The sequence below is a fragment of the Asparagus officinalis genome, unplaced genomic scaffold (genome assembly GCF_001876935.1).
Source record: "Asparagus officinalis unplaced genomic scaffold, Aspof.V1 AsparagusV1_Un3, whole genome shotgun sequence".
In the NCBI taxonomy this organism is placed as follows: Eukaryota; Viridiplantae; Streptophyta; class Magnoliopsida; order Asparagales; family Asparagaceae; genus Asparagus; species Asparagus officinalis.
Window position 1 is genome coordinate 37,504 of NW_017972269.1, and position 62,829 is coordinate 100,332.

At 35.5% G+C, this 62,829-nt stretch overlaps 2 protein-coding genes across 2 annotated transcripts; both read left to right on the forward strand.

The window, feature by feature from the left end:
* Positions 1 to 27,785: 27,785 nt before the first annotated feature.
* On the forward strand, positions 27,786 to 42,432 carry LOC109827032. Its single transcript, XM_020394000.1, has 3 exons — positions 27,786 to 28,001; positions 29,982 to 30,130; positions 42,121 to 42,432. Exons 1-3 carry the CDS (start codon positions 27,866 to 27,868, stop codon positions 42,133 to 42,135), a joined length of 300 nt encoding a protein of 99 aa, XP_020249589.1. The 5' UTR covers positions 27,786 to 27,865; the 3' UTR covers positions 42,136 to 42,432.
* Positions 42,433 to 42,592: 160 nt separating this feature from the next.
* Positions 42,593 to 59,928, forward strand: LOC109827031 (ran-binding protein 10-like). The gene is made up of 11 exons (XM_020393999.1): positions 42,593 to 42,607; positions 43,340 to 43,455; positions 43,929 to 44,075; positions 44,181 to 44,267; positions 45,710 to 45,755; positions 46,171 to 46,247; positions 47,915 to 48,077; positions 50,467 to 50,535; positions 52,005 to 52,064; positions 57,962 to 58,048; positions 59,345 to 59,928. Exons 1-11 carry the CDS (start codon positions 42,593 to 42,595, stop codon positions 59,630 to 59,632), a joined length of 1,155 nt encoding a protein of 384 aa, XP_020249588.1. The 3' UTR covers positions 59,633 to 59,928.
* Positions 59,929 to 62,829: the final 2,901 nt, after the last annotated feature.

A 62,829-nucleotide genomic window follows, 5' to 3' on the forward strand; every position in this document is an offset into this window, starting at 1 on the left:
AGCAATATCTTGGCTGCAACTGACTATTTTTCTAAGTGTGCAAAAGCTATCCCTCTAAAAGAGACACGAGGTGTAGATGTGGTTAATTTTGTTCATACTCATTTAATATATCGCTTTGGCATACTAGCTAGAATTATATCTGACAATGGAACTCCATTCAAAAATCAGGATACGTAGAGACTTTGTGCAAAATTTCATATTAAACATTACTTTTCATCAGCCTATAATGCAGCAGCCAATGGTCAAGCTGAGGCATTCAATAAAACATTATGCAAATTTACTAAAAAAAGTGGTCTCCTATAATAAACGAGAATGGCATGAGCGGCTTATGGAGAGTTATTGGCATATCGTACTACTATTCGAACACCTACAGGCTCAACACCTTATGCATTGGTCTTCGGAGGTGAGGCCCATACTACCACTTGAAGTGCAGATCTCATCTTATAGAGTTGCAATCCATGAAGGACTTTCAGAGGATGAAGCACTAAAGGCTCGACTATCATCTTATAGAGTTGCAATCCATGAAGGACTTTCAGAGGATGAAGCACTAAAGGCTCGACTAGAAGAATTGGATGGTTTAGAGGATAAGCGCTTAAGAGCAAAACAAATTTTGGAGATATATCAGGCTCGTATTTCATGATCTTTTGATAAAAAAAGTTCTTCATAGATCCTTCAAGGTTGGCGATTTAGTATTGGCTGTTGTGCATCTTATAATTATCACAAGGCGAACAAAAGGTAAATTTGAGCCAATGCCATTTCATAGTACAAGAGGTTTACTCAAACGGGGCCTATAAAGTAATTTCACCTGATAGAGAGTACTCTCCTCCCCCAATAAATGTAAAATTTCTAAAACAATATTATGCCTAAAGAAGCATAACACTCCAAACTTTTATGAGTATAAACTGTAAGACACTCCAATCTTTTACGAGTATAAACTATAAGACACTCCAAACTTTTACGAGTATAAAATTGTAAGACACTCCAAACTTTTACGAGTATAAACTATAAGAAACTCCAACTTTTAAGAGTATAAACTGAAATAAACTCTAAGTTCTAAGAGTATAAACTATGAGTAAAGCTATCAGGTAGGCATGGTCTACACAAGGTTAAAAAACTATTCTCTTTCTATATTATATTACACACACACACACACACACACACACACACATTTTCTGACTCTCCTTTGATATTTTAGTGATAACTTTTTACAAAAAACTTCAATTCAAGTAAAGTAATGTTTATACAAAACTAGACTCAAAATATGATCTATAATTTCAGATGAGAGGTCATTTGGAGCCTTCTGGACAAAGTTATGGCTAAAAAACAAATGCAAACTTATGTGCAGTCTAGGGCAGACCAAAAATACAGATTGAAATCAATGCTCTTGCATCATCTCATTTTAGAAGAAAAAAAAAGTCTTCAACAGCCTCGAAACTCTAGGAGGATAAACTATGAGAAAGTTTGATGCTATACAAGCTTGTCCATCAAAGTTCATTGGAAAAAAAATTCTCTTGTGTATTCAATGATGACTTCATCTTTCTTGAGAGATGGTGGTAACAATTGCAAGTATGAAATATTTAAATATCTATTTGCTATGAAATAAAATATCTAATCTCCAATATAATAAATGAAGTTTATTTTAAAAAAATTCATCTCTTAAAAGACATTACATAGGCTAGAAGAGTTTTAAAGCAGGTTGAACATGCTTCGTACTCAGCCTTGAGATGTTGTATATTAGGAGAACTTTGTTGTGCCCGATGAAGCGATTGCAACAAATTTTCTTGTTTGTCCAAAGCCTTCTTCAAACGTACTTCCGTTGTGTCAATTTCTTTTAATTCAGTTTTAGCAAACTCAATCTTCTTTTCTAGATTCTGAACTTTTTTTCTCCACTTTACAATCTTTTGATTCAGATCATCCTTGCATGATTGATTATGGTTAAGAGAAACTTTATGAGCAATCAATGACTGCTCTACATAAGAGATAAGATTTTCTAATGATTTTAAAAATTCTAGAGAAGATGCTCCGTCAATATGTTCAGACTTAGAAATCAGCTCCTGTTGTATCGCATGATACTTTGTGGCAACTACAATAATCTCCTCAAATGCTTTCCTTAACTTATCACCTGAGTTACCAAGGGCTCCACACAATGCAATTTTATTCTCTATTAGTTTAATAAAGCCTTCAAAGTCTTGCTCTAAAAGGGCCAAAGGTTTCTGTTCACAATTTTTTTCACAAAAATGGGTAGTAGTACATCTGCAACCGAGCTCACAGAAGGGTCAACTGGTCCTTCATCACTTATATCATCACTATCATCAATTATGGGTGTTGGGGGTGGGGGGCTCATCAGATTGTTTTTTATCAACCTTCCCCAAAGGGACAAGAATAGAGCAGTCTTGACATTGTAATTCTAAGATCTCGTCTTTGCTCTTAATATGATAAATCCCAGGCATGAGAGGCTGAACTTTAGCAGATGAAGATACAATACATATAGCTTGATCTTTGCATTCTTCAAAAAAGACTTGAATAGCTTGCTCAACTGAACAAAAACTTTCACTCGCCTCGCTGTTCATTTGGAGAACAACAATAATTTGGTCCTGTTGTATTGAAGTACTTTATTTCGATATATCTTCATGGCTTGAAAGGTTATCATTTGTTTACCAGAAGAAGCAGGTTCCCTATAATCTTTAAAATTATCAAGGTTCTTGGCAGAGGATGCATTTTTACAGAAGAAGCAGGTTCCCTATAATCTTTAAAATTATCAAGGTTCTTGGCAGAGGATGCATTTTTATCATGTACCTATAAAAATCCTAATTATCAAGGTTCTTGGCAGAGGATGCATTTTTATCATGTACCTATAAAAATCCTTATGAGTACACATTTAAAAAAAGTCATATGTATAAGCTATCACGAAAATACAAGTACCTTGTGTAGTGATGGAGACCCCTTTGAGGTAAAACTGAAGCGGGTAAAGTATGATCATCATCACCTTCTAAATTTACAATCCTGTCATTAGCACGGACACTTTTATTTCTCACTGGTGAAATGGAAGTAGCTTTCAATACTAGATCAGAAGAAATTTGTTGCTTTTTCTTAGGATCGTCAACAAAAGAGCATTTTCGCTTGATGATTTGGGTAGACTCTGTTGAATCCTCAGATGATGATGATGACTAAAAATAGTGAGCTTTGACATATATCAAAAGTATTAATTTAAAATTTAATTATACCTTATTTTGCTCAGAGCAAAGGGTATATAACTTCTTTACTTCTTCAGCAAAGAAGTTATGATATCCCTCTTGATACCAAATAACATAACCATTAAGGATCTTCCCCATGCGACCATCAAAAGGAATGATGAAATGTTTGTCGATCCCTAATCGAAAGAAAAATCTCCAATAGCAGTACATCATGCGTAAGGATGTTTCAATACATGTGCATGACAAACTAGGATCAGGAACTCCTTGATCATAACCAAATTGACGGGCAAACATATGAGGATTATATGATTCAGTAAAGAGCCTCTTTCCCATACTAAGAGGAAGGATACATTGGTGAATTGAAAGAAAAATTAAAAAATGAGAACTTGATATCTTTTGCTTTGATATATCCACAAGGGAAATGGGGTTGGAAGAATGTGAAAGTGGATAAGGTCTCCATTTAAGTTTCTCATCATCTCCTTCATGTAAAAAGTTCCTAGCCTCTTTAGCAGAATAAGGGGACCCTAAAGCTTCCACTCCTGAAATTTGCAGCAATAATGGAGTATCTGATCTACGATTTTTTTAGAAAGAAATTGCCTTTCAATGTCATCTTCAGGTAGCCGATCATACAAATTAGGAAAATATTGGGAAATCCATCCAACCAGATAATGAACTAGCCAATTGCATGATACTGTCAAGTGATATGTAACACAATAGTTAATTTCTCGATAAAGAGTGTAGAGCGCCGGAACAGCCAAGGAATAAGGTTTTCTACTATCATTCATTCTTGCAACCACAACAAACACATCGGGTCTGATATAGGTTAAGTCATAAGGAACTACAAATTTGCATAACCATAAGGTGAGAAAAACTGTAAGTGGTGTGTTCTTCCCAAAAGTTTGAATACTATCAAAATACTTGCTCTTATGTTTTCCTTTAGACTTGACTTTATGATGTGACCCATGAAAGAAAAATTCCATCTACATTTCAAAAGAAACATTGTCTATAGGACTAATACCTCTAAGATATTGAGAACAATTCAGTAGTGCTTTGAGGGGTTGCCCATGCTTTACTTCAGGATCTTCAAGCTCTTCATTTGTGGGAAGACCCCCAATCCTCTCTATATCTAGCAAACTGATAGAAAGGTCTCCCCATTTTGTAGCAAATACATTACGATCTTTATCCCAAAACTCTAAGAAAGATTGCAGAAGCTGAAAGTCAATATGATAAACTCTAAGAGATGAAAGTATAGTGCCATAGATGTTAAGATGTTCTAAAGCATCAATGTATTTTTGCAATATATATAGGCACCAATCATTACATCCCCCATCCTTTACTTTGAGCGATAAGGTCGGTTACAAAACATGTCAATGAGCCTGAGAGAAAAGTCTTTGTACAAGGATTGAAAGTCTCCTTACAAGGATTGAGAGTGAGAGCAGAGGCGGAGGCAGTATGAATAACTTTTGTAAATTGTCCTCATCTAAAATGTGCAATCATAGCTAGAGTTGAGTTATTAAGATCTTTAGATAATTCGTATGCTTTCTGATAATTCATAATGGTTGAAGAGGCACATGTCATTGGAGCAACTCTTTCTAACTTTAAATCGATGGGTTCATCTTCATAAAAATGAGAAATCATAGGGGAATCATTAATAACCAAAGATTTACGGGACTCAGCTTTTCAACTAGTTGGCTACCCCCAATAGAAATACTAGTTGAATGAGACATCTGAAAAAAAATTATTATTGTTAAAATATAAAAGATGTTTTGTTGATATCTAAAAGACAAAATGTATGTGGACATTACTTTGTATGTGGACTATTAACTTTATGTCCTTTTGTCTTCCATCATGTATCTATAAATTGTACGATGTATGGAAAAAGAATGGATGAATAAAATTATAATTTCTCTTCTTCTCTTGTCTCGTCTCTTGTTTTATTTCTTTAGTATATTACAACACGTTATCAACACGAAAGCTCTAGCTAGCCGGTTAGTACTCGTTAGGAAGGCTGTCAACTGCCAGCTCTGCAGTGGTATGTATTTTGATGAAATTTCCATTTGTGATTTTTGTTCACACCTATATCAAAAGGCTGTTCAAACTGGAATTTTTTCGTACTTGCCTAGTATTCTTGCTTGTTTTATTAAGTGCTATTGTTTATCATATGTGTGTTATTTGTGACTAGCTGCAAGGTCATGCCGATATACATGTGTGTTGGTTTCAAATAAAATTGGATATTTATATGCATGTGAATGTCTCAGGAATCCAAGTATATGAAAGACTCGATGATCTATTATACTTTTGTTTGAATCCTTCAGGGTCCAAATTTTGCTGATTAATCAAAATCATTGGAGTAGGTCTCTCCATGCTATTATTCTTTCACCGAGAGCATAATAAAACAGTAGGTAGTGTCTTTTTAGAAATATTAATTCTTTGACTAGGAGCATAATAAACAGTAGGTGTGTGGTTCAGATTTGACCCTGATAGTCAGCTGAATTGGCTTGCATATATAGCATGCAATTTTGCTGGATCAAAGACTAAATTGCTTATTTATTAGTACATTGGCCTGAATTTTTGGTTTTATGCATTCAACCAGCCGAGGTTGTTTTGACCGTACCCAAAGAAATTTGTGTCTTATTATGATTTGATTCTGATCTAGCCTACCAAAAGGACAAATGTCTTCATTTTTATGTAACTTTTGCTAGAGGTGAAAGTATTTTGTTTTATTACTCATCTTTATTCGCAAAAATAAGAAAGATGACTTGAATTGTTGGTTGCTAAAATGAAAAATTAAAACATACAGACTATCTAGTCTAGAGTATGAATAAACAGAGCATCAATCATGAAAAATTATCATAATATATCAATTTGATGCTTTTGCTTTAAATATTCTATTTTCTTCCTTGAAGTAAATTCTAAGCCTCATGAAAACTTGAAATTAAGTTGTGGGTTTTTAAAGCTCATGTTGGCATCCATAAGTGGTCCATTTTTTATTGCTAATTGCACTAATTCTCCTTCTTCACTGAAATTATGCAATATTAGTTTCTATCCAAAATTGTCTTGGTGGTGTTTTGAATCTGGTAACCTTGAGTTTAGAAGAAAGGATAGCACAAACTGGTTATGCCTTTGTTTAATTTCTACTTGCTTGAGTTTATGATGATTTTGGTGATTATGTGTGATCTTATGTGAATATTTCTAATTTCTCATGCAATAATCTTTCGTCCCCATGATTAGTGCACTATGATATATGATAGTAATTATTACTTGTCTTTAGCCTCGAACGTTCATTTTTACTGACATCCTTGTGATTTTTGCACAATTATATCTCTTGATTCTTTAAGTATCTTTGCCCAGAAGGCAAACATTTTAAATTTTTTCTCTATCAATTAAGACGTAAAAAAATTAATGTCTCACTGAAAAAGTATTCACTTTCTAGGCAATCCCTGAAGGATCGCTTTGATATATGGAAGCCAATAATCTTCCCTCAAACACAACTGGCAGACTGAATCAAAACTTTTTTGGATTTCAAATACATGACTAAATATGATTCAACCATGTGTCATATTGTCTAGCGGGTGAAGCTCGCAGAATTGATCGAAAAGATTTTTTTTCTCATTCCATGCAAGTAGTATTGTACTCCAGTAGCAGTACATTGCCAAAATTATGCCAAGCATTCTGCTTTGATATCTACATTTAGAGTTGTAGAGAATCACAACAAATTGTTAATGAGAAATCATAATGTTAGACTAGTTTGCTTACGAGTTGTGTTTGGAGCACATGCTACAATTCAGAAAATTACTTATACGTGTGGACAAGGGGGAGGCTATGAACATAGTAGGAGATCTTATCATGTAGCCATTTTTGGATTTTAAATCCTTGATTGAATGCAATTCAACAAGTAACCTTGTACTATTGCAGTAGTACAAGATTAAAATTTATATTAAACATTATGAACTAATCCTTGCATTAGTAGTTGTTAAAAACACAACCAGCTGTTGTGAGAAACCATAATGCAAGTTTAATTGGTTCACACGTAGTGCCTGAAGCACATGTCATAATTTAAACCAATATTCATAAGCTTGGACGAAGGGGAGATGGTGGGCATTGAAGTGGATCTTATCGAGATGGTCAATGTAAACTATTTGGTTTTTCTATATTTAGATTATATGTATTTGTCAGACAATTTTGATTTAACTTGAGTTTGCTTTAAACTCTTGTAAACCTATGTGGTTCTTATTTATACACTTTAGAATTTGTATAACCTAAAATACACCATGTTGCGATGAGTTTGAGATTTAGGGACCCAAATTCTTTTAAATTCTGGCCTGAGCTATTGGATCAACTTGGGCAAAATATGATTTGTCGGATTTTCTTAAATTAAATTGGGTATTCAAAGCAAATCTGACCAACTGCATATCATAATTTTCCCTCTTTATCTAATACGTTGTGAAGAAGCAAAACATTTTCCATCTGTGTATTCTTTATTTGCAGTCCATGTTTCTATATCACCACCATTGCGTACCTCTATGGGACCTCAGTGAAGGTACATACATTATTTATGAAACTCTGTCAATAATTTAGTACCTATGGCCCATGTTAGGGGATCAATTTATAATTTGGTACGCTGATTACATTTTTATTGAAGATCAATTCTCGACATTAGGGGGAGATTAGTGCCCAAAATACAAAATAATGTTAATAAATTCCATTGATGAAAAAGATCTTCAATATTTATATCCACGTACTAGTCAAACTGAACCAGAAGTTCACATGATAATCTGCTAAGAAAAGAGTAACTAAGCCCCATATTCATGTTGACCAGAAGTTCACATGATAATCTGCTAAGAAAAGAGTAACTAAGCCCCATATTCATGTTGAGTATATCATTTGATGATTTGGTATGCCAGAAGCATACTGTGCCAGAAGCATATAAAACATGTAAAAGATAAAAGTCTGTGGCAAACTAAATTCTATATAGAAAGACAGTCACTCCCATAACCTCCGGAAGAGATTCATCTTAAAGATGGAATCTCCAGTAAAGTTGCACGTGCTTGATAATCACAATACTAGAGATGCAGAACGACCAAATCCAATTGTTAAGGGAAATGACGAGGATTTTGTTGGCATAAAATAAGAATTAAAGTGGCCACGAATTTGTGAAAAAGGAGAAATATATAATAGAAATATAAAAGTTGTCAACAACATAGTTGCCTCTACAGTTGCTCTTACTATCTCCGAAAATAATCTGGATCTAGAAGCTAAGTCGGTAGCAGAGTGCTTGAAGCACTCGGACTAGGTGAGATGGAAAGTGGCAATTGAGGCTGAGCTGAACTCACTAAAGTATTTTAAACCTGTAGTCCATATATCCCTATAGGATATAAATGGGTCTTCGTAAGAAAAATAAATGAGAATTATAAGGTGGTGAGATATAAAGCGAGATTCATAGCTCAATGGGTTCACACAGAGACCCGACATCGATTTAGATGTAAAATATTCTCCTATTAGTGATTGTATTACATTCTGCAAGTTAATATCTATGGCAGAAACTATGAATTTATATATGCAATATATGTACATCATGACCATATTTTTATATGTGTCATTAGACGCTAATATTTTTATATGAAAGTCCCCGATGGACTTAAAATTCCTGAATTGAGAGAAATGAGAATCGTAACATGTATAGCATTAAACTATAAAGGTCATTATACGACTTGAAACAGTCGGATAGAATGTGGTATAACTGACTGAGTGAGTTCCTCCCGAAGAGGAGATATGCAAATAATGATGTCTGCCCTTGTGTGTTTATAAAGAAATTCAAAAATGGCTTCTGTATTATATCAGTCTATATTGATGATATAAATGTTATTAGAACGTACAAGGAGCTTACAGAAGCTAGCTCATGCCTAAAGACGGAGTTTGAAATGAAAGACTTGAGAAAAACCAAGTTTTGTCTCGTCCTGCAGATTGAGCATTTTCCCAGAAGGAATTTTTCTACACCAGTCAACCTACGTGAAAAAGGTTTTGGAAAGATTTTATATGGATAAATCTCATCCACTTAGCACACCAATGGTCGTCCGGTCCCTCGAAGTGGATAAAGACCCATTTAGACCCAAATAAGATAATGAAGAAATGTTAGGGCCAGAAGTTCCCTATTTGAGCGCTATTGGAGCACTTCTTTATCTCGTAAATTGCACCAGGCCTGATATTGCATTTTGCGGTGAACTTGCTAGCAAGGTATAGTGCTTATCCTACAAGGAGGCAATGGAATGACATTAAACATATCCTTCGCTATCTTCAAGGTACAAAAGATCTTGGACTATTCTATAAAAGAAACCAAGATATGATATTAGTGGGCTATTAGGACGCTAGCTACATGTCTGATCCCCATAACGCCAGATCCCAGACTGGTTATGTTTTTCTCTATGGTGGTACTGTCGTTTCTTAAACGTATGTTAGGCAGACCATGGTGACTACTTCTTCTAACCACTCAGAGATTATCGCTTTATATGAGGCCTTGAGAATGTGTATGATTAAGATCGTTGATACGACATATTTGTGGCTCGTGTGGTCTAGAGAAAGATGATATTACCCACATAGTCCTTTATGAGGACAATGCAGCTTGTGTTACACAAATAAGCAGTGGATATGTAAAAGGAACCATGACAAAACATATTACGCCCAAATTCTTTTATCCACATGAGCTCCAAAAGAATGGTGAAATCACCATCGAAAAAGTTCGCTCAAGTGACAATCTTGCAGTTTTGTTCACTAGATCTCTGCTTACATCAACTTATGAGAAGTATGTTCACAATATTGATATGCGCAGACTTGGAAGACTATCGTCTTCAAGGGGAGCAAATTCTTAAAGAACAATCCTGAAGATTGGACCCTGAAGGTCTATCATCATATTTTGCCCCTTTTCGCTAAGTTATGTCCGACTGGGTTTTTCTTAGCATAGGCTCAGAAGATTTTTATCATCAGAGGGAGCGAATTTTTAATGCAATCCCGAAGATTGTGCCCTGAAGGACTATAGTTGTACTTTTTTTCCTTTGCTAAGTTTTGTCCCACATAGTTTTCTTAGCTAAAGGTTTTTAATGAGGCAACTAATGCAATACAAGTTTGGATCCCGGAGATCTATAGTTGTACTCTTTTTTCATTTGCTAAGTTTTTGTCCTACATGCTTTTTCTTAGCGAAAGGTTTTTAACGAGACAACTGATGTAATAGAAATAATGTATGTATGTCATGTACTATTTTCCTCGACTAGTTTTTTTTCCCACTGGGTTTTTTCTAGCGATGTTTTTAACGAGGCATTAACATTTCGAAGTGTCCAAGGGGGAGTGTTGAAATCACAAAGACATTTTGTTGATATCTAAAAGATATTTTGTTGATATTTAAAAGACAAAATGTATGTGGACATTACTTTGTATGTGGACTATTAACTTTATGTCCTTTTGTCTTCCATCATGTATCTATAAATTGTACGATGTATGGAAAAAGAATGGATGAATAAAATTATAATTTCTCTTATTCTCTTGTCTCTTGCCTTTTGTTTTATTTCTTTAGTATATTACAACACGTTATTAACACGAAAGCTCTAGCTAGCCGGTTCGTACTCGTTAGGAAGGCTGTCAACTGCCAGCTCTGCAGTGGTATGTATTTTGATGAAATTTCCATTTGTGATTTTTGTTCACACCTATATCAAAAGGCTGTTCAAACTGGAATTTTTTTCGTACTTGCCTAGTATTCTTGCTTTTTTTATTATGTGCTATTGTTTATCATATGTGTGTTATTTGTGACAAGCTGCAAGGTCATGCCGATATACATGTGTGTTGGTTTCAAATAAAATTGGATATTTATATGCATGTGAATGTCTCAGGAATCCAAGTATATGAAAGACTCGATGATTTATTATACTTTTGTTTGAATCCTTCAGGGTCCAAATTTTGTTGATTGATCAAAATCATTGGAGTAGGTCTCTCCATGCTATTATTCTTTCACCGAGAGCATAATAAAACAGTAGGTAGTGTCTTTTTAGAAATATTAATTCTTTGACCAGGAGCATAATAAACAGTAGGTTTGTGGTTCGGATTTGACCCTGATAGTCAGCTGAATTGGCTTGCATATATAGCGTGCAATTTTGCTGGATCAAAGACTAAATTGCTTATTTATTAGTACATTGGCCTGAATTTTTGGTTTTATTGCAATTTTGCTGGATCAAAGACTAAATTGCTTATTTATTAGTACATTGGCCTGAATTTTTGGTTTTATGCATTCAACCAGCCGAGGTTGTTTTGACCGTACCCAAAGAAATTTGTGTCTTATTATGATTTGATTCTGATCTAGCCTACCAAAAGGACAAATGTCTTCACTTTTTATGTAACTTTTGCTAGAGGTGAAAGTATTTTGTTTTATTACTCATCTTTATTCGCAAAAATAAGAAAGATGAATTGAATTGTTGGTCGCTAAAATGGAAAATTAAAACATACCGGCTATCTAGTCTAGAGTATGAATAGGCAGAGCATCAATCATGAAAAATTATCATAATATATTAATTTGATGCTTTTGCTTTAAATATTCTATTTTCTTGCTTGAAGTAAAATCTAAGCCTCATGAAAACTTGAAATTAAGTTGTGGGTTTTTAAAGCTCATGTTGGCATCCATAAGTGGTCCATTTTTTATTGCTAATTGCACTGATTCTCCTTCTCCATTGAAATTATGCAATATTAGTTTCTATCCAAAATTGTCTTGGTGGTGTTTTGAATTTGGCAACCTTGAGTTTAGAAGAAAGGATAGCACAAACTGGTTATGCCTTTGTTTAATTTCTACTTACTTGAGTTTATGATGATTTTGGTGATTATGTGTGATCTTATGTGAATATCTCTAATTTCTCATGCAATAATCTTTCGTCCCCATGATTAGTGCACTATGATATATGATAGTAATTATTACTTGTCTTTGGCCTCGAACGTTCATTTTTACTGACATCCTTATGATTTTTGCACGATTATATCTCTTGATTCTTTAAGTATCTTTGCCTAGAAGGCAAACACTTTAAATTTTCTCTCTATTAATTAAGACGTAAAAAATTTAATGCATCACTGAAAAAGTATTCACTTTCTAGGCAATCCCTGAAGGATCGCTTTGATATATGTAGGCCTGTCCATCCGGCCCGGCCCGGCCCGGCCCGGAAATCCGGGCCCGGGCCCGACCGGGCCGGGTTCCGGGTTGGCCCGGGTGATTTTCCTTTTTTTTTCCCAAAATTTTTTAATGTTATTTAACTTATAAATTATAAAAAAAAGACAAGAAAAATAACAAAAACAATAATTTTATTAATTACTTAAAATGACATAAATTACAAATAAGAAATGATAAAAACATATTCTTTATTAATAATTGATAAATCAGTTACAAATTACAAGTACAAATTTATTTTGGAATTAATCGCATCACAATAGATAAGTAAATCCCAACTAGGTTGGCACTTACTCACCTATATCACTATCATTTGCAATTATTTCCAAAATAATTCTTTACAAATTGTAAGCTAAGATATAAAAACTACAATCTATTCTTTATATCTATCTGCTAGTCCCAATTCTTCAAATTTATCTTCAACTCCAGCCATCCGATCGATGCCTTGCGTTCGCTTCTCGTACCTCCACCAATCTTGTAAGCACATCACCGCTTGTACAGTATACGGATCCAAGCATGTCCTGTGATCGTCGATCAAACGACCTGCTGTGCTGAAGGCGGATTCCGAAGCTACCGTCGAAACCTGCACTGTTAGTAAATCACGAACCATGGTGGAAAGTATAGGATATGAAACTGATCCATATACTTTCCACCATTGCAAAATATCTAAAGCATTTCCTTGACATCTAACTAAAGAAGCAGAAAAATATTCATCTATTTCAGAAACCTCCGATGATGACGATCCAAGTCCAGATCCACCAGTTAGCTCGGCTACCATTGCATACCTATCAAAACTTACACTTTTACCTCGGGCTCGGGATGAGCTCGAAGAAACCGAAGCTGCAGACTGTTGTGCAGCTACACCATGTCTAGCTGCATACTCATCATATAAAGTTTGAAAATAATTTCTAATAAGTAAATGATGAGTAGTAGCATTCAGGGTGGTTCCATCATCTAAGTCTATAACCTGTCCACCATACAATGACTGTAACAAACTTCGAAGGCCAATATCCTTCAAGCATGGATCAATAAGAACCCCCAAACCAAAAATATGAGGAATAGGCCTAAAATACTTATTAAATTTGCTCTCCATTTCAAAAACCATAGGTCCAAAAGTAGCATCCAAACGATATTTATCAAAAAAATTTTGAATATTTAAAATTTGTAAAGCAGCTAAAGTAATGGTTGGATAATAACAGCCAGATAATAACATGGTAGCATCATAAAAAACTTGTAACATTTCATTTAAATTACATATAACTGTCCATTCATCTTCAGTTATTCCATAAGTGCTACCAGAACTAGAACTAGAAGCATAATAGTTTATAAAATCAGTTATAATGTCTTTATATTCTATTGCTACACTTAACATTGCATATGTGGAATTCCACCTATGGTCAACATCTTTTGGAATTAGTCTAGGCTTTACATTTTTTCTTTTACAAAATTGTTTCCATCTTTTAAGTCTTTGTTCAGAAGCACTATGCATGTAAGCAACTGTTCTAACCTTTTCTATCATGGGTTTAATTTCAGTAAATGCACTTTGAACAATTAAATTTAAAATATGACAGATGCACCTAATATGAAAAAGATCACCATGACATGGCAATGATAAAGATGATCTGATAAAATCAACAGCTACATTGTTATTACTTGCATTATCTAGTGAAAGAGAAAATATTCTTTGTGAAATTTCTAATTTCATAAGTTCTTCAATTATTAAATTTGCAACATTAGCACCAGTATGTGACTCTTCTATTGCAATAAAAGAAACAACTCTTTTAAACATTTGCCAATTTTCATCAATCCAGTGTGCTGTGATACATAAATATCCAGTTTGTGCTCTAGATGTCCAAATATCAGAAGTTAAAGAAAATTTACAGTTTAAATTTTTAAAATAAGAAATTATTTTTTCTTGTTCTTGCTGATAATATTTTAAAATATCACGTTGACAGGTTTGACGAGAAAATTTTTTAAATGCAGGATAAAAACCATCTCTAAACATATCTTCAAATTCATCATCTTCTACTAATTTAAAAGGAAGGTTTTTAAGAATGATAAACCTGATTACGCATTTCCTGGCTCTGGCAGCGTCATAGTTCCAACTACCGAGACTACCAGAAGAGGAGGATTGAGAAATCATGGATTGTCGGATATCACCTTGAGGAGGCTGGCCTTTGTTGTGTTTATCTAAATGGCGTTTGAGGTGGTTGGTGCCGCTCTTATGATGAGCTTGAAAAATCTTGCCGCACAAAGCACACTTAGCCTTCTGGGTGAGGATCCTACCGTGTTCATCCTTGGTGACGTCGATCTTCTCGTAAAAATTCCACACATCGGATCTTGGCCGTTTAGGAGCTCTTGGTGCAGATTCGTCGCCACCGGATTCGGGATTAACTTCGGTAGGAGGACTGATAGTAGGAGGACTCATAGTAGGAGGACTCAATTCAGGATCGGGAGATATGTTTTGCTCTTCATAATCAGATCCGGAAGCCATTTGGGGATTGGATTAGAAAGTATAAATAAGAGAGTATAAGAGTATAAGAGAGAGTATAAGAGTATAAGAGAGAAGAGATGAGTTTTTGGTGTGAAGAAAACAAATGAAAACCCCCCTCTATTTATAGAACCAGCCCCCTAGGTAAATGACCAAAATAACCTCACAAAATAGCCGTTTTTTGACCGTTTTTGAGGGCAAAACGGTCAAAGGGCCAATCTGACCGTTGTTACCGGGCCGGGGGTGAAGCTCGCAGAATTGATCGAAAAGATTTTTTTTCTCATTCCATGCAAGTAGTATTGTACTCCAGTAGCAGTACATTGCAAAAATTATGCCAAGCATTCTGCTTTGATATCTACATTTAGAGTTGTAGAGAATCACAACAAATTGTTAATGAGAAATCATAATGTTAGACTAGTTGGCTTACGAGTTGTGTTTGGAGCACATGCTACAATTCAGAAAATTACTTATACGTGTGGACAAGGGGGAGGCTATGAACATAGTAGGAGATCTTATCATGTAGCCATTTTTGGATTTTAAATCCTTGATTGAATGCAATTCAACAAGTAACCTTGTACTCTTGCAGTAGTACAAGATTAAAAACTATATTAAACATTATGAACTAATCCTTGCATTAGTAGTTGTTAAAAACACAACCAGCTGCTATGAGAAACCATAATGCAAGTTTATGGAAAGTGGCAATTGAGGCTGAGCTGAACTCGCTAAAGTATTTTGAACCTGTAGTCCATATATCCCTGCAGGATATAAATGGGTCTTCGTAAGAAAAATAAATGAGAATTGTAAGGTGGTGAGATATAAGTATTTTGTTAACAATTCAGTAGTACTTTGAGGGCTTGCACATGCTTTACTTCAGGATCGTCAAGCTCTTCATTTGTGGGTACATATTCATCATATACTTGTCCCTAAATAGGAAGACCCCCAATCCTCTCTATATCTAGCAAATTGATAGAAAGGTCTCCCCATGTTGTAGCAAATACATTACGATCTTTATCCTAACACTCTAAGAAAGATTGTAGAAGCTGAAAGTCAACATGATAAACTCCAAGAGATGAAAGTATAGCACCGTAGATGTTAAGACGTTCTAAAGCATCAATGTATTTTTGTAATATATATAGGCACCAGTCATTATATCCATCAATCATGAGAGGTTTATTTTCTCTTACATCCCCCATCCTTTACTTTGAGCGATAAGTTCGGTTGCAAAACATGTCAATGAGCCTGAGAGAAAAGTCTATGTACATGGATTGAAAGTCTCCTTACAAGGATTGAGAGTGAGAGTAGAGGCGGAGGCAGTATGAATAACTTTTATAAATTGTCCTCATCTAAAATGTGCAATCATAGCCAGAGTTGAGTTATCAAGATCTTTAGATAATTCGTATGTTTTCTGATAATTCATAATGGTCGAAGAGGCACATGTCATTGGAGCATGTCTTTCTAACTTTAAATCGATTTTTCTGATAATTCATAATGGTCGAAGAGGCACATGTCATTGGAGCATGTCTTTCTAACTTTAAATCGATGGGTTCATCTTCATAAAAATGAGAAGTCATAGGGGAATCATCAATAAGCAAAGATTTATGGGACTCAACTTCTCAACTAGTTGGCTACTTCCAATAGAAATACTAGTTGAATGAGACATCTGAATTTTTTTTTATTATTGTTGAAATCTAAAAGATATTTTGTTGATATCTAAAAGATATTTTGTTGATATCTAAACGACAAAATGTATGTGGACATTACTTTGTATGTGGACTATTAACTTCATGTCCTTTTGTCTTCCATCATGTATGTATAAATTGTACGATGTATGGAAATGGAATGGATGAATAAAATTATAATTTCTCTTCTTCTCTTGTCTCTTGTTTCATTTCTTTAGTATATTACAATAATTATACATTAAATAAAATTATAATTAATAGCTATAAAAATGAATTAAGCATGAAATTTTTTAATTTAATAAGGATGATGAGAATAGAATCTTAAAATAAGTTTAGACGTTAACGCTAAGTTCATCTATTTTGCATTAAGGAACAAGGCCTTAGGGTTTCCTAAAATTTATTTTCTGCATCATGGTTCATGCCTCAAAATTTTTATTCTCGAAGCATGAAGATTTCGAGATGCATGGTCCTCCATTCTGGAATTTGACTTCCGTACTTGAACCCCATGTCATCTTAAGAATAAACTTTTGAAACAGGGGAGAGCAGCCTAAAGTTTTTGAACTTATTTTATGAATGAAGGCTAAATTCATCTATTTTGCATTAAGGAACAAGGCCTTAGGGTTTCCTAAAATTTATTTTCTGCATCATGACGCATGCCTCAAAAATTTTATTCTCAAAGCATGAAGCTTTCAAGATGCATGATCATTCGTTCTGGAATTTGACTTCCGTACTTGAACTCCATGGCACCTTGAGAATAAATTTTTGAAACAGAGGAGAGCAGCCTAATGGTTTTTGAACTTATTTTATGAATTAAGGCTAAGTTCATCTATTTTGCATTGAGAAGAAAGGCCTTAGGGTTTCCTAAAATTTATTTTTTGCATCATGTCTCATGCCTCAAAAACTTTATTCTCGAACCATGAAGCTTTCGAGGTGCATGGTCCTCCGTTCTGGAATTTGACTTCCGTACTTGAACTCCATGGCACCTTGAGAATAAATTTTTGAAACAGAGGAGAGCGACCTAATGATTTTTGAACTTATTTTATGAATTAATGCTAAGTTCATCTATTTTGCATTGAGAAGAAATGCCTTAGAGTTTCCTAAAATTTATTTTCTACATCATGTCTCATGCCTCAAAAACTTTATTCTCGAAGCATAAAGCTTTCGAGGTGCATGGTCCTCCGTTCTAGAATTTGACTTCCATACTTGAACTCCATGACATCTTGAGAATAAAGTTTTGAAACAGAGGAGAGCAGCCTAATAGTTTTTGAACTTATTTTATGAATTAAGACTGCGTTCATTTATTTTGCATTAAGGAGCAATGTCTTAGGGTTTTGTAAAATTTATTTTCTAAATCATGGCCCATGCCTTAAAAAAAATTTATTCTCGAAGCATGAAGCTTTCGAGGTGCATGGTCCTCCATTCTGGAATTTGACGTCCGTACTTGAACCCCATGGCACCTTGAGAATAAACTTTTGAAATAGAGGAGAGAAGCTTAAGGGTGTTTGAAGTTATTTTATGAATTAAGGCTAAGTTCATCTATTTTGCATTAAAGAACAAGGCCTTAGGTTTTCTAAAAAATATTTTCTGTAGCATAATGACCCATGCCTCAAAAACTTTATTCTCCAAGCATAAAGCTTTCGAGGTGCATAATCCTTCGTTCTGGAATTTGACCTCCGTACTTGAACCTCATGTCACCTTGAGAATAAAGTTTTGAAACAAAGGATAAACCTATGATTTCTAAAACTTATGTTAAATTGACATATTCTACTATGATTCTAATCATGCATATCCTACTACGATTCTAATTGTGCATGAGCCTCAAGTATGGTAATTGATGATTTAATATCTTGTACACATAAACAAGTTTATTGACATTAATAAAGAGAATATAGTTATGCTATTTTATATACTTTAAAAAAAATTTGCTAGAAGGACTTACTGTAATTTCCTGAAAGGCGGTCAAGCAAATAATATCAACTAATTAATACTTAATCACTTTTAATAAGAAAGAGAAAAAAAATTACCTTGTGGTAGTAAAATGAGAAAGTAGTTGATAATTTAGGTAGTAAATCAATAATGAAATGTGCAAAATAAAATAAAAACTAGAATTAAAACAAATCTAAGAAAGCCCAAGAAGAAGGGGTTTTATTGTAAAAAAAGAAGACGTGAAGAAAAGGCGCTGGCATCCCCAGGACCTAGGGGTGTCCAAAAAGCCCGGAGCCCGGGCCCGGCCCGGTGTCCGGCCCGGGCCCGGCCCGGTCGTGCCCGGGCCCGGCCCGGGCCCGGAAACCCGGGCAAAACCCGGGTCCGGGCCCAAAAAGCCCGGGCCCGGCCCGCCGTTGGCGAGCCACGTCCGGGCCCGGCCCGGGCCCGGAACAGTGCCCAAAAATGGGCACTGGTTCTTCGAATGGCCGGCCCGGCCCGGCCCGGCCCGGCCATAACGGTCACAAACGTGACCGTTGACCCCGGTCCGGGCCGGGCCAGCCCGGCCCGGGCCGAACGGTCACAAAGGTGACCGTTGCCCGGTCCGGGCCGGGCCAGCCCGGCCCTTGCCCAGCCCGGCCCGGGCCAAATCTGGCCTAACGGCCAGATTTGGTCTTTTGACCGTTTTGCCCCTTAAAACGGTCAAAAAACGGCTATTTTTCGAGGGTTTTTTGGTCATTTACCTAGGGGGCTGCTTCTATAAATAGAGGGGGGGTTTCAATTCATTTTCTCACAACAAAACTCATCTATTTCTCTCTCTACTACTCTCTTATACAATCTTATACTATCTCATACTAATATACTATCCTATAATCTTTTGTATTTTCTAATACTTCCAACAAATGGCTTCTGGGTCTGATTATGAAGAGCAACATGCAACTCCTACCGATCCAGAGATGAGTCCTCCTACAACAACTCCTCATCCTACCGGTGTTAATCCTGAATCTGGTGGCGACGAATCTACGGCACCAAGAGCTCCAAAAAGGCCGAGGTCTGATGTATGGAATTTTTTTGAGAAGATAGACGTCACCAAGGATGAACACGGTAGGATCATCTCTCAGAATGCGAAATGTGCGTTGTGCGGCCAGATATTCAAAGCTCATCATAAGAGCGGCACCAACCATCTCAAACGGCATATTGAAAAACACAACAAAGGCCAAAATCTACAAGGTGATATCCGGCAGTCTATGCTTTCCCAATCATCCTCTTCAGGTACCCTCGGCAGTTGGAATTATGACGCTGCCCGAGCCCGGAAATGCGTAATCAGGTTTATTGTTCTTAAAAACCTTCCTTTTAAATTAGTAGAAGATGATGAATTTGAAGATTTATTTAGAGATGGTTTTTATCCTGCATTTACAAAATTTTCTCGTCAAACCTGTCAACGTGATATTTTAAAATATTATGTTGAGGAACAGGGAAAAATAATTTCTTATTTTAAAAATTTAAACTGCAAATTTTCTTTAACTTCTGATATTTGGTCATCTAGAGTGCAAACTGGTTATTTATGTATAACAGCACACTGGATTGATGAAAGTTGGAAAATGTTTAAAAGAGTTGTTTCTTTTATTGCAATTGAAGAGTCACACACTGGTATTAATGTTGCAAATTTAATTGTTGAAGAACTTATGAAACTAGAAATTGATCAAAGAATATTTACTCTTTCACTAGATAATGCAAGTAATAATAATGTAGCTGTTGATTTTCTGAAAATAACTTTGTCATTGCCATGTCATGGTGAGCTTTTTCATGTTAGATGTATCTGTCATATTTTAAATTTAATTGTTCAAAGTGCATTTTCTGAAATTAAACCCATGATAGAAAAAGTTAGAACAGTTACTAATATGCATAATGCTTCTGAAATGAGAATTAAAAGATGGAAACAATGTTGTAAAAGAAAAAATTATAAGCCTAGACTAATTCCAAAAGATGTTGACCATAGGTGGAATTCCACCTATGCAATGTTATCTGTAGCAATAGAATATAAAGAAATTATAAATGATTTTATAAATTTTTATGCTTCTAGTTCTAGCTCTGGTAGTGCTTATGGAATAACTGAAGATGAATGGACAGTTATATGTAAATTAAATGAGATGTTACAAGTTTTTTATGATGCTACTATGTTATTATCTGGTTGTTATTATCCAACTATTACTTTAGCTGCTTTACAAATTTTAAATATTCAAAAAAATTTTACAAAATATCGTATGGATGATATTTTTGGAAGTATAATTTTTGAAATGGAGAGTAAATTTAATAAGTATTTTAGGCCTATTCCTCATATTTTTGGTATTGGTGTTCTTATTGATCCATGCTTGAAGGAAATTGGCCTTCGAAGTTTGTTACAATCATTGTATGGTGGACAGATTATAGACTTAGATGATGGATCCACCCTTACTGCTACTACTCATTATTTAGCTATTAGAAATTATTTTCAAACCTTATATGATGAGTATGCAGCTAGATATGGTGTAGCTACACAACAGTCTTCAGCTTCGGCACCTTCAGCTTCGAGCACAGGTCGAGGTAAAAGTGTAAGTTTTGATAGGTATGCAATGGTAGCTGAACTAACTGGTGGATCTGGAACTTCATCAGGATTAGATGTTTCTGAAATAGATGAATATTTTTCTGCTTCTTTAGTTAGATGTCAAGGAAATGCTTTAGATATTTTGCAATGGTGGAAAGTATATGGATCAGTTTCATATCCTATACTTTCCACCATGGTTCGTGACTTACTATCAGTGCAGGTTTCGACTGTAGCCTCGGAATCCGCTTTCAGCACAGCAGGACGTTTGATCGACGACCACAGGACATGCTTAGATCCGTATACTGTACAAGCGGTGATGTGCTTACAGGATTGGTGGAGATACGAGAAGCGAACACAAGGCATCGAACGGATTGCTATGATTGAAGATAAATTTGAAGAGTTGGGACTAGCAGATAGATATAATGATTAGATAATATTCATAAAATTGTAATTTTGTTTTCTTAGCTTTAAATTTGAATTAAATTATTTCGAAAAAAGTTGCAAATGATAGTGATATGGGTGAGTAGGTGCCAACCTAGTTGGGATGTACTCATCTATTGTGATGCGACGAATTTCGAAATAAATTTATACTTGTAAAGGATTTGTAAAGGATTTACCGATTATTAATAAAGAAGTTATTTTTATCATTTTTTGTACTTGTAATTTATGTCATTTCATTTCAAGCTATTAATTAAATTTATGACATTTTTTATAATAATTTATGGTTTATGGTTTTGTTAAAATTTAAAAAAAAAAATTTCTACAAAAAAATCAAACCGGGCCGGCCCGGTGCCCGGCCCGCTCGGGCCCGGGCCCCGGGCCCGGCCCGGACCACCCGGGCCTGGGTCCGGGCTTGGGTTTTGCCCGGCCCGGGCCCGGTTTTCCGGGCCGGGCCGGCCCGGATGGACAGCCCTACCAGGACCCCAGACACACAAAAAAAAAAACAAAAAAAACCCACAAAATAAGAAGTGGACGAAAGGAATAAAAGGACTAAAAAAGACTAAAGGAAGAAAGTACAGAAGAATAAGACGAAAAGAAAAAAATTCAAAAAGGAGCAGATGGCTTGAGCAGCCAGCAACCTCACGTCAAAAAAAAACACAAAAGAAAATCTCAGGGAAGAAGAGAAGACTGACTCCAAAAATGTATATGTGAACAGGAGAAACATGGATCGGCAAAACAATAAAAAATGTGAACGGATGAACAGTAAACGGGTATGAACAACACTAATTTTTTTTCTCTCCTAAAAAAAAGGATGTTTACCTGTAATCTTTCTCAAACAAACTAATATCAACTAAAAAGAGGTACACACATATATATATAGCAATAAGAAATCTAATTAGGATAGGATTAGATTTTCTTTTCAAATTCTGTTGGGATTCTATATTCAAATTTGTTGATATCCCTTTTAAATTAGATTTTATCTCCTACTAATTTAATAATTTTAATTAGATAAGGACTCCTCATATTTGAATTAAGTGAGCTAATCCTAAGCCTTTTAATAAAACAAAAGTAGAAGAAGAAAATTTTCATAGCACAACAGTAAAAAAACTTGGTCTTATGCACTCGATTAAAAAAAAACCAAGCACGTAAGCCAAGGGGGGCAATTTGTAGATACAAAAAAATTATATGAACAAGCCCTATAAATGAAACTTAATGTGAGGATGATAATATCTCATAAAATTCAAAACTAATGTGAGGAATATTAACTCATACAAATCCTAATCAATATGAGGTGTAATACCTCGTATAAATGAAAATTAAGTTGAGGATGACAGCACCTCATGTAAATTTAAAAGTCATATGATCATAAGCCTTAGCTATAAAATCTAACTCGAGGATACTCACCCTCATACGAACCTTATTTCAACTTAAAGGGATAATGGCTCTCCGTTTACACTTATTTTAGAAACATGAAAGATAAGCAGATAGACACTTGAGAAATGAAAAGCAAAGAAGATGTTCATTATGATAAATGAACGCAACAATCTTGATAAGGAAGTTTCGATGAGGAAGTTACAATAACTCTCCCACCAATCCATTTTAAACACCTGGCGATAACTTCCCCTTGGTTTTTGATATAAATTAAGACCTCATTTGCCATTCGAGACGAGAGGAACAAAAAAAAAAGGAATGACAGAAAAAATACGGAAAGATTGAAAAGAAGGATAGACTTAGAATTTGAAATAATAACGACAAAGTCCTCTACATTTTTATTTTTGAAAGGGAGGAGGGCTCCAGAATATTGTCTGGAGACCTAAGATCCCATTTTCTTTCTCTTCAGTTTTGTAATACATTAGAAAGACAATAAAATCAATATCTTTCTTCATTTAATTTCTAACGTCTATTTAATTCTTTGCTTTCTACTAATCAAGGGTTTTTTTAACAAGAGTAATTAACAAAAAGAAATAAATTTCTGGAAGCATGCACCTCTTAATTTTTTTTTTTACAAACAAGATGATACTAATATTTAAGGAGTAAATATTTAGAGATTGCTCTACTCTTCTTGAGATTGGTGTTACGGCTTGGTCAAGAAGAGATTAGCCTACTCAAATATTATTGCTTCTTTGATGGATACTAGCACCACTTTGGAATTTTTTTACAAACTATACACGTCGGGCACTCCGACGCTTACAGTGAGTAAAATTTTGATGTCCAAAGTAGCTTACTTGGTTCTATACAAAATTTAGGTGATTTCTCCAGCTTGAATTGTAGGATGGAGAAAGTGGGTCATTTACGGGACGCGAGAAGGCAACGTTTACCTGACTTAATGGTTGATTATTTTCTAAGAGGGGACATTTTTCTAAAACATGAGTTAGAGAAAGACAATTATGACAACCTGAGGTAGAAACTTGATTGATTTGAGCTGGAGCTTGTTCCTTAATTTCTAAGGCTTCTAACCTGTGATTGTAGCACCTCGTTTTTCATGATGCCCATTCAGATTTTAATATTGATCTCATCTACTTATTTTGAACAAGGGTGGCCGTTATGATTTCTCCACGTGCTACCCTTGGTGTCTATATATTTCTTTGTTGTGCAAAGGGCTTTTCTTCAAGAATTTTTGCCCAAAAGCTCGCTGCTTTCCTAAGTTCAAGTTCTCATTTTTCGGCTACTTTGCATCGATTTTTAGTGACCTTCCATAGATGCTCAAACCTCTACCCCTAGCCGCAAGGAGGTGAGGATCGATCTTCTCCCACCTATTTTCCCTCGAAGATATCTGTCTAGGAGCTCGAAGTCTACTACGAGCTTTATGATATCCCCAAACCCTTCACTTTATTGGTGCCTAGCGATAGTGAAACGGTGTACCACTATGACAAGACACATCGCCACCATACCTGGCCTATCTGGAATACGGTCTTCAGTTGTCACTTCATCCTTTCATTAGAGAGGTATGTAGTGCTTTGGGAGTCTTCCCTTCGCAATTCACGCCTAACGCCATCGCTATATTGGTGGGGTTCCTAGTGGTCTACCAACGGATCGATAGGAACCAAATATGCGTGTGTTCGGCAACCTTATGGGCATCAAGACGATGAAGAAAGATGCCTATTATTTCTTCTATTACACTGGCGGCTGCAAGCTGGTGTCGGATACCTCAGAATCTAATGGGGATTGGAAGGAGCGATTTGTATGGGTTTTAGCGCCGACGCCATCCTGTCTTGCCCTACTTAGCCTGAGATTAAGAAGGATGTGCAAAGGCCATAAATACTCTTGGCTGAAGAGAGGTGGCAACTTGAGAAGGTCCGCTCCTATGCCAGGTGTTGGGAGATGAGTAATCTCTTTGAGACATCTTTGCTTCGGTTGGACGGTGTGTCTAAGGTATTCCCTGCCGAGATCGACAAGGCAGGAGGAACTGAAGAGCTTGCGGTCAAGGGTAGCAGATGTCGCAGCTAGGTTGGTCGGACTAGGGGCCGTCACAAAGAAGAAGTTGGAAAAGAAGAGGAGACTGGATAGAGGATAAGGGTCCAGTGGAGCCGTTGGGCAGATTCAAGTTGACTCGGCCGTGAGACAGCTTTAGGTCCCCCCTCCTCCCCAACAATCAACCTGACCAAGGAAGCCTAGGCAACAGTTTCCTTGGACTTAATGAGGGCGCCAAGGTCTTTTGATGTCGGAGTCAACCAAAAGATCAGAGTGCTTTGGTCTTATGGTGCCAAGGGCTTTTGCTGAGTGCCTTAGACTTAATAAGGGTGCCAATGTCTTATTACGATCCTTATTGGGAGCCAGAGCAGCGTTGAGCTAGAACCTGAAAAACTAGAGTGCAACTAGAGGAGGCCGTTGAGAGAGGCCTTTAAAATGAGTTAAACCCGAAGCCCCATGGTCCAATATTATATAGGCTAAAGAGGATCATCAACGATTCCCTATCTGTTGAAGAGGGATTGACTGTCTTGTTTAGTTTTGTTTTAGTAGCTCCTCTCCTTCTTTGTCGAGCCAATTAAATCTCCTCACCCTTTACTAAACTGACGAAGGGGAATAATTTTAAAGAAAGGGCCGAACCAAGGTCTCTAAACGCCTCTTTACGTATATTCCACTCGCTTCCTGAGGTTGGAGTCGACCAAAAGATCGGAGTGCCTTGATCTTATGGTGCAAATGGCTTTTGCTGAGTGCCTTGGGCTTAATGAGGGCGCCAATGTCTTTTGATACCTATAGAGATTGTGCTACCAAAATACAATATCAGAAGTAGGATTCAAAAAGATGAAATAAATCCCCATACAAATTGTTGAAAATGTTTTTTAAGGGGCTCGATATTCCAAGGATGCTACATGATCCTTCCATCAGGGCTTCTTAGTCGATACATGCCTGGGCGCAACTCTTCAAGGACTGTGTAGGGTCATTCAAGGATGGATTGATCAACCTTATGCTTAGAACCAGACATGATTGCATGGATAAGAGAAGAGGCCCCATGGTGGGCACCAAACTGTTGATGGTAAGAATCACACAGTTAAATAGTTGAGTTAGGAGTAATTAGGGTCCGTTCTCCCTTCCAAATGTCCAAATTTGACTTTGAGTTGTACTATCCAATACAACGTAGAAACGCGTAAGAGGGTGGGGTTTGTTTCCCCCGTTGTTCCTCCGACGGTCAAGTCAATGGTTTGCTTGAGTGGAGAAGTAAAATGAAATGTGAAAGTTCTAATATACAGTGAGTAGGCTAAAGTTACAGAGAAATTGCTTACCTTGATACAAAGAATAGTTCCCTTATTTATAGAAAAGGTTGTGGGGGTAATTTGGTAACTCTGGCCGAGTATGGGCTTGTGGCTGAGTCAGCATAGGCTTTACAGGTGTCAGTAATGGAGTGGAGGAGATCACTTCCTCATTTAATGTGATGTGATTGGATGCACGCAGCGATGTGTCTTAAAGATTTTCGAGGATGGAGAAATGATGGCGCCTGAACATTTATTTAATGTGATGGGGACAACCTGTCAGCGAAGGGTTCGAGGTATTTGTCGTCTTTCTGCTCGTCTGGTCAAGTGACGGGAGATACCATCTTTCGAGTCATCTTTGCGAGATGTCGGTTGAGGAGCTGGTCGAGTGGGTCGCTTGCCAATTTGACCTAGCAAGGAGGTCGACACGTACCACCTTTCGAGCTGGCTAAAGGGATGTCAACCCGTCGAGCCGTCCGAATGAGGCACTTAGATTGTCTCGAGGTAGATAACTGATTAGATTATACATCTAATGTGGGACATTTGTCTGCTACTGATTGGAGATTAATTCTTAGTGTTCGAAGCACCATAACAGATAGTATAATGAAAATTTATAAGATATTTATAGTACTAAATTATTTAAGAGCCTAATTAAAAAATTAAATTAGATAAATATTTTATAGTATATAATGATTCTAATAGTATTACTTAAACTAAGAATTATAATATTAAATAAGGAAAATTACAGTAAACCCCCATAAACTTTTAATATATTACAGTAAATAAACCCTATGAACTTTCAAAATCACACAAAAACTCTAATAACTTGTGTAGAAAGCTCCAAATAACTTTTAGATAAATTACACTAAACCCCCTAATAAATTTCAAAATACTTTTTTGTGCTACTTTTTGGTTCTAATTTATAGGGTTTATTTGTAAAATTTAGAACATTATTGGGGGTTTCCTTGGAAACAAAGTCATTAGAGATTTAGTGTCATTTTGAAAATTCATAGGGTCTGAAAGTTCATAAGGGTTGGGTGTAATTTAACCTATTAAATAATTATAATAAGAAGTAACTGTTGCAATATATTATAGGTATTAAATGTAATTATCTAGGGAACATCAGGAAAAAGCTAGCAAGATTACTATAACTTTCAAGTTTGAGGAACATATTTAAGAGAACTTATAGAATTAACAATTTTATTTAAGAATAATTTTAGATTTTGGAGACTTATTTAAAGAAGGTTAGCACCGAGTGATTATTATAAGAAAAACATTCAACTATAATAATTACACAATAATAATTAATTCATACATTTCTTTTTGAGCAATATTATGATGCAATTTTATTTATTAACGCATCGTTTTACTATTCAATAAAAAAATTTAAAATTTAAAATATATACGCTCACGTGCAAAACACGTGCATTATACTAGTTTTATAAAAAAATTCTAGCATTTATAACCCTAACTAATCACAAACGCTAATAATATCAGCATATTTATGCAATTTGGGGGGAGTAATACAAGATGTGAAGATTTGGAGGCGTAATATAAAACTAGTAATAGTTAAAGGGACTAATATCAAAAACCCCAGTAAGAAAAGAATCAGAGGGCAAAGTCCAAAAGAAGCAAACTCCCCAATTCTCTCTCAATCAAGTACTCTCTAATGGCGGAAGAAAAGAAAGAGCGGCCGCCCTCCGCCGTCGGCCTGGATGCGAAATGGGACGCGTGTCTTGATCTCGGCATCCGCCGCGTTGTCTACTCTTCTCTCGCCGGCGCCCTCGGCGGCCTCCTCCTCTTTCGTAAATTTCACTCAAAATCCCTACTTCTACTCCTTGAAACCCTAATTTATCCTTCTTTTTTACTGCTTATTTTTGTTAGATTCGGGTTCAAGCGGACTCATAAACAATGTTGGAAGCTGATTTGGATTTTGTCTAAAAGATCGTATCCTGGAGAGCATGACTTAGGGTTTTGCTATGACATCACGAAGGGAACAATCCGACCTCCTATTCTGTGAAATAAGGAATAAAATAATTCATTTTTGTAACATTCTTGATCAAAGTGAACCCTAGATGCTAAAAAACGATGTAGAACTAGGGTCCATTTAGTCCCGCATCGGATATTTAGCTCGTTTGATGTGGGTTTATAAGGGGATTTAAGGATTGGTTCTTTCTTTTCTGCTTTCTTTTTCAATAAAAAGATTTTACGCTTGAGGGCATCACTTAGGGGAATTCATCTGCCTTATTTTCCGCTAAATTTATTGGTGTTATATCCTAGAATAACAGCTAATTCTACGTGCCATTTGAAAAAGCCAATACTTAGAAAGATAATATGGTTTATTGTGGATCGAAATCCTCTTAAAGTCTGGTTGCAAGGTCATAGAAAGCGCTAGGCGGCCTAGGCGTCAGACCGTCTCCAAGAGCCTAGCGCCTAGGCCCCGGCCTAGGTGTTTTCAATATAATCAAAAGTGCTAAGAGGCATAGGAGTTTTTTTTTTGGTTTTATGTAAGTGGTTATGGAGGAGGTTTTGTTGAACCTTGGAGGAGTTGGAGGAGGTGTCTGTAGTCAATGGAGGAGGAGGTGTCTGTAGTCGATGGAGGAGGCCGGAGTTCGGAGGAGGTTAGAAGACATGGAAGCGATGGAAGCGACAACAGAAGAAATCACGACCAAGGCCTTGTAGTGCAGTATGCGTAAATGGTCTCCGCTCCCCTAGGCACTCTCAAGGCCTAGCCTAGATAGCTTGGGTACTCCCTAGGCTTAGGCGGGCTAGGCGAGAGCTTTTTAAAACATTGTCTAGTCACAATGTGATTTGTAAACAACTATGACAATGTAGTAAAAATGTGACTGCAAATTCTTCACGGGTTCTAATTTTAGCGTATCAATTTTCAATTCCCATAATTTATCTATATTATGTATGAGTATGAAGAGTAGGAAACCTCCTAGTTTCCATGGTCTCATTAGCATGTTTTTCTATTTTTAATCCATGATATAGTCTTTGATAGTACATGTATATTTTTTTTAGGGGCACAGCCTGGTCCATCCGCCAACACTTTGTTCGCTTAATGTAGCAATCTTTCCTATATGCTTATGTCAGGCGAGCACGTTGTATGAACATTTTATAATATTTTTTTACATAATTAACGTTTAGGTAGTTACTACCTCTTTTTTACTTAATCTTCTATACCAGTGTGCTTCAGGTTCTCAGAGGTTAAAATCATGCCTTTAGCTTGCTTTTATATGGTCCGTGTCTATCGATTACCTTTTAGATTGTTAGATGAATTACTCCATGTATTAGCTTAACCTGTTAGTTGAGAAATTAAATTCACAAGTGTGGCAAATAATTTCTTTAAAGATTAATTTAGCAGATTGTTTTATGTAGATATTCTTGATAAAGCCAAATCTAGAAACTGTAAAGTACCACTCTACAATGATTTAACTCTTCTCTTTGTTAACCTGCGCTTTGCCCTGCTACTATCCCATATGTCATTCTCACAAGCATATGTTACATGCTAGCGTTTGTTGAAGAAGCGTCAACCTTCTCCACATCTATTAGGTAGTAATAGTTTTTATTTTTGGGTGTGAAAAAAAGGTAGTAATACTTAATGGAGTTGATAACTGAGCATAACCATTTATTTGGTAACTTGACCTTTACCTAAATTTGGTTTGAAATGTCTACTTAGATTTTTGAACATTATCATTCAGTTGTATTTCTCCTTTGTTATTGATTCCTGCAACCATTTTTTTGAACTAACTAATATATGTGATTCTCTTTCTGTTCACTAGGGAGTCCCACAACTCGATGGGCATCTGTAGCTTTTGGTACTGGTTTAGGGATTGGAACAGCATATACTGAATGCTCTTACATATTTGATGGTTCTCTTCCCAAGTGGTCAACACCACAGGCTTCAACTGTCCCATCAGTTTCTTCTCAAGTAAAGTTTTTTATATATTTATCTTTCATTTAGCCATTCCCTTTGTTAATTATGTTTCATAGAATGAGATAAAAGCTATTCTTTACCCAGCTTTATTGGTCTACGTGCAAGCTACTTTTTGTTAAATCTTTAGTTATACCATTTGTGTTGATTATGGTTATGCCATCTATAGCTTACATATTGTGCCATGGACTTTAGAACTTAGAAATATTTAATCATTAATTCTTATTTAGTGATTAATTCTTTCTTATAGTTTTCTTTGGTGATGTTGCAAGGCTTTAACAGGCGACTTAGATGTTATTTGGTTCACTTCAAATTGTAAACCTTTCTTTCAAATTTGTTTCTGTCAGACTACAAAAAAGATTTTAGTAATAATACACGAGTTCTTTTAGGGGCTGTTTGGTTCGCTATTATAAGAGGTGGAAAACTCAGAAAACCCCTCCACGTCAGATTTTTAGCCCTCCACGTCAGCTTTTTTGTTTCCGTCCATTTCTTTGTGCCGCTTTGGTTCGCTCGAATGGAAGAGGGAAAACCCTGCTGAAATCGCCGCCAACTAAGATTTTTTTCCCTCTCCGATTTCCTTCCCCAACCAAGTGAAATTGATGAAAACTCTGCCACGTCAGATTTTTTTCCTTCTCTGTTTTGTTTACAAAAGTTTTCCTTTTTTTTCTATGCGAACCAAACACAAGAAAAGTAAATACAATGGTTTCCCACCATTTTTTATGTGCGAACCAAAGCAAAACAATCTATTTCTTGGAAAAGTTTAAAAAACCCAAAGCAAAACAATCTATTTCTTGGAAAAGTTTAAAAAACTCAAAACTTGTGTTTCTTTACATGGAATTGCATTTCTCTATATCAAGGAAACGAAAACTTGTGTTTCTTTACATGGAATTGCATTTCTCTATATCAAGGAAACGAACCAAACAACCCCTTAAGGGAAAATTGCCTCCACCCCTGTTAAAAAAGTCTGCTTCCCACTAAGTCCAAAAACCTTAAGCTTGGCCCCTAGATTCCTTTTCCATTACTTTTCCCCTTTACCCCACCAGATTTTGATTAACTCTACAATATCCTTTATCCCTTTCAGTGATGACAATAAAAGTGGGCTTTTGATTGAGAGCTCAAATGGAAACGTTCAGGGATTTAGTTTGAATAGAAGGAGGTGGTCATGGCATTTCGGTTTGAGTTTGAGGAGGAGGTTGCCATGATGTTTCTTGTTTGAGCTTGAGGAGGAAGGGGGAGGCCATGTGGTTTTAGTGTGAGCTTGAAAAGGAGGAAGGAGGAGGAGGTCGCCGGCGGCGGAGCCATGAATTTTAGCAAGGGGATCCAAAAAATAATTAAACTCCACAACATAAAGATTTTCCCCAATTAATTAGTATCTAAACATCATTACATAATAAGATTGTCAAATCGTATTTCCTATTAGAATGTAGTGTTTATAATACCATTCTTTTTCCCTATTGATACCGTTTCATGACATCTTCCTCACCAATGTACAAAATATATATTTTTTGTGGGTTCCCCCCCTTAAACCACATTTAATTTAGGGCAATTATACACAAATCAACTTTCATTTCTAATTTATATAGAAACCACCTATAATTTGCATTTTCATTATAATTAACCACCTGGACCCACATATTTGTCATTAAACCCATTTATACCCTTACAAAACTTATGTTTTGCACATGCCTCTCACTCTAACCCATCGTTATCCAACCCACCTTTATCCAGACCCTTAACCGTTGGACCCTACCTAACTAAAACAAAACAAATGAAATAAATAAAAAAGAAAATCTAATAAGTCCCATACCCCCCCCTCTCTCTCTCTCTCTCTTAAGCCCACCCCAACCCCAAGTACTCAACCCTAAATCCTTTAAATTTCTTGTAAAGAAGAAGAAATCACAACAAATTTTTGATTTTTACTATGGATTGAAGAAGATGGACATGGACTTTCTTTCTCATGAAGTTGTTGTTGCTTCTTCTTCCTTTACATATGAGGAATCTGAGGTGGAATGCAAATGTGGGTTTGGGACATTCTAACAGACAACTTTTCTGCTAATAGAATAAGAAAATGGAGGGGGGGGGGGGAATTTTTGGAGGCGGTGTTCAGGATCATAGCATCTTCTTCAACCTCCCCTCATGCAGTTTTTTTTCCTTTTTAATTTTAAGGTTATGTAGGTATGGGTTCAGTTAAGACTTGGGTTTAGTTTAGGGTTAGGTTGGTTAGGGGTTTAGGGTGTGATTTGGTTAATGGGTCAACAATTAAGGGTTGGGTTAAGGGTAGGAGGCACGTGCAAAACGAGTAAGTTTATAAGGGTAGAATTGGGTTTAATGATAAATATGGAGGTCCAAGTGATTAATTAGAATAAAACACAAATTGTAGGTGGTTTCTACATAAATTAAAAATGAAAGGTTGTTTGTGTATAATTATCCTAAATTAAAGCGGTTTCCAGGAAAAAAACCCATTTTTTGTAGTGTAAGACGGCAAATAATCATTTATATACTCATCCCCCATAGGGTTTCAATGGTCATTATTAATAATTTTCATTATCAAAAATACTCTTTCAACACTTGTTGCATTAGGCAAGATTAGCCCAACTTCGCCAATTTGTACACCAACCATCTTTCATTCAGCCAAGTTCTTAGCAAGTTTATCAATCCCTAAGTTGCATGAAACGGGTATGAGTACTAGTCTGAACATTGTTATCGAGGCGTGCGTCCCAAGCGCGGGGCGCTACGAGCTGGGACAATTACGCCCCGCACCAGAGGCGGGACGCTGCACGCACATGAGGCGCGTGCCTCGCGTGCGCCTCGTGTGCGCCTCGCGTGCGTTTCGTGTGCGACTAGCACGCGTTTGACACCTGCATCATGTAATAGACTTTCTTCTGTTTTTTAAATAATTTACATATTACATATTTACATCATGTAATAGACTCTTTCTTGCTAGTTGCTAATCCATACTTCATCTTTTCATGTTTAACCTATAAAAAGAAACAATAATTAGTAATTTAGTATACTTGTTTGCTAATTGTAACTTTCTTCTCTAATTAGCATGCTAACTAGAACATTATGAACATGTAAATATGTAATTGTTACCTTCATTCTTCATCTTTTCATGCTAACTAGCAAATAGCAATTAAGAATGCTAACTAGAAAATTATGAATAGTCATGTTTGTTAATCACTTAATTGTTACTTAAAAATACATATATCATATTTTAAATAAAAATACATATTTTTTATTTGTTACTTGTTTGTTTTGTTTCATAGATTTTTGCTTATGTTGGAGATTATCTTGCATTGTGATTTGTGAAAACTTATGAACTTCTCTATGTTATGCATGCTAATTAAGACTCTTTCGTGATTTAGTAGGTGAAATTATATTTCTTAGTCTTTTTATGTGATAATTTATAAACTTGTTGCTTATATGCTTATTTGTCTTATGTTGGAAAATATTAGTTTGAGTTGTGGCTTAATTCAATGAGGCGTGCGCATCGTTGTGCGCTTTGCGCATGATGCGCGTAAGGGGCCATTGCGCCCCGCATTGCGCCTTACGCCTCGATAACACTGATTCCGAATGCGGGTACGGGGATACAACTACATATATATTGAAATTAATAATTTGCATAAGATCATTATTGTTTCCTACTTCATGTGTCATTAGAATTATAATTCCTATCACATTTTTAAGTTTCTTTTATTAAATTGATTATTATAAATTAGAAATTGCTCATACTAGAAACCCAAAGGTCCCAAACAACCCTTTAATAGTTTTTAGCTTAGGTATGGGCTGAAACAAACCCGACCCACATCTGACTAGTATTAGGAAATGAATGTGAAGTGTAAGTTATATATCCAAGAAGTGTTTGACAAGTATTTTAAACTAAAACATATATATCATATAGTTGAGTACATGTCATCATTGTTATCGAGGCGCAAGGCGCAATACAGGGCGCAAAGGCCTCTTACACGCACCATGCGTAAGGCGCACAACGATGCACGCGCCTCAATGAATTGAGACGCACAACTGAAACTAATATTTTTCAACATAAGACAAAGAAGCATATAAGCAACATGTTTATAAATTATCACATAAAATACCAAGAAATATAATTTCACCGACTAAATCACGAAAGTGTCTTAATTAGCATGCATAACATAGAGAAGTTCATAAGTTTTTATAAATCACAATGCAAGATAATCTCTAACATAAGCAAAAGTCTATGAAACAAAACAAGCAAGTAACAAATAAGAAATATGTATTTTTATTTAAAATGTGATATATGTATTTTTAAGTAACAATTAAGTGATTAAAAAACATAATTATTCATAATTTTCTAGTTAGCATTCTTAATTGCTATTTGCTAGTTAGCATGAAAAGATGGAGAATGAAGGTAATAATTATATATTTACATGTTCATAATTTTCTAGTTAGCATGCTAATTAGAGAAGGAAGTTACAATTAGCAAATAAGTATACTAAATTACTAATTATTATTTTCTTTTTATAAGTTAAACATGAAAAGATGGAGAATGGATTAGCAACTAGCAAGAAAGAGTCTATTACATGATGTAAATATGTAATATGTAAATTATTTAAAAAAACAGAAGAAATAGTCTATTACATGATGCAGGTGTCAAGTGCGTGCGAGACGCACACGAGGCGGTTGTGCGCGCCTCGTGTGCGTGCAGCGCCCCGCCTCTGGTGCGGGGCGCAATTGCCCCTGCCCGTAGCGCCCCGTGCCCGGGGCACACGCCTCGATAACAATGCATGTCATAATAAATGTATGCATAAATTCAAGGAGTGTCCATGAAGTTAGGGTACGAGAATGTGTTAAATACGTGTCGAGTATGGGTGTGGCTTCATGATAACCTGGATAACATAGATCGATCCATTCATTTTCAGAAAAGTAATGACGTGTAGCTACATAAGAGATGTATCTCTCGAGTTGATTGCTAAGCTCTATGTGATCTATCTTTGAAATTTTTTATGACAAGAATCCAAATAAAAGTTAATCTTTTATGAAATTGGTTTTAATATTGTCCAAAAGTCTTTATTAAATTCTAAATTGACATTACTAATATCTCGAAAGAAATAACAAGCCTAGTCGTGTAAAAGGGCATCATAAAAAGATAAATCAGTTAAACTACATTTAACCGAAAATTAAAAAAAAACAACTAGAGCGCAGAGGAACAATCATAGTACGTGGCAATTTCGTGCTCAAAACTAGAATGGAAGTGAAGTGCTGTTTTAAAGTTGAGATAATTATGAATTTAACCCACTACAAAATAATTATTAGCACCAAGTACCCTGCACCCTTCCTCCGGACTTTTTTTTAAAATTATTTTATGGGTGGGGGCTAGAGCCTTTGTGGCCCTAATGTGGCTTCGCCGCTGACCGTTGCTTGAGGTTTTGATGTGAACTCGAGGATGAGAAAGAAAGAGGAGGCAAAAGAGTGGTTTAATGTTTATTGGATTTTGTTAAGGGAGTGAAGGGATCTTATCTAAGGAGGAAGCAAGAGGTGAATGAGAGGTTTGTGGAGGAATTTATTAGAATTTTGGAGTGAGAAAGAATGACGACAACGAGGAGAGCATGTGTTAGTACTTATGCAGCACAAAAGATAACTATCTTTGAAATTTTTTAAGACAAGAATCCAAATGAAAATTAATCTTTCATGAAATTGGTTTTAATATTGTCCAAAAGTCTTTATTAAATTCTAAATTGGCATTACTAATATCTCGAAAGAAATAACAAGCCTAGTCGTGTAAAAGGGCACCATAAAAAGATAAATTAGTTAAACTACATTTAACCGAAAATTAAAAAAAAGCAACTAGAGCGCAGAGGAACAGTCATAGTACGTGGCAATTTCGTGCTCAAAGCTATAATGGAAGTGAAAGAGCTGTTATAAGGTTGAGATAATTATGAATTTAACCCACTACAAAATAATTATTAGCACTAAGTACCCTGCACCCCTACCCCAGACTTTTTTTTAAACTATTTTAAGGGTGGGGGGCTAGAGCCTTTGTGGCCCTAATGTGGCTTCGCCCTTGGCTGTTGCTTGGGGTTTTGATGTGAACTCGAGGATGAGAAAGATAGAGGAGGCAAAAGAGTGGTTTAATTTTTAATGGATTTTGTTAAGGGAGTGAAGGGATCTTATCTAAGGAGGAAGCAAGAGGTGAATGAGAGGTTTGTGGAGGAATTTATTGGAATTTTGGAGTGAGAAAGAATGACGACAATGAGGAGAGCATGCGTTAGTACTTATGCAACACAAAAGATAACTAGAAAACATAGAAAAATGCAAAAAATAACTGGTAAAAAGTAACTAGAAAGCAATCAAATATAAAATATGACTAGTATAAAAAATTAACTACGAAAATAAAAGCTAGCCTTTTCTTGTTACCCTTTACGTGTTCTGGTACTTTTTTACTTTCCTTGTTACCTTTTGTGTTTTCTAGTTACCTTCTGCTAGATACTTTTTATCTTTCTCGGCCACCTTTTGTAATTTTTTTATTATGGTGCGCCTTAAACCCAAATTCCTATCTTCTTTCTCCTCTCTTCTCAAATCCTCAAACTTGGTTCTCAATGGCCATTGCCGCTGCCTCTTCTTCTTCCTCATAAAACTAAAACCCTTGTATACTATATTTCCCATATCCTCCCCTTTCCTCCTCAAATCCTAAGTTTCACTTTTTGTTCGCCATCTCACTCCGCTATCGTCTTAACTCAAACCCTCAACTTTTTCTCCTTCGTGGCTATGGTGACCTCCTCCTTCCTCCTCAAACCAAAGCCTCCATCCTCTCTCCTGTCACGCGACCCTCCACTCTCCTCCAATTTCCTGTCCTCACCATCTTCCCCTCTCACTCCCTCCTCTATTGAGTTCTGTCATGGCCTCCCCTTCTTTTAACACCTTCAAATGATGGCTGAAAAAGGGAATATGAATATTTGTGGGTTAATCCATTCGTTTGTGGGGACAAGGGGCAGGTATATAAATGGAAGTTTAGATGTATGAACTTTATGTGTATGCTTATTTTCTTTAGTTTCATGGGTTTGAAATATCATATTGCTAAGTTTCATTAGAGACATGGTCACAAGAGAGACAAACATTAGGAGAGAGGATTACACTTCATACTGCTAGCGAGAATATTAAGGCTATGTTTTTTTTGATAGTGAAGGTATAATTTTAAAATATTCCGGACCCACCTTCTTAGCCCGTGTTCCCCCCCACCCACCCCAAATTGGTTCGGACTACTTTAAGGAGGAACTATTTAATCCCCCCAAAAGTGTACTATTATAAACCCACCTCACCCCCTCTTTTACAATCAATGTATTATTTATCTAGGGGGGTTAAGATTTTTGGACAAACATACCCCTACCATTTTAAATTTCTACTGATTTTTTTCCTTTGATATTGCCATCACTTATTTTTTTCCCTTTATCAACTTCTTTTTTTTGCGTGATGTTTATATCGCTTTATTTTTCGCGCTACCGGACGGGGGGTGGGGGGTCATCGACATCTATTTTTTGCGCAAAATCAAGCGAGAAATCGGCCACCATTTCTATGAGAACTTTTTCATCATTTTGTTTCCTCAAAGCCAATGTCAAGAGAGCACATTAGCTTGTCTAAAGAAAAGCAAATCGTGCATCAAAATGATCTGCTCTATCATCACCATGGGTTCACGCTTCTATGCATTACTTTGAAGTTATACATTAATTTTATTTCATGGTGCAACCCTTGTTGAATTCGTTCTTGTTCTTTTTCTTTCCTCTTTTTGGTGGCCATGTATGTTTAAGTAGTGTTTTTATTTTTATTTTTCCATTGGTTTGTAGTTTCATTTTGTGTAGTTTTTCTTAAATGTCAGAGTGAGTATATTTACAATTTATAACTACTTCCAGAATTAGTCGAACACACTATCATGAATTGGCATGTTTATTTTCTTTTTCTGGGTTGGTCACTTAGCATTTCTGTGCGGTACTAAGAGATGGCTTTTTTTTTATGCGCAAGCAATATTTGATATTTTGTTGGAAGAATTACATTTTTAATTAGAGGTTTTAGTTTTCACGATTATATTTTGTTAAATGAATAAGTTATTTATTGTATCATTATTGGCATAGGGTAATATGTGGATTTTTTTGACAATGTCATGCCCATGTTTTTTGTTGTGAAATAGATGAATTACTACAATATTAATAGTCTTGACGGGGGAAAAAAATGTCATTTTGCTTATGACATTAGTCTGAACATTCATAATCCCCTAAAAACAAACACTAATATGGATTGTTTCAAGTTACTCCGAATATTAGTTCATATGAAAGCAAACATTAAAGTGAACTAGAATAGTTCGAGGATAACACAGTCCGAATACTATAGTCCGAAGATTATATTACCCCTTAGTTCCAGGATAGAAAAACAAATATGGCCGAAGAACAGGACTTATCTCCTTGTAGGAGGACGAGGAATCTTCTATTAGTCTTTTGGTGGATGATTATCTTATGGCTGAGACTTTCAAGATGCAGACCTTTTAAGGAAAGAATTAGCTAGATGTAACGCCCCGCCCCAGAATCCCGGAGTCGGTACGCTATTAGGTCTGATGGACTGGCCTCACAAACCACCACATGTCTTTTCAGCAAGTTTTATCCTCACTCACGCGCTCCCTGGAAAACTTCCCAGGGGGTCACCCATCCTACAATTTCTTCAGGCCAAGCACGCTTAACTTTGGAGTTTCTAAGAGTTGGGTTCCCGAAAAGAAGATGCATCTTGGTGGTATGAGTATTCCAATCAAATCTATCAACACTAATCACATCACCCTCTCAAGGGTTGGGGTATTACAATCTCCCTCACTTAAACTCGCAATGTCCTCGTTGCGCCAAATCATATCATCCAAGATCGTACCATCCGTGTGAGATTCTAGAGGTGGCTCCTACGACCTCAAGAGGTGGCTCCCGCCCTCTCGACGTAGCACTTTGCGTCGCATAGCACTTAGCTCTCACAATTCGGGTTGGCTTGGCTCTGATACCATTTGTAACGCCCCGCCCCAGAATCCCGGAGTCGGTACGCTATTAGATATGATGGACTGGCCTCACAAACCATCTCATGTCTTTTCAGCACGTTTTGTCCTCACTCACGCGCTCCCTGGAAAACTTTCCAGGGGGTCACCCATCCTAGAATTTCTCCAGGCCAAGCACGCTTAACTTTGGAGTTTCTAAGAGTTGGGTTCCCGAAAAGAAGATGCATCTTGATGATATGAGTATTCCAATCAAATCTATCAACACTAATCACATCACCCTCTCAAGGGTTGGGGTATTACACTAGAAATTGCAGGTTAATAGAATTTTGCCAATAGAAGTCATATGAGGAAGTTACCTATCCATGTAGATTATGCATTCCATATTTAGAGAAAATAGAACAGGCAATGATATTATTCATCTAACCCTAATCTTTCTTAAATAGAGATTAGGAGGATATTATAACATAGATATGCGATAAAATCATATCTAATCACAACCCACAATATCTCATAATATTTACCAAATCTACTAATACCAAGTTATCAATAACATACTATATATGCCCAACTTGTTATAAATGGGAACAAAACAACTAGTTGGAAAAGCTTTGATAATGTTATCTTTGCTCGGATTACTTGAAGATGTCAGCAATCATAAAAGTGTAGTCATAGCTTGAAGTAAGCTAGTAGAAATTCTAGACGGTAAGTCAGTAGATACCCTAGATAGGTAAGTCAATGGAAACCCTAGGCAGGTAAGCCAGCATGAACAATATAAAACCTTTGATTGATCTATCTCTCACTCAATCGCTTGATCTTGATGTTGGTGTCATTGACGAGAAAGATGATAACATCAGGACACCTCACAACAAATCAACAAAGTTCATATGATCTAATAGGAAATGCTGATCATTGAAGCCAATTTGCATGCAATAAGAGATCAGAGAGGTACTGTTCACAGAAAACCGTACATGCGAATTACTGTTTACATGAACAGGTAAAGCTGAGCAATAGTAGCCGCCTCCCCCCTCTCTTTTGTGGAGATAGTTCTTTTCTTATGTTGTTTAAGCTAAAGATGTGAATCCGCCAAAGCTGTGGTGGAGGCTGCCGAGGGGAGTATGAAGCCAATGCAAAAACACCTTCGACAGCCTCAAGAACTAGAAAGAGAGAAGTTTCTATAGGATCAATGAAGCTTTGATGCCATGTTGAGAAATAGGAAAGGTAATATTATTATTCATCTAATCCTAGTCTCTCGTAAATAGAGATTAGGAGGATATTGCATAATAAGTATGAGATAAAATCATATCTAATCACATCTCACAATATGTAATACCTCATGATATATATTAAATCTACTAATACCAAATTATCAATAATATCTAATACCATAATTTCCATTTATTGATTTTTGGGGAAATCTGGTTCCCTGCTCCCTTATTTCTAGTATTAGACATTTTTCCCATGTGAAACAAACCCACATGATGGCTTGTCAGTCCCAACTTCAGAAAATGTTCTGTCGATCGCATGAACATACTTGGTTCTTGTGATTTGCAGTACTTGTAGTTAATAAAGTAAATGTGGGTCATCCAATTTGCCTCTGAATTATATGCTTTTGTAGATGGGTGCAAATAAGATAACGATGCTTGGTCATATTAAATCACTATCACATCCACTTACATGTACATATACTGATGCACATACATATATACATGCATGCATGCACAACTGTTACCTCGGTACTTCCATCATGAAGTCATACCCATAACTGACACGTACCAGACACTTATCCGTACCCAAACTTCATGGACACTCCTTGGATATATGCATACATTTATTCAGACATGTGCTCAACTATATGATATGTGTTTTAATTTTAAAACCCTTGTCAAACACTTATTGAATGTATATCCTACGCAATGTTCACATCCATTTCTTGAAACTGACATAGGCGTGGTTCGTTTCAGCCCATATCCAAGTTTAAAACTATGATTTTCAAGGGTCGTTTGGGTGTCTATTTCAAATACGAGTAGCTTCCAATTTATAATAATCAACACAATAAAAGAAACCTAAAAACATGATAGGAATTTAATTCTAATAACACATGAATTGAAAAACAATAATGATCTCATGTAAATTATTAATCTCAATATATATAGATGTAGCCGTGTCCCTGTACCCTACATTTTACAATTTTGCCATTAAAGTCCTGTAGCCGCACCCGTACCGGTACCCTTACCTGTTTTCCTGCAACTTAGATGCACAGACACATTCTTGCATGTTCCTTCATAATATGTACGTGCAATTTTATCAATACAGATTTGAGTGTTAAGTCTTTCTCACTATATGAGAGATCACCGGCAAGAACCTATTCTCAAGCTAATCACTGGAAGAATTGCGAGAGTCATTTTTTGACAATCCACACTGGTTATTATCTTGCTGTAGGCATCCGTAATAGGCTAATAATAAAATGTCAAGAATTTTGTAGATCTTTTACTGTGTGTACAAGGGTTTGTTTTTCTATATTTGGCTACACTATCATCTTTATGGTGACTCACTTGAGCATGAAAGATATCTCACGACCATCCCATTTCTTGTTCATAGACTAAATTGGATACTGAACAAGATGAATGGTATATATCACTCACGAATGCTCCATTATGGAGTTCTCAGTTCTTACTAAAGTTTTCACCGTGTAGTTCTCTGACATACACGCACAGACCCATTTCTCTGTTTTCTCAGTGGCTCATACCCCATCTTTGTATCCTGTAACTCATGCAGTTTATATCCCTTCCTGGAATTAGATCCAGTTATGTGAAGCCTTGTGTCTTCAGACTAGAATTGGAGAAATATGTGGTCACGTTTGAGCTCACTGCCAAATTGTAACAACCTTATTTTTTCACTTCCTCTTGCTCGTTTGTTGCTAATAAGAACTTATTTTGTATCTACTATCAGCATGGAGAAACTCATTAGTTTTTTATCGATTTATTTGTAGGAGGGACAAGATTAAAAGCATTGCAAAGCTGATGATGGAAAGCTTGGAGGATTGTAATCGTCTCTTCTGATGTTAACGATGTTGGTGTTTTTTTTTTTCATGCGTCTGCAGCAAAGTTCTAAAGTTGCAGTATTGTTATTCCTCTGTTATTCTCATGTTTGCTGGTTGAGAAGCAGATAATAAATGTTTTCTTACATTTCATCGTGCAAACTACTAGAAGTGAGAGTTGGAAGTTTTTGATGCCATACCTATTGAAAGTTCTATCTAATGTGAAACGTTTAAATTCATCAGTGGGATATATAACTTGATCAACTGTGGAAGCTTCGTAAATGAATTAATCGACATTGTTGACGCTCAAGTAATACACTATTATCAAAACTCCAATTCTTGTGAATGTTGGGCTGGAACAAGTTAATAGCGTGTCTCGACAAAAGTTATTTGCAGATATACATTCCGCAAAGTCGGGATACACATGTGCCAAAGTTGGGTATGGATGTGGATATACGTACGGATATATTTAGGGATATGCATGTGCAATACAACCGGATATAAGAAAAGTAAGATTGGAAAATAAGAAAAAAAAAAAAGCTTATTGATACAAGAGGATCCATTGATATGTCTACTAAATCTGAAAAGCAAAGACTACACTTTACATTTATTGATGGATCATCAAAATTAACCTTAGATCTAGTAATCATAAGATGAAATGTCAAGATCACACATTACATCTATTGATGGATTATTAAAATTAACCTAAGATCTATTAATCATAAAGATCAAAACAATTATGACGATAGGACCTACATATTACGTATAAATATTTAGCTCCGAATCGGTGTGTTTAAGGTACATGAGCACCCAGGATATGACTAAATATATATATATATATATATATATATTTTCCCCACAGATGTCATGTTAAAATTACATTTCTGACAAAATTAACTTATCGACTCTCACCAATAGAGCGATAAGTCCTCAAAATTGTCCTGATCGTAATATTTCTCTTGTCACGTTAAAATTACCCCTCTGACAAAATCAACTTATCGATTCTCTCAATAGAGCGATAAGTCCTCAAATTGCCCCGATCGTAATATTTCTCCTGTCATGTTAAAATTACACCTCTGACAAAATTAACTTATCGACTCTCCCCAATAGAGCGATAAGTCCTCAAAATTTCCCTGATCACAATATTTCTCCTGTCACGTTAAAATTACAGGCGCCGACGAGGAGTAACGCGTACTACTTCGAGATGAAGGTCACGAACGCTGGCGATAAGGGGCAGGTGTCGATCGGGTTCACCTGCCGAGATTACAATCTCAGGCGGCAGCCGGGGTGAGAGGCCAACTGATTCCTTTGTTTCCTTCATGGGTTTGCGGGGTTTTTAGCTCAATGTGGTGGGATTGAGGGGTAGATTAGAAATTAATAGTAATCTTGGGAAGGTTTCTGTAGTTTTAGATGGCCTAATCTTGGTTTGATGGCCTAATCTTGGTTTCCCTTTGATTTAAATACTAAGAGTATTTGATTAACTTATTGCAACTTTTTTTAATAGTAATCTTGGGAAGGTTTCTGTAGTTTTAGATGAACTGCATCTTACGCAAGATTAATGGGCTTACGCTTATCTTGATTGATTTCCTCATTTACATGACCTATTTCATTTGTGGAACGTGTTCGATGAAACTTATGCTTTGCAAGCATTTGTCTAATATAGGGAAACATTCAAGGTTCTCCTGCATTCAGTTTCTTCTTGACCCCTACTGTTGGACTCCTGCATTTTCTTGTAATAACATTTAAATCCTATCTTATAGCTGGGAGTCAAATAGTTGCGGGTATCATGGGGATGATGGCTTTATCTACCGTGGACATGGAAAAGGAGAAGCTTTTGGTCCAACGTATACAACTGGTGATACAGTTGGTGCTGGTATTAATTATGCATCACAAGAGTTCTTCTTCACGTAAGCTGGTTATCTTCGATTGTCAATCACGTCTGCCATTGTTATGCGCTACTTTCTCCATTGCTCTCTAATTGTTATTTTATTGCTCTTACAAAATTCGAGCAGAAAGAATGGGAAGCTGGTTGGAACTGTTGATAAGGATATTAAAGGCCCCTTATATCCGACTGTTGCTGTTCACGGCCAGAATGAAAAGTATGTCATACACCACTATTCTGAATCCCTTTAATCTATATAATTTAGAGTCCAAAAAATATAGCTTTCAGTGCCTTGTAGGATGATTAATTAGAATTTGATTCTAATATATCGCTTTGTGGTTTCGTGCACATTTTCAGAAATTGTGTTAGAAAAATCATATATATGCAGTTAGAAGACATGCTAGAGGACATGCAATTTCTGTCCTATTTTGGAAATTTGAGTTTCAGAAATGTTCCTTCTTTCTCTGAATGAGCAGCATGGGTAAATTTAGGTTCATAGCTTTGATGACTTTTTACTATCGATATTGTATACATGTAACTTATGTTTTTGGCTGCTGGGGCTGTGGACAAAACATAAATGAATTATATGCTAGTAAACAAATCACACGAAATTACGCAACATGGATACCTACAATATATATTATTGATGCAACATGGATGCCTGTAATATATATTATTGTACATGTTAGCTAGGCTAACCAAAACCGATGTGCTATTTAATGTATTTATTTGTGCATGAACTAGAAATTTGTATGGGTTTCTGTGGGCACTTAACCGGCTAAACCAAATAATACACAAATAAACCAGCCGGCTACATATATGCTTTCAACATAACCTAAACCTATGTGTCTGATAAATTGTTAGATATAAAATGCCTAATACTACATTTTTGGTGTTACTTTTCCTCAGATCAAAATGGTTTCAGGAAAGTTTCTTCCCAAAGCACATTTGTAGAAGTTGCTTATTGGTAGTTGTGGTGTTTGATGGAATTTATATATCATGCATCCAAGTTTCTAAAACACAGCTTAAATGAATGGTCAATGATAAGACACAAAATAGCCTCAACAACAGTAGGTATGCATACCATGGTTGAAAATGTCTTATGCCTGATATCTTAACAACAAGCAGAAGCACATAAAATTGCCTCCTTTAGACTGCCGATTGAAACGGCAAACTGTATTTTCAGAGAGCAGAAGGGTCATAAGGTCTTTGATCTGCCATTGGATGGGCTGAAAGAGCCATGAACAGGTGGGTAGCTGTGTTATGGGATGCTGAGGCTGGTGTCAATTTATACATCCATGTGCCCATAAGTGTCTGATCAGAGAAGTTCCCCAAAAATGATCCATGTGTAGAACTTAATCTTATAGCTCAAAATATTTAGAGTTCCAAACATGGCTATGTACTCAGATCCATACCAATATTTTCATTGGTTGATAGAAACGATGTAAACATTTACTTGGCATGTTTGTCATCAAGAACTTTCGTATGGATTCTTAGCTCTGAAGTGGAAAGGTGGTCATTGTGCGATGATATTATTCTTGAAGAAAATTTGTTACCTTTCATGTTAAAATTTGATGTTGCTCTGTTTATGGTTACAATTATTATTCAAGCTAATGTTTTTCAATAATTGTAAGTGATTTTGATTGGTTATTGCGTCAGGGTGACTGTTAACTTTGGGCAGCAACACTTCCTGTTTGATATTAAGGTATGTGGCAAACGTTTATTGGTTTCTGTTGAACATTCTGCAGCAGTTTAATTGATGAACACCTTTTCCCTCTATGTTTATGAAATGCTACATTTCTGTAAATATTCAGAATTTTTTGAATGACTACGTAACTGTTTACTTGTTCGTGCTGTATAAGATATATAATTGGGAGATTTCAGATATGAGTTGTAGTATTTGGTTATTTGGTACCATCTATTTATTCTTTCGATACATGATTCAAATATGAAAAGATATAGCCCATTGTAAGAAGACTTGGGACTTGTCCTTTTCTTCTGTTAATTTTTCTAATTTGCATTATGTCATCATCATCTTGTCAGCAGTATATGTGTTTTGTGATTCTTTTAGACCCCTTCTGGTGACTTTTCAAAATCTGTTGTTTTTTAATTGTATGCAGACTTATAGATCGGAGGAAATACTAAAGCAGCGGAAGTTGTTTGAGAAACTACCATTGCCACCAAATGTTAGTCACTGGTATGTCTTCGAAATCTAAGTGATGACATTTCAACAAGAGGTTAACATTTTCTCAGTGCAACTCATGTAGATTGATGTCATATTAGGCAGGAAGAAGAAGAATTTTCTTATGTGATGGCAATGTACAGATGGGAGAAGCATCTTTTTCTAGATTTACATGAAACTTCTGTTTCATTCTCTCTCTCTATATATTATTTATAATAACTTCACAAATGGTTATCTGCATCTTTCATATTATCTATAAAAACTTTATGATATTTCAACCAATGAAAATTACAAGCACCCGTATTGGGTGTCTATTTCTTCTCCTCCCTGTGTGCTTATGAGCATGCACAAATGCATGTGTGCATACATTTACATGTCTTTACTAGTTTTCTTCCTCCTGTCACTTCGAAAGATATATACAGATTAGTGTGAGAGATGTGGACAAATATATCCCACATAAGTTGCTATATCTGTCTTTATTCAGAATTGGCTTACTGTTGCAAGATGCCTTGATTGAGGTTTATGTAACTTGTCCAAAGTTTATTTGTGGAGATAGTGTTAGCCAATACCACTATTGTTTTTAATGGTGGGCAAATAATCCCTCAGTGTTTCATTAATAAGAGTAATGAACTATAAAGATACTAAATAAAGCATTCTCCCCACAGAATGCACGTAAAATGCTTTTAAAAAAGAAAAAAAGGTACTGATATTGAAGCTTGGTTAAGGATGCGTAGGCTGGATAGGGCACTATTTGTTGTTGGCTTTTCCTTTAAGATCGTCCATGAGCGCGTCTTGCTCTACATGCTGTCGATTACCATAGTCTTGATAAACTTGCAGTCCCAATTCAGTCTGGGTGAACTGTGCAAAGAATCTGGCTGGGTGGTGTGCTGCCTTTCACATCTTCTAACCGTGAATCTATCCAGAATGTGAAATCGGTAAGCATCTGAAGAAGAGTATGTGGTGCCAAGATAACAATATTCCTAAAAATTTCGATTATACCCCTACCCAAAACTAACCTATCTAATTCAAGGTCAGACTACTGGAGGTGCAAAAAAGCTCATAGACTCTGCATAGAGATGAAATCGTTGTACCATCTTATTGTTTGTCTGAGTTAACTATCTATTGCGCCTCTTAAACAATTTCTAATGGTAGAAGATTATGTATCATATCCTCTCTGTGAAGCTCCTTGATTTGATCTTGGTGGTTGTTAGAACATTGTATTTCCACCTCCATTTTGATTCAGCTATGAACTTCACTCAACTTTCGTTATCCTTTTATTTTCCCAGGGCCTGCTTGATCTGATGATTGTTTTTCTAGTGTAGTACATCATATCAGGGCGAATCAGCATTACAAAATGTTGTAGTTATCATGTCAATTGTCAATGTTGGATATGCCATGTTTCACCAGTGCCCATCACACAATCTTTATGCGAGTTACACCCATCATGATACTCAACCAACCCTGTATCACATAGCTTACTGGACTTAATGACTAGGTTAAGTTTAATTGTTTCTTGCAATATGACTATTTTAATTACATCCCAAGGATGCACTTTGATTAAGTCCATCATAAATAACTTCAGTGACTACTTAATCTGTCTTTATCATCGCCATTAAATCACTACTTTGTGATATGGTATCTGTTATTTCAAGTGTACATAACTTTATCTTCGTTTCTTGCAGGATCGTTCGTTCCTATTTGTTACATTATGGTTATCAAGATACCCTGAGTTCATTCGATGCTGAAAGTGAGAATTCTTCTTTGAGGAACCCTACAGCCCAAGAAAATGGCATCAGTGAACAAGAAGATGCTTATGCGCTAAATCACAGAAAAAATCTGCGCCAGGTATCAGGAAGTATAACCTTTGAGAGTGAGAGATGACTACAATCTGTCAGTTAGCATCTATTTGATCATTTATTCTCGCAAGAAGCCTCCTTACAGAGTGAATTTTTCACTTGAATTCCTTTGTCTACAATGTTTTGAGTTATATGCTAGACTAAGTGGTGATTATTCTTGAGGTTTTAAACAGAGTTAGATGAAAGGCTAGTGTGTTTCATCACGCAGTAATAATAATAAAGCATGTTCATTTTAAAATCAATTTTTATTTCACACATATTTCCCATTTTCTGCATGTCATTGACTTGACATATTTCAAATTGGAAACAAAATCTTTCTTTTTGATGTTGTCCTATGGTTCGCCACTTCCAAGCATTCATGTTATTTTCTTCTTTTTGCTTGTATGCGTCTTCTGCCAAGTTGCGTGGGTACGGGTGCGGGTACGGGTGGGTGTTCATATGCAGGTATGGGACACGACAAAATTGTAAAATGTGAGGTACAGGGACACAGCTGAAACTCATGGATATAATCATAGTTCCCAGCTATATGTGGACATGAACTTTTTATATCATAGTTCTTAAGGTTGAAATGGACTCGACCCTTATCCAACAAGTTGCAAAAATAGATGTGAAGTGTAGGATATATATTCAAGAAGTGCAAGATCGAGTGTTTTTAAATTCAACATGCATTGTATAATTGAGTACATAGGTTTTCTGTAGGATCATTTTTCTTTGCATCATGTGTTTTTCTGTAAGATCAATTTAGATTTGATAAATTTATTGTCTTTACTTCTTTTTCTAAACTTTTCCTTGGAGAATTTTCGATGGTTGCTTCTTAGTTGCATGAGCTTAAACTGCACGACCAAAACCTTTTAATTCTTAGCTGTTATTAAAAATTCTGGGTTTTTTTTTGTGTGCCAGGCTCCTCTTTTTTCCATAAATCATTTGCAAAAAATTTTGTAGCAGGGTCGTTGATGTTAGATTGACAGCCATACAGTTTTCAGTTGTTCGATGGACCATTCTTGCTCGATACCTAACTCCATTTGTGAGGAAATGCACAACTGATCATGATAATTTGTAGTTTACAGTATGGTGGCTGATTTTCTCTGTCGTTCACTTGTCATGTGATTTGCACCTAATTTCATATGTGGTTTGACATAGAAATCCCTACATGGTTTGATATGATATGAATAATCCATGAAAGAAATCCACACCTTAAACGTCTCTTATTTATTTATCTTTAGTAAAAAGTTTGGATTGGAGGGGTATCTGTGGCATTGTAGGCCTTTTTATCCTTTTCATATGTAGCTTTCCATGGACAGAGGAAGCAATCATATTGTCTTCGTTTATATTGACTTATTTCTTTCTCTTAGCTCCATCATGTCCTCCTTGTTTGCATTCTACTCTGCACACCTTGCATATCTAAATCACATGTATATAAGTAACTAACTACTAAGTAACTCACTTTCTGTAGGATCACCAATGCTTCTTAGTCTGTTTTGATAGTTTAAATTGACCCCATGTTACTTCCTTTCCTCTATTGATCTCCTCAGCAAGCATCAAAGTCATCTTCCTCTTGTTCAACTCTCCTTCATTTCGTACGTCTCCCATAATTTTCATATTTAATGAAAATACACGAGGTTCAAGATGGATGGTTTTATTAAAACTAGTCTTTATATTTCTTGGGGAATCTCGACTCTATTTATTTTTAGTCTATTATATGATATTCCTTTCCTCTGCGTCAAGCTAAGTATGCCTCATTTTGCTGGTTGGTTCATTTTCTGTATAGCTTTCGCTCCGATAAATGCTTTACCAGTTGTTTCCCAGTTATATTACCGGATACCTTTGAAGAGACGGTGTTAGACTTAGATCTTACTTCCTGTCAAACTAAAGAATAACCAGAAAGCTAATAGGGGTTGAGTCTGTTAAAATAGAAGGGGTCTTTTATAGGATCTATCAAGGATAGTAAAGTCCTTACTGGGTCGTCCCTTCACATTGATTTGGATCTTGCTCCATCGAGTATTGAACCCATAAATTAGTGAGTCAGGAAGATTATCAGAGTTTCCCTCACTTTATAGTACACTTTATACTCAACTGGGACAACACTGCCTGGTTTATTGTTTGAAAGAAATCATAATTCTTTTTTCTTTTGGTTTCCTGTACTAATTGTTCATCCGTTCCAAAACAATTATCAATTGTTGATGATCGTTTGATCTTATGGTGAATTTGTTGTGCTGTCATTTCTCAGTTTGATCCATTAAGTGTCAGGTTTTGGACTCGGCATATTGTTATTTATATATCTTTCCTTTTACTGAGCATCATGAGAACTAATCAACTTTATCATGAAAATGTTACTTCCTCAGTAAGCTTCATCTGACTAGTTATTTTTTCTGTTTAAGCTCATCAGGAAGGGAAACATAGATTCTGCATTTCGTTATCTTCGAAATTGGTATCCTCAGGTTGTGCAGGTATGACTTATATCCTTTATGTTAATTGTAAAATAACTGTTTTTTAGACTACTAAAACTTGCTACAACTGCACTTAATTTTTTTTCTTTGAAACCTAAATTGAGGTGATTATAATAATATACATTTGAAAAAGGTATATAACAAGAAGGATGACGTTTACAATGAAGTCGTTACTCAACATCTTGGGATCGGTGAATTTATTTTTCCGTCATGCTCTGTTATGTGTATCATGTCAATTAAGTAACAATTAATATCCTTTATGATTATTTTCATTGTGTTTACAGGTCAATTTTTACTCCTTACTCCATTGACTATAATTCTATCTCATTGTAACATGCCCAAACCTTCTCAATTGGCTCACTTAGGTGCAGACTCTAACTTATGACGAATTCACTCATTGTCTAATCCCTCAACTTATTGCTTTAAAAAAGGCATAAAACCACATGTAGACTATTCTCACTCGTTAAAATGGTTCATGGGAAGATAACAAAAGTGTTTGGAAAAGAAGTGATAGACGAAGTGCTACGTGCTAAGATCTTTCGTGTCCAGTAATTGTCTTCAATTGCAGTTAGCATGCACAGCCTTCTCATGTTCCCTTGGTGGAGGCTTCATGTGCAGTGTGCTGTCTGTGCAGGTCCTATCCAGCAAAATAACTCAATCTCCTTTTATCTTTATTTATAGGAATGCTCCTCTTCTCTTATCCATAGTTTCATTTGCTTAGCTAGTCACTGCTCATCCTGACTCCTGAGTAAAGAGTTTCTTTGTCATTACTTATAGTCTTATATAATATTGGTTTGTTTTGCATATAATCCCAACTCATTCTATTTTCGTTACACCCTCAAATCTAAATATTTGTCAATTTACCCTCTAAATCTCACACATTAATTCAACATACCCCTCAACTACTAACATTATCAAATCTTAAGCGGTTGTTAGGTGAAATTTCACTTTTAACCCTCCCATCAGTCGGATATAATTCAAAACATAAGCTAAATTAGTCTAGAAAAGCCTAAATTAGGAAACGTTCCTTGATACTGAGCTTTGAGACATTATCTATATATAAAACTTAACCATATGATAAAGTTTGTTTTGACCATTCTTAATGCTTCAGCTAATAATAAATTAAGAGGATGCAACTGATGTAATATTTTGGTGTTACAACATACAAACAGATACAGCATGCACCTTGCTCATTATACTGTTATCTTGAAATGAAATTATAGTACTGGTATTTCAATCCCTTCTGTACTTATGAGTTAGTTTGTATTTTAGTTGGCTCAAACTGCATTTCATTTATCTAGTTCCCCGTTATTTTTGCTGAGATTAGCATAAGTAATCCACGCCTTTTATTTGTCATTTTCTTGTTAACAAATAAGGAAAGTGCATCAATACCCCTCTATTTTTAAATTTAATCCATGTTTTTATCATGAAAGCTGTAACTAAAATGAAAATGATCCTGCCCTTTACAGGTGGAGACATCAGCAATTTGTTTCTTACTTCATGCCCAAAGGTTTATTGAACATATTCGGGTAAGTCTATATTTTTTATGTGGTTGCATCAGTTCATCATTTTGTTTTAGTTCGTTTGATTTTAGCAAATAAATTTTAATTCTTGTAACTCTTAACAGTTTCTGATATTTTTCAAGTGGCAGTTTCATGTTTCCATGATATCTACTTTTGTACAGCTCTTGAATGCTTGAGGCACTGAACATATCTGTGAGAATATGGCAATTGCTCTGTCTCTGTGCATGTATGCGTGCATCTCTTACTTTTCTTATTTTCTTAAAGAAGGTGGGGGGTTCAGCATGAAAGGATCATTGTGCTTGCTGCTCCTCACTAGATGCAGTTGTTCTAAATCACCAATATTCGTCGCTTGGAAGAATTTTAAAAAAAGGCATATCTAGGAAAAGGGAACTAGCCCATTAGCTAGATCTAAAAGTACAAGGGGTTACCACAGATCTATGCCGAAGTGTTGACGGTGATTCTCAAATATCGTAGAACAGAATGTGATACGATGAGATAGAATGCAATGGAAACGAAGACATGGAAGGGGTTATACCTACCCTTAATGATCAAAGCGAGCCCTTGCAATTACTTAGAAGTACATTTTGTGCAACAACCCTTCCTAAATAGAAAATGATCCTGTGATCCTGAACCGATCATACCTGGGATCGCAAGTCCCAAGTTTGTCTATGAAGAGTTGATATATTAGTTTCTATAATTGATTTCTTCTGTGTAATACTAATTTATAGGGCTTCATTGATAAGTGCTACAAGATCTCATGCATTGGAACGCATGGTGATAGACCTGAATCCATTAGTATGGAACATTTTCTTTTCCAAGTGAAATCCCCTAGGGAAGAAAGTGGACCTCCTACCAGCAGGCAACTGCTCATGTTCTCTGATGATAATGGGCATAGAAAGCCTGAAATCTGCTAACTTCCTGCAACCAAATCAAATTACAAAGGGGAGGAAAGGCTGGAGGAGCTAGAACACTTACAGTGGCTAGCGAACACTTAAATACCAAATCTCATTCAATTTAAATGCAAAGAGAAAGTAGCTCATTAGTATTTTCTCTTTTGAATATTTAAGTTGGACTACTGGGGCTATAATTTTCTTCTTGAAATGTTGATGGGAAGAAAGAATAGAATTTGTTTAGTATGTCAAGCAACTATAATAAAAAGTTAGAACTTCAATTTGAGTTTGTCGCACCTATCCTTGTACCTTCAATTCATCATACATTGGGAAGTTGTCTTCCTCAATTGAGTCAAGAGTAAATGTTCAATGGCGGGAAAAGTGACATTTGGGATATAGGCTGCCATAAAGGCTGCCCAATATTTTTATACTTTTGCTTCAACCTTATTGTTCTTTAATATAACATTATTTTGTACTGTTTCACACTATTTGATGCTTGTAAGCTTTATCATTTCCATGTATAATTAATTTACATATTGAAAGAATATGATAGTATACATATTAGCTTATATAATAGAAAATCATTTAGGAAAATAGCTTTAGTAATTGGAATATTGCTAGGATAGGGGATATACTACGCGGTTTGGTAGGATGCAATAGGAAGGGTTGCAACTGAAGTTGCATGCAACGAAAGATGGAAGTTGCATTTTTGTTCAATTGCAAGTGTTTGTTTCATTGCAACTATAATCGAAAATGCTCCTCTACTTGCAGCTTTCAATTTATGCAAATTGGAGCATAATTTGCAGTCCAACCTTGTTGCAAGCAACCCAAATTTATAATTAAAAAACCATAATCTCAAAATTGTTATTTAAAATTTCAAATATTATTTCTTAGTATTAAATTTCAAATATGGTTATTTAAAATATTATATTGTTTGAAAACTATTATTTTTATTGAACTTTTTTTTCTTTGGAAACCATTATTTCTCATAAAATATTTTTTTATAAAGTTTATTTTTTATAAATACATTCTGTATAACATGTATTTTTTTAGTTAAATGTAACTTCTTCCATAAAATACTTTTTGAAAAACAATGTTTTTCAATAAATATTTTTTTGGAAAAAGCACTACATGTAAAAAATATTTTTTTGAAAAATGCATTTAAAAAAAACATATATATGTCATAAAAATTTTAATTTTTTTGGGAAAAGGTTACTTTTGAAAGTGTTGTTTTCATAAAATATAATTTTTCGAAAGCTATTATGTTACAAAAAATTATTAATTATTAGAAAATAATATTTTTAGAAAAAAATATATTAAAAATATTTTTAATTTTGTGAAAATAAATGTTCTAAAAAAAGTATTATTTTGCTAAAGAATATTATTTCTCAAAAGTATTTATTTTTCATTTATTCTTGTTTTTTCAAATAATCTTAAAAGAAACATTATTTTTGAAAAATTAAATATGATAAAAATAAAACATAACTAATAATTCAATTTATTAAAAGTAAAAAAGCAAGTTGAATATGAAAAGTTACAAAGAGAACCAAACAGCTATAGCTACAACGTTGTAAAATTTAAAAATTAAACATGACAATTGCAATTGCAATTGCATGCAAGAATTGTTGGAAAGGTTTAGTTGCGTGCAAATGGTAGTCAAATTGCAACTGTAGTTGAATTGCAACTACTGGTGCAAGCTAACTCAATTATATATTAAATGAAGGCGTCCATGTTTGGTGCGTGACAATATGATGTTTTTTGTATTATATAAGCTTTCTGGAACTCACTATCTTATATAAACCGATATTAAAAATTGGAAAGTGGTGATTTATTCTGATTTGCAGAAACATTTAGCGGTTGTTAGGTAGATTGCAACTGTAGTTGCAATACAACATGTGTGAAATGGAGGAGTCTTAAATTGGTGCATGAAAATGTGATGCCTTTTGTAATATATAAGCTTTCTAGAAATTACTATATTATATGTAAGGGCCTGTTTGGTTGGGAGTGAAAACCCAAACAATGGGTTTCCACCTCAACCATAGAAATCTAACTTCTTAAGATAACTGCTCTTCTATCATTTGTTTGGGGGTAAAATAGTAGGAGAAGAGCTTCTATAAAGTACATGATTTGACAAGCAAAAGTGGAAAAAAGTTTTCACCGACATGGGACGAAAGTCTACTTTTTTTCAAAAATTTTAATAGGAGAGCATCACCCCCGTTTCTACAAAGTTTCTTGATAATAAACTCCCTTCCAATCAAAAGAAACATTTGAAATTTCTTCTATCCCCCTCAAAAAGGGTTGAACCAAACACAAAAACATAATTCTAATAAATTGTTGGAAATGGCAAGAATTGTATTTTTTTTTTCATAAAAAGGGTTTTCTAGCAATTTTTAGAAAAAAACAGCCCCTAAATCAATATTAGAATTTTGCTAGTGGTGATTTATTCTGATTTGCTAAAATATTTCAAAAAATTTATATTTTTCAATAAGAAAATTTAGCAGCAAGTAATATTTGGAAGAAAAAAATTTAAAAAAAAACTTCTTTGACAAAATAATATTGTTTAAAAAATAATTATATTTTTTGAAAACTTTTATTTTGGAAAAGCATTTTTTTCAGAAATTAATATTTTTGAATGGAGTAAATATTTTAAAAACAAGTAATCTATTTTTTGGAATAACTACATTTTAAAAATAATTTTAATTATAAAAGTATAAAAAATGAATTCTAGACAATTTTTTAAATATTTAATGAATTTCTTATATTTTTTAAGTTCTAAATAATTGATTTTTTATAATACATTTACGTTGGTTGCAAATAAAGTTGAAAGTGCAACTTGCGCTCAGATTTATGTAAGTCGTAAGCTGCAACTTGGTTTTTTTTTGGGGTCTGCGGGGAGAGAAGGAGAGAGAAAGGGGGGGGGGGGCGGTGCGGGCGGCAATTGTTGCAATTGCCAACATCTAGTTGCAATGAAACAAACACTTGCAGATGGACAAAAGTGATCCGGGTGCATGCAACTGCAGTTGCAACCTAAAAAACACCCGTAATGTACCCATTACATGGTTAGAGTTGAGCTCCCTATTAGTGCAATATTGGCAACGCTGCGTATGGCATCTTTATTAGCAACACTTTATCTTTTGCTTAACTTGCATGATTTGTTGAGTTAATGACGTGTCTACCTTCTGTTCTTGTTGGTGGCATGTTACGACATGCTGTAAGGTGGAAAAGGAATATTATATAGATGTTGTTAAGGCATCTGTGATTGGCTTTCTAAACTTAAAAGCTCATGGCTAGCTGGCACATAACAAAACCATTTTTCAGTCACATAGCAAGTTGGTAGATAACTGAACCTTTCTTGAGTCTCAGTTTACACTAACGCATGGAACAATTCTCTAAGTTTCTCTAGACTAGTAAAGAGTCTTAGTGAAAGGATAACATGGTATAGTTAGCCATTAGTATTTACATGTTGACTGGGAAAAATCTAGCAAGAGGTAAGATGATACAATTGCTGTAGATAATCATGTCCATTTGTGAGAGTCAGACCATTGCCACAAGCAGCTAGAGTCACATTCTCAATGTGATTTTCTCTTCCACCCCTTTTCTAGTGAAGTTAGCTAATCACTAGTTTCACATTTGCTGTTATGGAGAAGACACTGCCTGGATATCATTTGTTGGTTTTTGTACTTGTCAGGCACCATCATTTATTGTCTTTGTGGGTGAACGAAGTTTTAGAGAAGCTTATGTGATGCAATTAAGTGAATTTGGAAAGTATTCACTTGAAAACATTTTAACTTTCTAGTAATAAACTACTCATGTTACTTTCTAATAGTTCAAAAGTAATTGCATGTTGACCGGGGGAAGTCTAGACAAGACACAAGAGGTAAGATGATACAATTGCTGTAGATAATCATGTTCATTTGTGAGAGTTGAACGTTTGCTAGTAGCAGCTATAATCCCACTGTGGAAGTAATTTTTCTCGCAATCCTTTTATTGGAAGTTTGCTAATCACTAGTTTAAACATTTCCTATTATGAAGAAAACACTGTCTAAATAGTAAATATCCTGTGTTGGTTTTTCTTCATGTGCCAGACCATAATTTCCTATTATGAAGGAGACACTGTCCGAATAGCATTTGTTGGTTTGTGTACTATTTATCGCTATTGTGGGTGCATGAGGTTTTAGCCGACCTTATGTGATATAATTCATGGATTTGGAAATTGGAAAGTATTTTCTTGAAGAATGCTAACATTCTACTATTCTAGTATGTAATAAACTACACATATAACTTTTTAATAGTTTAAAAAAATTTATGGAGCCTGTTATCATGACATTTTGTAGAGTTGGGAATAAGGCAAATGTTTTATATCTTGAGAGTTCGACACCAAAACGTTAGTTTGTCACTTGTTCTATGGGAATGATAGCAGTAGATAGGCATAGAGATTGGACCTTACTAATGAGATCATATCAAGTGGCAACTTGTTCTATGGGAATGGAAGCAGTAGATGAATATAGACAGTGGACCTTACTAATGATATCATATCAAGTGGCATTACATGCTTAATCTACTTCAGTGCCCTTTCTAGCTATGATAAGCATTCTGGAAAGAATTTTCTAATGATGATTAAGGTTTACTTATCTTTGTGCCACTATTTTTCTCCTAAAATTTTAATATGCTGAATACAAAACCCTACTTTTCCTTTGTTATCTTCTTTTCTCTGAGCATTCTCCTAGATAATAGATTGGGGGTAATTGTTATATCACAAACAACTGCTTGTCAATATTTTATTCAAATCCAAGTCATGAGAACACGACGATCTTCTATCTTGATTGTTCAAATTTTCTTTATTTAGTCTTTTTGGCAAGTCATCATTGATAAGTGGCACTAGAGATCAGAAATTTGGTGAAACTGGTCCGATGTTCAAGTGCATTTCAAGTATTCAACTAGTATTGATTTATATCTGTTATCAGTTTTGTTATATAAACTTCTTTGTCTTATCTTTTTATGTTTGGTGAATAGGATAATCAACTGCTGGATGCTGTGAATTATGCTCGTACAGAATTGAACAAGTTTTTGAAAGTTGAACCCTTTGAAGGAATGCTTGAGGTATTGCTTAGAAGTTCTTATTTAATCTTTAGTATCAGTAATGATTGTGGCAACTTTCTTTAAGGATACCTGGCCACTCGATTAGTATGCTTACTCACTATGAGGCATTAAATTTTGATGGAGGATATGGGTAATAAGATTTAACATTGTATTAATAAGTGCTCAGTTTATAAAGCGCACTTGTGCAGTGTGTGGTGCAAGACAGATTCGATTAGTTTAAGATTTTTTTGAAGGATCTGATTATTTTTTGTTTAGATATTTGATTAGCATGAAGTTGTTATTTAGCTATTGGAGTTTATTTTGTTAGGGTTTATATTTGATGTTATCTACTAGTTAAGAATTTATTAATCATTAGAATTTTTTTTAAGTCCTATAAATATGATTGTATTTTAGTCCTATAAATATGATTGTACTAGTCATATGTTTATATGAGAATCCTGCACGTGAATTGAAACGAGTATGTAGCATATAAATTGCCCGGGACTGAAGCCCAACAATTGTATTTTTTTTTTCTTAAGGAGTTTTTAGATATTAGTCCCTTAAAATCATTAGTATTTTGATATTAGTACCCCAAATTACCTTAATATAGTGAATTCTGTTAGTTTTACTGTTCAAAACCCTCAACCATGGTTGGATTAACACTACCCATGGATGGGAGAACTACCATAATATCCACCCCAGTTTAATTGTTTTTGAGAGAAGAAGAAAGGCGAAATGGGTTGGTCTTTCATTAAACGGGTATGGATTGAGGGGGCTCTTAATGAGTTAGGCTTTAATTGGTTGTGGGTTTGGGTTAGTTAATTAAGGGGCATAATTGTCCATTAAAGAAAGTGGTTGAAGTAATTGGTTTATTCCCCCACAGTTTTAACAACAGACTACATGGGCTAATAACGACATATTAAGGTAATTTGGGGGACTAATATCAAAATGCTAATGATTTAAGGGACTGATATTTAAAAACTCTTTTCCTTAAATAAGGAGTACAAATTTCAATACTTAGTTATTTATTTATTTATTTTGCTTTGTCCAAATAAATCTCCTGCACATATCTCCATCGTCCTAAATATGGAAACTAACTTCCTTATGGGAAACCATTAATTTTTCTTAGAAGCATGAAAGGAGTGCTTTATATTGCAATTAATGAACAGAATATTGATGGAGTATTGTACTTACTATGGTTAATAACATTTAACATTGTGCACCCTATGAAACTATAAGTTCCATATGAGAAACCATTGATTATGCTTTTAGAAGAGACAAAGTTGCGGCATAAGTATGGTTCTGTTCTCCTTGCAGGATGCCATTGCATTGCTAGCATATGACAACCCTGCAAAGTCATGCGTTGGATATCTCCTGAAACAAAGCCAACGGGAATTCGTCGCAGATGCTGTAAATGCAGTTATTCTCTCAACAAATCCCAATACGAAGAATGTCGAAAGCTGTATGTACTCATGCATGGAGAAGTTGCTGAGACAGCTGACTTTGTGTGTTTGGGAGAGGAGGGCTTTGAATGAGAACCAAGGAGAGGCTTTTGATCTTCACAGAGAACAGCGCAGATGGGGATGGAAGACCCTAGACGATTGATCATAGAGTAATCTCAAGTTTGTTTTGGTACAGTCGCATTTTGTCGGGGGAGGACGGAGGGAGTTTTAAGTTGGATAAATGTACTGCCTGAAGGTCAGTTTGGTACGCTACATTAGTGACTGTTGCTGTAAACATTTTGAAGTGGTGATGTTTCTGCACTCCCTGCAACTTCAAATTGTAAAGCTTGTAAACAAAAAACAAGGGGAAAAAATTCAGCTGCACGAGTACAAAACTTTTGCTTTTCTCGCCCTGGAGTTGAATTACATGTTGAAAGTAGAACGCCTTATTTTATTTTATTTTGCTTGGTCTGCAATACTTGAAAGGTTTTATTTTTGGTTATTTTTGACTCGAAATAATTCAAGATCAAGTTAATAAAATGTTTCAGGCGAAATTGAATGAAGTGATGAATGTACGTTAGTCACCTATTGGCGACGCTTGGTCTTAAAGGTGGCGGTTTCAGGTGGTTTGAGTTGGACAGAAAGTACGCTATTCCAGCCAAAACGACTTCCCCGCTGCGGGAGAGATCACAGTGAGAGAAAAGCGTGAGGTCCGATCTATTAACTCTTTTTCGAAATTGATGTCTTAGTAGCGGAGCTGAGGGGTGTCCGTTCGGCCTGACCTGGAAAACCGGGATCGGGCCGGGCAAAACTGAAGCCTGGACCTGGGCCCGGGTGCCCAGGGCCTGAGCGGGCCGTGCTTCGGGCTGGTCCGTTTTTTTTTAATTTTTTTAAATTTAAAAAAAACAAAAAATCATAAAATATATATAAAAATTACAGAAAATAACATAAATTTTTTAATAACTTGAAATGACATAAATTACAAGTGCAAAAAATTATAAAAATAAAAGATGATAAAAATAATTTCTTTATTAATAATCACTAAATCCTTTACAAGTATAAATTTATTTCGAAATTCATTGCATCACAATAGATGAGTAAATCTCAACTAGGTTCGCACATACTCACCCATATCACTATCATTTGTAACTTTTTCCGAAATAATTCATTACAAATTTAAAGCTAAGAAATAAAAATTATAATTTGATGAATATTTAATCTTTATATCTATCTGCTAGTCCCAACTCTTTAAATTTATCTTCAATTATAACAATCCGATCTGTGCCTTGTGTTCGCTTCTCGTACCTCCACCAATCTTGTAAGCACATCACCGTTTGTACAATATACAGATCTAAGCATGTCATGTGGTCGTTGATCAAACGTCCTGCTGTGCTGAAGGCGGATTCCGAAGCTACCGTCGAAACCTGCACTGATAGTAAGTCACGAACCATGATGAAAAATATATGGTATGAAACAGATCCATATACTCTCCACCATTGCAAAATATCTAAACCTTTTCCTTGAAATTTAACTAAGGAAGCAGAAAAATATTCATCTAATTCAGAAACCTCTAATCCTGAACCAATTCCAGATCCACCAGTTAGTTCAGCTACCATTGCATACCTATCAAAACTTATACTTTTACCTCGACCTGTGCTCAAAGCCGAAGGCGCTGAAGCTGTAGACTGTTGTGTAGTTACACCATGTCTAGCTGCATACTCATTATATAATGTTTGAAAATAATTTCTAATAGATAAATGATGAGAAGTAGCAGTAAGGGTGGAATCATCATATAAGTCTATAATCTATCCACCATACAATGACTGTAACAAACTTCGAAGACCAATATCCTTCAAACATGGATCAATAAGAACCCCCAAACCAAAAATATAAGGAATAAGCCTAAAATACTTATTAAATTTTCTCTCCATTTGAAAAATTATACTTCCGAAAATATCATTCATACGATATATGGCAAATTTTGTTTGAATATTTAAAATTTGTAAAGCAGCTAAAGTAATAGTTGGATAATAACAACCAGATAATAACATAGTAGCATCATAAAAAACTTGTAACATCTCATTTAATTTACATATAATTGTCCATTCATCTTCACTTATTCCATAAGTGCTATCAGAGCTAGAACTAGAAGCATAAAATTTATAAAATTATTTATAATTTCTTTATATTCTATTGCTACACTTAACATTGCATATGTGGAATTCCACCTATGGTCAACATCTTTTGGAATTAGTCTAGGCTTATAATTTTTTTCTTTTACAACATTGTTTCCATCTTTTAATTCTCATTTCAGAAGCATTATGCATATCAGCAACTGTTCTAACCTTTTCTATTATGGGTTTAATTTCAGAAAATACACTTTGAACAATTAAATTTAAAATATGGCAGATACATCTAACATGAAAAAGCTCACCATGACATGGCAATGACAAAGTTATTTTCAGAAAATCAACAGCTACATTATTATTACTTGCATTATCAGGTTTGACGAGAAAATTTTGTAAATGCGGGATAAAAACCATCTCTAAACATATCTTCAAATTCATCATCTTCTACTAATTTAAAAGGTAGGTTTTTAAGAATAATAAACCTGATTATGCATTTCCTAGCTCGGTCAGCGTCATAATTCCAACTACCGAGGGTACCAGAAGAGGAGGATTGGGAAATTATAGACTGTCGGATATCACCTTGAAGATTCTGGCCTTTGTTGTGTTTTTCTATATGGCGTTTGAGATGGTTGGTGCCGCTCTTATGATGAGCTTGGAAAACCTGGCCGCACAATGTACATTTTGCCTTCTGAGAGATGGATCCTACCGTGTTTATCCTTGGTGACGTCTATCTTCTCAAAAAAATTTCACACATCGGATCTCGGCCTTTTAGGAGCTCTTGGTGTAGTAGATTCTTAGCCACCAGATTCAGGATTAACACCGGTAGGAGGAGGAGTTGTTATAGGAGAACTCATCTCTGGATCGGTAGGAGATAGGTTTTGCTCTTCATAATCAGATCCAAAAGCCATTTGATGAAAGTATTAGAAAATATAAGAGATTATAAGATAGTATAAGAGAGTATAAGATTGTATAAGAGAGTATTAGAGAGAAGTAGATAAGTTTTGTTGTGAGGAAATGAAGTGAAACCCCCCCTCTATTTATAGAGGCAGCCCCATAGACAAATGACCAAAAAACCTCATATTCTAGCTATTTTTTAACCGTTTTAAGGGGCAAATCAGTTAAATGGCCAAATATGGCTGTTTGGCTAGGCCGGGTCGGGCCGGCCCTGCCCGGCCAAAACGGTCAGTTTTTTGACCGTTTTGGCCGGGCAGCCCGGCCCGACCCGGCATAA

Bases quoted from the DNA above. Each gene is read 5' to 3' on its own strand.
- LOC109827031 (XM_020393999.1), top strand. The intron at 45,756-46,170 runs GTATGTGGCAAA...AATTGTATGCAG, and splicing joins ACTTCCTGTTTGATATTAAG to ACTTATAGATCGGAGGAAAT. The intron at 50,536-52,004 runs GTATGACTTATA...TGCCCTTTACAG, and splicing joins GGTATCCTCAGGTTGTGCAG to GTGGAGACATCAGCAATTTG.
- LOC109827032 (XM_020394000.1), top strand. From the start codon at position 27,866: ATGGCGGAAGAAAAGAAAGAGCGGCCGCCCTCCGCCGTCGGCCTGGAT. The intron at 28,002-29,981 runs GTAAATTTCACT...TCTGTTCACTAG, and splicing joins CGGCGGCCTCCTCCTCTTTC to GGAGTCCCACAACTCGATGG.